This window comes from Pinus tabuliformis, chromosome 4_2, assembly GCF_031772625.1.
Source record: "Pinus tabuliformis cultivar Carrire ecotype Pingquan chromosome 4_2, CPIR1, whole genome shotgun sequence".
NCBI classification, from domain to species: Eukaryota; Viridiplantae; Streptophyta; class Pinopsida; order Pinales; family Pinaceae; genus Pinus; species Pinus tabuliformis.
Genome location: NC_142304.1, coordinates 252845395 through 252917483, shown reverse-complemented (window position 1 = coordinate 252917483; position 72089 = coordinate 252845395). Strand labels below are relative to the sequence as shown.

At 35.7% G+C, this 72089-nt stretch overlaps 2 protein-coding genes across 3 annotated transcripts; both read right to left on the bottom strand.

Moving 5' to 3' along the window:
- Window positions 1-17130: 17130 nt before the first annotated feature.
- LOC149168963 (monooxygenase 2-like) lies at window positions 17131-19401 on the bottom strand. 2 transcript variants are annotated; one of them, XM_089428488.1, is made up of 5 exons: window positions 19077-19401; window positions 18873-18938; window positions 18581-18764; window positions 18053-18287; window positions 17131-17939 (listed from the first exon to the last, which is right to left on the bottom strand). In XM_089428488.1, exons 1-5 carry the CDS (start codon window positions 19259-19261, stop codon window positions 17365-17367), a joined length of 1245 nt encoding a protein of 414 aa, XP_089284614.1. In that variant the 5' UTR covers window positions 19262-19401; the 3' UTR covers window positions 17131-17364. The 2 variants fall into 2 exon arrangements, with proteins under 2 accessions (XP_089284614.1, XP_089284615.1); XM_089428489.1 differs by having other exon boundaries at window positions 18581-18755.
- Window positions 17131-58630, bottom strand: LOC149168962 (monooxygenase 2-like). Its single transcript, XM_089428490.1, has 7 exons — window positions 58417-58630; window positions 58159-58305; window positions 57949-58017; window positions 57643-57826; window positions 57055-57289; window positions 56300-56941; window positions 17131-17296 (listed from the first exon to the last, which is right to left on the bottom strand). The coding sequence occupies exons 1-6, from the start codon at window positions 58518-58520 to the stop codon at window positions 56367-56369; spliced, it is 1314 nt and encodes a 437-aa protein (XP_089284616.1). The 5' UTR covers window positions 58521-58630; the 3' UTR covers window positions 17131-17296; window positions 56300-56366.
- Window positions 58631-72089: the final 13459 nt, after the last annotated feature.

The window sequence follows — 72089 nt, the reverse complement described above, 5'->3', positions numbered from 1 at the left end:
AACGATGACTCAGAGGGCTATTATAGGCCAAAATTTCAGAACTTAAAGATATGAAATTATAGAGTTACAGTCGTTTCAAGATCAAGCTCCTAAAATCAAGGAAAAGCAAGATGAGATGTTTAATGTCAAGGATCCGGTAAATTAGATACTACAGATGGAGCTTTTGATCTACATGGTGTACCACTATTACAAAAGGTATGTATTGCATCTAATTATTTAGAACCGAATCAATTTTTATGGTATAAAGGGCTTTTTTCTCGTAAACCACTTGTCACGTGGTCAATTTTCATGGAGGAAATGATAGGACATTATGAGGATGCCAAGAGAAACACCTTCTTTAGCCAATTGATAAATATCAAAAAAAAGGGTTCAATGGCAGAGCACATTGAGGACTTTCAAAATTGAATATAAGGGTAAATGATATTCTAGAGAAGAAAAAGATAAATAGTTTTATCTATGCCATGGAACCTGATATCAATGGTATGAAAGCATATTGGAAGAAAGGCATGGAAGATTTGAAGAAAGACATGGAAGCTTTGAAGGAAGGTGGGACAAAGCCACTACAAGAAAGGCCTCCTAATAATGAAAAGGTTCAAGAAGTGAAAGATCACATCGAGAAAGAAGAAATGAATCTGATCATATCTTGTAATGTGTTGGCCGGAATTACCACTCCTCAAACTATCAATATAGAAGAACATATCAAGAAGAAAAAAGTTCAAGAAGTGAAAGATCACATCGAGCATCAAGAAATGAATATAACCATATCTTGTAATGCATTGGAAAAAATAACCACTCCTCAAACTCTCAAGATAGAAGGACATATCAAGAAGAAGAAGGTTAAAGTAGTGAAATATCAGGAAGAAACGTATCAAGAAACATCAAGAGATAAGGATACTCACCAAGAACCAACCCCAAAAAAAGAAGAAATGAATCCGATCATATCTTGTAAGGCATTGGTTGGAATTACCACTCCTCAAACTATAAAGATGGAAGGACATATCAAGAATAAAAAGGTAATAGTGTTGATTGATTCAAGTAGTACCCTTAATTTTATTAATTGTAAGATAGCCAAGGAATTGAATTGCTTCCTATATCCAGCACCAAAGTGTCAAGTGACAGTTGTAAGTGGAGGAACCATAAATTTCTCTGGAAAGTGCCATAATATCAAGCTATCCATGGGAGCATATGTATTGAATAGCCCAATGCTTTCCATTCCAATGGGTGGTTGATCCAAGTCCGAGTGTGACAAAGGACCCTTCCAAGACCTTTTACTTTCGTGATGTGTTAAATTGCATTTTTTAAAAGAACATAAATGAATACATCTGCATGTTGTAAAGAAGAGGAACATTACAATCATCAGCAACATAAAACTCAAGACGTTGATAACAAAGTTCGTCCAGAAGGGACTATGTCTCCGGGCCCCTATGTCAAGATGGTGTAGGTTGCTGCATTAAGTGCCATCAATAGTGATGATGTACATAAGAGGTGATATCGTTATCATACAAGGAAAATGCCCTCACATAGGAGTGTCTCCAAGATTTGTTCCATTATAGGAACTATCAATCAAAAGACTCATATCAATATGACAAAAACTCATGCATGATGAGCATCCCACCAGCATGGAAGAAAAGGAATCTCAAAGCAAACATACATGACGACAACCTGGGTATCCCATCAACATACAACAAAGGGATCTCAAAACATAACATGACAAATCATGAAAACAAGTACATCACATAGAGGATTCCACATCACATCAAGCAGGAATCATGAAAACAAGTAATAAACAACATCCCATATCAAACATCAAATAGGGATCTGTGCAGCACAATGCATAGCAAAAGAAGTACATGAACACACTACATATACCTCACAACCAAGGGCCATCTGAACAATGTCAAATTGCTGAAGCTTTTCGTGCCATCGATCTCACTGCATCAATCACATGGAAATGGTTTCTCGCTCATAAATGTTGACACCTGCATTCCACTTAGAAAAGTGGCTGAAAAATAGAATAAGAAAATGTGAAATCTGAACGCACCATCAGATTTGTGATGTTGAATAGTGGAAAATCAACTGTCCAATTTTTGAATTTCTAGAAATTGAAAATATGGGGCTTAAGGAATCTTTTAGATTCCCCCTAGATTCCTCAAAGATTCTACTCCATGGGTGGATTATAAATCTGCAACTCAAGAGGCGAATCTAACCTTGCCATTGCGATCCCTGTGGAAAACCATGAAAAATGACTGTAAACTTGACTATATTCCGACATGGAGAAAAATTACCTTCTCGGGAAAATTTCAAGGATCATGATTTCGCTCCCTATTTTTGCAGCAGTCATGGTTCCACCGGCGTACTAAAAAATGGCTGAAAAATGTAGAACTCTGATGGAGAAACGGACAACGTCATTGCATTCGTGGCGTCAAGAAGTGCTGAAATAATATAAAATTTGTCAAATTCTGACAACGTAAAAATTTGGCCCTCCTACAAAATTATGCCTCGAACTGCATGCACTGCCTCTTCTCCCTGGGCGCACTGACAAACTATGTTTAAGTATAAAATAGGTGGTGAATTTTCCTAAGTTGTTCGTTAGCGGTGTTGGTTAGGAAGCCTGGTTCATACGGAGGAGGTCGAGCGATCAAACCCCACCTCCTCCTTTTTTTTCACATTACAAACAAAAAATAATTAAATTTAAAACTTCAGTTGGGGCACACCGTACCCATCTCCTATCATAGCTGTTGAATTTATCTTTTGGGCGTGGCTGGGTCTCTGCCCCAAGGTTCGGCCCACCATCCACGATATTTGTTTAATGTCCGTGGTTTTTGTGTGGTTCCGTGGTGTGGGGTGGTAGGGTCATGGCCGCCCACCCCAGTTTTTGGTTACAATTCTGTGGGAGGGCTAGGGGTCATGGCCCGCCCCTCCACTAATATAATATTGTTATGTGGTATGCATAAGGGGTGGTGGGGTTGGTGGCCCGCCAGCCTTTTTTATGTATTTTTTTTATTATATAAAACAAACCATGCATTTTGGGAAATTCAGTTTTGGACCGTAGAAGTCATTTTAACTAGGCCACAATTTCACTTGAAATCTGGCCGAAGTTGGCCGAAATCCGGTGGCCAGGTTCTATCCAAACTATGGCCTCCTTAAGTTTTCCTAGTCAGCAAAAAGTTAACCCAACTTTGACTGCTTCTAACTTCCTCATCTGGACTCAGATTGACAAACCATTAGCATTTCCATGATCAGGATGACGAAATCTATGCTTTGGTCCTGGTTCGAGCATAATCCAAAAATTTTGCTTTTTGGGTTTTCCTGAGTCCTCTTCGTCTTGTGTGTCTCTGGAGCCACCTAGATCAATCCTCCCCACTGAGGAGCTTTTGGTCCTCCAAAAGGATGAAAAATAATCTGCAACTTCTCTGTACCTTGTTTGCATCACAAGCATCCTGAAAAGGTCTCGCTTCCATCTTCTCGACCTTTGTTCTTTGGAGCCTTAAGTGATGAGCTGACACCTGAAACCTCTGCAACCTGTAGTACATTGTTTCGCAAATTACATGCTGCCTCTCATGACCAACTAATGACCCAAGCATCCCATACTTGCCACGAGTTTATAACACATACTTAGTGGTCAAGTTTACAACAAGATGGATGCAATACCCCAGCTATGAAAACAAGGCCACCATATCATTGTTGCCTCAACAAGTGATGGAAAACTCATCATCACTGCAACACATGATTTACAACAATAAGGCCAAACACTATTTTTTCTTTGACAAGGAAACACGACATCACTTTCACAGTTTATCATGCAACTCAGAAATAAGACCAGACATCATTGTTGTTGAACAAGTGATGGAAAATACATCATCACTTTTACATTTTAAAATGCAACAAATGATTTACAAAAGCATGACCATGAGCTGCTAACATATCTAGAAACCATTTTTCACTTATCAATGTGAATGGGTCACCTCCTTGTGGTGGTTTTTCTTGTCGAAAAACTACTTCACTTGGTTCATGCACCAACGCTTTGTCTTTAAGGCACTGCTCTGGATGGAGCCTCCAACAAGTGGCTCTTTGATGGCCATTTTTGTCGCAATGACTGCAATAGGTCTTCTTCCTCTAGATCTGTTTAACATGTTTCTTTACCTATGGTTGAGAGGATCTTTCATGCCTCATCCTTTTGTGTGTTGCCATTCTTTTCCAACACTTACAAAATGTATGGTTATGTAATCCACAAAAGGTACATGTTTTTCGATGCCATGTTTTATGTTCATCATGATCATAATCGAAATGAACATTCGAATGTAGAGAGTGGTTATAACTTTCCTTGCTGTCCCTGGTGTAACTATGGCGAGGAGAGGTTGCCTCAGCTCTTTCCCTACGATGGAAACTTCCATGTGATGATGGGGATGTGTTCCCATAGTTCTCTTTCCTCGACAATTTCGACAATGTCTTGGAAGAATCTGACACCTTTGAGAATTCTCCTTTGGTGTATCCCATGCCTCTAAATTGAGGTCTCTACACAACCTCCAATGGTTGAGTTATGCATTGGTTATTAATACCAAGTTTTTCTTCCTCTCATACCTTGTCCTGGTAAGGAGCCTCATGTTTGTCCCTGTAATTGGGATCTCCAAATCTCCAATAGAAACCATACTATGTGACGACGAAACTAAAATGAAATCAACATCTTTTACCTCCTTTGTCGATTTGGAAAGAACTGATGAGGGCCTCTCACCATCTATTGTTGTTGGTTCACTAGTTGTCTCGGCGCATTCCCCAACTTCCTTTCTGACATACCCAAGTCCTGTTTGATAAGGCAATTCTTCTAATTTGATGGGGTTTATGATGCCTTGGCCATTAACACCCAAGCCTTTTCCTTCATACCCCATTTTCTTCAACAGTTTGGAGCCAATTCTTGTGGTATGATTGTCAAAAATAGCGAAATCATCATTAGGACACATACATGAATTCAGAAAACTACTTTTTACCTCACATGGGTCACGCTGTAGCTTTTCCAAGGCCTTGTCCTTTGCTTGCAATTGTCGTAGAAAACTATGTTTCTCCTCTTTCTCTTCTTGTAGACGCATCTTCAACTCAACGTTCTCTGTTTGAAGGTTTTGGCTGTTGTGCTTCAGTTCTTCCAGGGCCTCTTCTGTGGCTTACAACTGAAGTTGGAATTGCTCCTTTTCCTCTGTCTCTTTTTGTAGAGTTTCATACATTATTTCCACCCTTTTCGAAATTTTGAGCATGGTCTCGTACATCGCTTTTTCATCTTCTGTCGCTGCACGTTCCATTGTTCACACTGCAATTCACATCAACGTAAAGACCACTCTGATACCACTTGATCCAAGTACGGGTGTGACAAAGGACCCTTCCAAGACCTTTTACTTTCATGATGTGTTAAGTTTCATTTTTTAAAAGAACATAAATGATTACATCTGCATGTTGTAAAGAAGAGGAACATCACAATCATCAGCAACATAAAACTCAAGATGTTGATAGCGGAGTTTGTCCAGGAGGGACTATGTCTCCGGGCCCCAGTGTTAAGATGGTGTGGGCTGCTGCATTAAGTGTTGTCAATAGTGATGATGTACATAAGAGGTAATGTCACTATCATACAAGGAAAATACCCTCACGCAAGAGTGGCTCCAAGAGATGTTCCACTACAAGAACTCTCAGTCAAAAGACTCCTATCAGTATGACACAAACTCATGCATGATGAGCATCCCACTAGCATGGCATAAAATGAATCTCAATGCAAACATACATGACGCCAACTTGAGTATCCCATAAACATACAACAAAGGGATCTCAAAACAAAACATGACAAATCATGACAACAAGTACATCACATAGACGATTCCACGTCACATCAAGCAGGAATCATGAAAATAAGTAATAAAAAGGATCCCATATCAAACATCAAACAGGGATCTATGCAGCACAATGCATAGCAAAAGAAGTACATGAACACACTGCATATACCTGACAACCAAGGGCCATCTGAGGAAGCAGATGTCAAACTGCTGAAGCTTTTCGTGCCATCGATCTCACTACATCAATTGCATGGAAATGGCTACTCGCTAATAAATGCTGACACCTGCATTCCACTTAGAAAAGTGGCTGAAAAATAGAATGAGTAAATGGGAAATCTGAACGCACCATCAGATTTGTGATGTCGAATAGTGGAAAATCAACTGTCCAATTTTTTAATTCTAAGAAATTGAAAATCTAGGGCTTAAGGAATCTTTTATATTCCCCCTAGATTCCTCAAAGATTCTGCTCCATGGGTGGACTAGAAATATGCATCTCAAAAGGTGAATCTAACCTCACCATTGCGATCCCTATGGAAAACCATGAAAAACGACTATAGACTTGACTATATTCTGACATGGAGAAAAATTACCTCCTCAGGAAAATTTCAAGGATCATGGTTCCGCTCCCTATTTTTGCAGCAGTCATGGTTCCACCTACGTACTGAAAAATGGCCGAAAAATGTAGCACTCTGATGGAGAAATGGACAGTGCCATTGCATTCGTGGCGTCGAGAAGTGATGAAATCATATAAAATTTGTCAAATTCTGACAACGTAAAAATTAGACCCTCCTGCAAAATTATGCCTTGAACTGTGTGCAATGCCTCTTCTTCCTGGGAGCATTGACAAACTGTGTTTAAGTATAAATTGGGTGCCAAATTTTCCCAATTTTTCCGTTAGCGGAGTTGGTTAGGGAGCCCGGTTCATACGGAGGAGGTCAAGCGGTCAAACACCGCCTCCTTTTTTTTCACATTACAAACAAAAAAAAATTAAATTTAAAACTTCGGTTGGGCCAAGCCCACCTTGGGTGGCCCGCCCACCATACCCACCTCCTATCATAGTTGTTGAATTTCCCTTATGGGCGTGTTTGGGTCCATGCCCCAAGGGTTGGCCCACCATCCACAATATTTGTTTAATTTGAGTGGTTTTCGTGTGGTTCCGTGGTGTGGGGTGGTGGGATCATGGCCGCCCACCCCAGTTTTTGGATACAGTTCCGTGGGAGGGGCCAGTGGTCATGGCCCGCCTCTCCAGTAATATAATATTGTTATGTGGTATGCATAAGGGGTGGTGGGGTTCGTGGCCCGCCACCCTTTTTTTTATAATTTTTTATTATTATATAAGATAAACCATGCATTTTAGGAAATTCAGTTTTGGACCGTAGAAGTCATTTTAACTAGGGTACAGTTTCGCCCGAAATCTGGCCAGAGTTGGCTGGGTTCTATCAAAATTGTGGCCTCCTTAAGCCTGCCCAATTAGCAAAATGTCAACCCAGCTTTGATTGCTTCTAACTTCCTCGTCCGGACTCAGATTGATGAACCGTTAGCACTACCGCGATCAAGACGGCGAGATCTACGCTATGGTCCTAGTTCAAGCATAATTTGAACATTTTGATTTTTGAGTTTTCCTGGGTCCTCTTTGTCCTATGTGTGTCTTTGGAGCCACCTGGATCAATGGTACTGATTTTGTACTAGGAGTCCAATGGCTACAATCCTTGGGTACAATAGTTTTTAATTTTCAAGAACTTTTCATGAAATTTTCTTTGGAAGGAAAGGAAGATGAATTAAGGGGTATCACAGGGAAACCAGGAAAGATAATCAGCTCTGACGGAATGACAAAGCTTCTAAAGAAAGAACAACGAGGCGTAATTGCACAATCATGTTCACTAATGGTTCCCACATCAAAATCATGTATTTTTCCATATTTCCAAAAAGTCTTGGACAATCATTCCAAGGTATTTAAGACTCCCAAAGGTCTCCCACGTATTCGTCATCATGATCATGCTATTCATTTTATTCCAAGAAGTGTTCCTCCAAACATCAGGCCTTATATATATCCATATGCCCAAAGGAGTGAAATTGAACATATGGTTGCATAAATGGTAGAGGTTGGTATAATTATCCAACCAAAATTGATAAACAAAGTAAGGGATGAATGGTGAAGCAAGGTGGGAATTCATTCAAAAGTTGTCGAAGATCCCAGTTCCAACAATATTGCCAGAAATTAACAAGAAAGGAAAAATCATATTGGAACCTAAAGCATTCACAGAACCGTGAAGTTGATAGCTACGAAATCGATCAATTTATCAAGTGGAAGAACTTAGCCGCTGAAGATTCCACATGGAAGGATAAGAATTTTATACAGAAGCATCAACAACTACTCAAGCATTGAGGACAACACTTTTTGAAGGAGAGGGGCATGTTAGGTCCCTATAGTAATAGTATAACCCCTTATTGTTATTAGTACAACCCCCTTATTATATTTTTGTGCCCATGTAGTCCCCATATTGTTATTATTGTGCCCTTACATTATTATTGTTATGTCATCTCTGATTATATTATGACCCCTTAGACTCCTATATATAGAAAGGAGATCTTGTCATTTGTATCACCTAAGAATTGTTCATTTGTGTAATGTAAAGGAGGTTGCCCCCCTCGAAGAGGCTTATTTCTAAGGCGTTGATCTATCTTTTCTATCTTTTTGTGAGCTGGTTTCATAACAGTTACAGAACAACTTATGGGGAGTCTGGACGAACTTTTGATGTAAATGGAAATTATCCATTGCATGTTGTCCAACAACCTAACAAATAACACACCATAGCATAGCCCCCACGCTCGGCCTTGTTGGGGCTCCTGGCTTCAGGGAAATTGGCCCCCCTCCTGTAATATAATTCACATACATGGGATAATGATCTTTATCGTGCCCATGGCCCTTGCACTTCAAACACCAAACTTCCACGCACACTTCATGTTTAGTCTCCTTTTGTTTCTCCAAGCTTTGTAACTCCAGGTGTAAGCTTTCTAATTGTGAGTGGATCTGTTGTACTCCCAGTTTCGTATCCTAAACAGGTGATGCATGCAGCCTCATTGCAATCTATAAGGCTTCCACTTGTGTTTCTATCTTTTCTTGTGACAAAGCAATTCTTAAGTGGAGCAAAAGAGACGCAATAAACCATTTGCGATGTTGGCTATCTATGATCTACCTGTTAGCTTCTCTAATCTGACACTTCAAACTCTGATCAAATTCCCAATCCATTTGATCGACTCTCATCATGATCTCTTTAAATCCAATTACTGATTGTGAGTCAGACTTAGGCTTAATCAATTCCTTGTTTAAAGCTGCCCTAGTCTCTGCTAGCATTGCAAGAGGATTATCATAACAATACTTAATATACCAGGTTAGCAAGCAATCCTGCAAAGCGGTAACCAATTGTGCCTTCTTTATATTGTCATCAATAATCTATTGTGTTTTCCATACAACATTTGCAACAAAGCAGAACTACTCTCCATCTTCACTTCCTATGCCTTTGAAGACTGGCATCTTCATTGCGTTCGCCATGTTGAATGGTGGTGGTGGAGGTGGAGGTGTAGGCGAAGGTGTATGTGGTGGATGTGGAGGCGGTGGTGGAGTGGAAGGATGATTTACTCAAGGAATCCCCTGAGTGATTAGCTAAACCGCACTTCACCGCATAGTCTGTTCCGCCCCTTCGTCATCGATTGAGGGAGGTCCAATCAATGGACTATATTTTGGTCCTGATCCTTCGCAATTTCTAAATAATTGTCCACTTCGTGTAGCTCTGAACATCAGGGTAATGGCATCACCCATTTCTCACATAACAACATTTTGATCCATGTATTCAATGATTTTAAATACTTACCTCGCGGTCCTTTGAAAAATCTTCGCTCCACTTCGCTATAGCTGACTGAGGTATCAACTGCAAGTTCTGTAACAAATCCTCCTAGGATTCGATCAAGCCAATGATTGGCAGCCTGCATGATCTTGTTTTCAGAGGTTTCTAGTCGTTTCACTAATTCTGTAGTCCACACTATAGGATTATCGAGCTTCCACCTTCCTTGGCTATCTGTCAATTTAGCCAACCATTTATACAAATCAATGGGAAAGGTGCAGAAGAATGTCTCATGTATCTACATATACAGATACCTGTTCAACCACTGTTACTTCAACATGTGTGGATTCCTATTTTTTTGCACCAGGAATTCGTGAATCTTCCGATCCAACCACTTTTCAATCTTTTTCTTGGTCGGATTCCAATGATGCGACATCACACATCTCTTTTAAGCATATCTCGGTCCCAACAACAGAACCATTTGTTGGCTTAGGGGGTCCTAACCTAGGTTCAGAGTTAGTTGCGACAACAAACAAAACCCTACAGTACTGGCCCTTTTGGCAACAACCCACGTAGCGCAGGCTGCAGTCTCACCCAAAGTAGTATGGGGGGATGCAAAAACCAAGTTTTTGCATCCAAAGACTAGTGTGATGTCTTTCAACACCCTAGATATGCCTTCACGCAGATCGATAACTCTTAGGGCATGTCACTACACTCTGTTTAAACAGCGTTTAGACCTTTTCAAAGGTCTACGATCAATCCTTGTGGACTATTAACATTAAATTTGCCTACTTATGCGTATCAAAGAGAAGTCCTAAATTACTAGTCCCGTAGATTTACTTAAGTTATTAGTAAACATAAGAGAATTCACCAAAGTTTTCGCAGAAGTACTTAAACATGCATTGCATACATGATTAAGGCTTATTCTAGAAAATCACATAACATTTAATCAATATCCCATAAAATAAATCATTCATTGGCATCATATAACATTAACAGAGATAATTAGAAATACTTAGGTATTCTTTGGAAAACTATCTTTATTGGTCTTCAATTCAAGGTTACAAACTCAAAACTTCCCTACGCACACAGCTAGAGGGGTCCACAAACTCAGCTATGGACTCTACCTAGGCCTCTGCGCACTCAGCTGCAGAGCCTTTCTTCTTCTATCTTACCAGCTTCTCCTTACTTACTACTTCTTAGTTACTTCTTCCTTTCACTATGACTCACTATTTATAGACTTTTTCATATAATGCCATGGTCCGTGGACCATAGGTGAATCTCAAAACTAACTCAAAATTTATCCAAAAGGAGGGGCTAAGCCCCTTTGACTCCTATTCACCTACGTGTTGCGCGTCCATAAATCGCGGAGACTTTACATTCTTTAAAAAATTGTACCAAAATTTGGGTTATCTTAACCCCAAACTAACCCAGGGGACCCCATCCCAATAGATATTATTAGCTAGTTTTTGTTATATTTAATACATTTTGTCATGCAGTTACTAAGTGGATTGATGTCCATTGAAAGAATGGTTGTGTAAGGGTGTGATTGAATGATGGCATGTAAAAAAAGGTTGATTTCAAGAATGTTGTTTTTATTTCTTGTGAGAGTGGTTTTAATGAATGAGGGTTACTTCATTTTTGCAAGAGTGATTTTATATTCTAGCATTGTGTGAAGTGAGCTATATTTATGCAAGAAAGGGTTTGACAGTGTGGTTTTTGTGGATTGATTTTCATTCCAACAAGTGTAAAGAGTGACAACATGTTTTTGTTTTATTGTGTCTCATTTCCTTTGGAAGAAATATTAGCATTACGAATTAGCCAATTTGAGTTAGCAATTGTTGCATGCATATACTTTGCATGATAATCTTAAAATAAAAAGACATGTACCGAAATTAAAAATTTATGTGTTGTGTATGATTGGTTGTTCTTATTGTCAAAATGTTTGAAAAAATGGAAGCACATTATGTTTTGAAAAATGAACTGGTACATAATATAAACCATCATTTTTTTCTTCTGAAAAAAGGATAGATTGTTCTTAATTAAAAAGAAAATTAAACTGCCCAACATTTTAGTGTTGTTTTTGGGGAGGTTATTAAGGGCGCAATACCATATTAACATTGTTTTGTAGATGCATTGTTCATGAGTGTCTTAGATGTGTTCATGTATCTGAGGGTTTTGATCAATAAGACGAGAGGTAAGAACTTGCACATCGGTTCGACATACTAAAGTAGGATCAGCCTCATAAGGAGTAGGGACACATAGGTTGCATTTCCTAAAATTAGGTTTTTTTCCTGTAAACTTCATTTAAAGTAGGAAAATTTGCACCCCCTATATTAATCTATGTGCTGATAGAATATGCAAGCTAGTTGAAGAAGCTTGTCGAGCAAGGAATAAATGGAGCTTTAAGGAATCTCTCAATGAGGAGTATGAGAGGATCATCAGATGATTCTATTGAGATACAAAAATCAGCTAATGACAAATCCACAAGGGAAGAAATCATTATTTTGTTCGAAAATTTTAAAACTGATATCATTAGCTCTTTGTATTCATAATTGGATGTTTTGTAGGAAAGATAAAGAAAGTTAAAGTTGAGAAAGCACTGCTAATATTTTTCTCGAACTATAGGAAGAATCACTCCTTCAAAGAGTTTCCATTTAACAGTGTGAACGTATGTGGTATTTGTGAGTAGGATCACTTAACAAAGCATTTCCCATGTCTTGGAGGATTAAAAGAAGTGTTCATGAAATCAGGTGAGGATACAAAGAAGTCGTGGCAAGCTCAAATGGAAAGTATAGCTTAAGACCCTTCATCATTTTTTAATACCCAGACTAACATTTATAATCCTTAATATATTCCTCAGAAAATTCAGAATCCTAATGTTCCATTGAAAATTCCTAGTCCTCCAATTCAATACCCTACCATATGGCTACAATGTCCCTCTCCCTTGAGTCAAATATTTTTATGGACTTAAGGATGGTTTGAAGCCTCCTTTCTAGGGAAGTTTCCCATGCAAACTCAATGACCTATACAACAACAATAGTTGCAACTCACATATAATTCACCTCCTCTACGATCCTAACTACCTGTAACCTAACCCAAATTGAAACAAGAAGGATGCATAACAAGTCAAAGAACTTGTCTTTCCCACATACTACCCCATTCAATATAATGATGTTTTAGATCGAGGAGAGGAGTGAATTAAATAACTTCCCCTGTTACCACAAAGTATGAATGAGAGAAATTTACCCCAAGAAGAAGCCTCAATCGATAGATCATTAGACGAATAATACGTAATTGGAACTCATGTTAAAAATGTGTTACAACTGATGTTGTTGAAAATGTTGAAACTATTGTAATAGTTGATGTTCTATTTACCCCAAGAAGAAGCCTCAATCGATAGATCATTAGACGAATAATACGTAATTGGAACTCATGTTAAAAATGTGTTACAACTGATGTTGTTGAAAATGTTGAAACTGTTGTAATAGTTGATGTTCTAATAATTGTTAGTATTAAAACAATTGTAACGGCTTATACTACTAAAATTGTTACTGTTGAACTTGCTGAAACTGTTACTCCTAAAACTATTGAAAATACTAAAATTGTTTAACAATTGATGTCGTAACAACTGGTACTATTGAAACTTCTGCAACACTGACCATCTAGATGGGAAAAACTATTCTAAACACTTTGGACAACTTGGTCACAATCATAAATATATCTACATATTAGGGAAAAGGATAAGAGAAAGAGACTCATGAGAATCACCAAGGGAAAGATAAAAAAGTTCATCAACAATATCGAGGAGAAAACCCAAGAATTTTCTTTGATCATCCTTGCCAAATTGAAAGAAAAGAAATACTCAGTGAAGGGAAGATATTGGAGCCCGAGATAGAGGAGTTTCTCTCTTTCCTCTCATGAGATCCTTCATGCCTTCAAGAGAGCAATGAACAAGACGAGGAATATCTACACGACCTAACAAAGGAAGATATGCCAACAATTTTTAGTGAACCAAAGGACCAAGAATATGTAGACCACATTGAAGCCTGGTTCCGAATAATTGTTGGCATATAACGTTCCTCCATGATTTGACATCTCTTGGCACCATATCAGTTAAAGTAGCTAGTTTATTATTCTCTACTATACATTAAAGTTTACATTTCAAATTTGAGTATGAATGTATTTCTATATTTGCTATGCACATGGTTAAATTAGAAGTACTCCTACACTTGAAGGAGATCTTCCTTCCTTCAAGTAAAGTAGGGTAGGATTGTATAGAAAAATAAAATAAATAGCAGCAACTGTAAAGCGAGAGTGCTAGCAGAAAGGTTGATAATGGGAGCAACATTCTAACTATTAATTGGTAGAACTAAAAGGTCATGCTTTCTCCCTGAATATCATGTTTTTCTTATTGTATTGTTGATGTATGTTTATGGGTTAGTATGATGTCAATGTTAACTTGGTTTACATAAATATAGATAAGAGGTTTTCTATTGTTTGTAGACAAGTTATAGATTTAAAGAGTTAATAATCTAAAATCTCTAAAACCTTCATCACTACACACCCTAAGCATTCACCTTCTATGATAAGATGCACTTCCTTATTTTTCTCTGCTTACTTTCATTATGCATGTCTATATCATTAGTTTTTTGGGTTAAATAAATATCCCACACATTGTTTGTTATAAGCTTTAAGCAAACCCGTGATCAAATGTACTCGATTACTACCTATGAAATTTCATATAAACATTTTCCTCAAAAAAAAATAATACAATATGTCATCATTCCTAAAGATTAAGTTTTCAACATTACTTTATTCAATCTTTCATTAATATTAATATGTAGTTTACAATTAATCCTTATCATAATTTAATTTTAGTTTCACTTTAATAAAAAAATACATAATAAATATATTTTCTTTGATAATTTTATTTGGCCATAATGTAAGATACTATTTTGCATATTATGAAATTGAAGCGTTACTTCATTGATGCTCGAGAAAAACTTTAATTAATGGAATTTCTTTTTTTAAACATGTTTACCTATAGATTAAGATGACAAAAAATGCCTTCTACTTCTCAATTCTTATGTACACATATTATCGCATCTAATATTATAATATTATTATGTTATTGGGATTAAAATTTATTATGAAAAGTGTAATATGATATTCCAATGTAAATATAGTTTTGTTTCAGGTTGAGATATTGTTAAAGTTTTTGATAAAGTTAAATAACGAGTCCAACTCCAATATTATCTTTCTTATTATATTGTTTTGATATATAATTTGTGTTTAAATATGGTTTGACTTTGGAATAATAAAAAGATTTATATTTTATTCAACTTTTCAATTCTATATGGTTTGTGATTAATTCGTTTTTTTCACAAATTATGTTTAAGGTTGTTTTTAAAATAAAATTGTGTTTTATTATAATTTATAATATGGTTTGTTACACTATTTTAATGTTATAAATATTAAAAATATATCAAAAATATTATAACATTTTGATTTTTTTATTTAGTTATTTTTATACAAATTAAAAATGTGATTGAAAATACAAATATAAAATTTGATTGGATTTTAATTTTCATATTAATTTTTTTATTAAAAATTTGAAGAAAACAAGAAACACGTCGACAAATGATTTATCTTGTGATTTACGCCGAAGAATTTCTCTTAAACTTACTTTACATTTTTTTTGAGATGAAAAATATAAAATAATAATATCATGAAATAAGATTATTTTTGAAAATAAACCTTAAATGTTAATATGTAAAGAATAATATAAGTAAATACAATTCTAATATGTTTATATTTAAAATATATATAATTGAATAAACCGATATTAATTTATTTTACATTAAATTGATATTACAATTCTTATCATTTATATAAATTAATTAATTTTTAATTTATTTAAATTTGTAATAATGAAAACTGTATTTTAAAATATGAAATATTATAATGGTGGGAGTGTATAGTTTTTATTTTTATTATGTGTAATTGTTACTTAGAAGATTATGTTTTTAGTTTATATGAGATTGTTAAATTTCTTTAAGTGGAGCGATATTTTCAATTAATTAGTTCTAATAATCTCCTATAACTTAGGAATTTACTCTATGAACCAACAATCACACTTAAAATACTTAAAATAAATAAGAATTTTATATTCCAATCATAATCACAATTTCACTTTATATTTTATTTAATACATTATTAAAATATAAAATGGACGCACTCTATTTTTCAACATCGTTTACAAAAAAACACTCAACATCCTAGTGAATTATCATTCATATATATACATATATTTCACATTGGAAAAATTAAAAATTAATTATTTATAATTTTATTTAGATTATTATATTAATTTTAAATTATAAAAATAATTAAACTATAAATTAATTATATATATATAAAAGCCAAACACATTAAAGTAATGATAGTTCAATAACAATCATATATAATATTTTTATAAATAAAAAATCAATTTTTCATCCTAAGTATTTTATTAAAAGTATTTTGTAAATATTAGATAGAGTTAAATAACTACATTCACTTATTTATAATTAAATATAAGTTTTAAAAATCTAAAATGAATATAATTATCAAAAAATTTATAAAGTCTTCATAGTTTAGTATGAGAAATGTGTGGGGATGTGTAGGGGTTAGGTGTGTTATAAGAAAGATATCAGCATTTTTAAAATATTTTTTAATTATTTTATTTTAATTTAATTTATAACATTTTTAAAATTACATCTAAAATAGAAAAGGTATGATTTCCTAATTATATTTAAATTTAGCTAATAAGCACATAAAAACTCAATATTTACAATAAACTTACAATATAACAAGATTCTTAACCATGCATATTTATCCCGATTTTATCATGGATATTATTAATTTTTAGATAGTCTTTGTTACATTACCATGGGCCAATATCATGACTTATAAATGCCACATATCCAAAAACAACTCATTTCAAAATCAAAATATTTTACAAATATTTAGTTTTATTTTATTTTATAATATTTTTAATAGTAATGTCCACTAAATATTATAATTAATAATAAAACTATCTTAGATGCATCTTAACTGGCCCGAAAATGATCAAATTTGTGTCTCAAAATATTTGAGATATATATATATATGTTCATTATGAAATAGAGGTTAGAATATGTCGTACTATTATGTTATGTAAATATCATGGTCAAATTATTAAAAAAATAAAAATTATAAGAAAAATAAAAAAATAAATAACTAAAATTAATAATTATAATTATAATTAATAATTAATAATTAAACGAAAATCTATTTTAATTTGATTAATTTTAGCTTAGGCCAAAAAAATCATATTTTTTGAAATACAGAAAGTGGAAAAAAAATTATCTAAACCAAAATTATAGTATTTAAACCAGCAAGCCTATTACACAATATAAATAAATAAATGCAAGCCTATTACACAATATAAATAAATAAATGTAAACTGGTATGTCTAGTATTTAAACTAGTACGTCTAGTATACAAGATAAATAAATCTAAATTGGTATGTCTAGTATACAAGAGATATCGTAGGCACACAATGCGTCCCCCCTTGTTTTATGTGAAAATACGAATGAAGTATTAACGACAAATAACCTGAGGGGGTCCGCATGAATATACTTTTTTGGTCCAGAGGACGACAAACACTTCATTTGCAATGGACATTAAAGTTTATAAGGATGGGCTGGGGTTGACTGGAGGGGCAGAGTCCCACAGTCAGAGGCTGCAAAGTAAGTCATATAAGACATGGAAATGAAAGGCAGCCAAGCCCACTCACGAACGAATCGAAGGAAAGAGGAGTAGCCATCCATCACATTGCCCGCCACAAATGCTACTCCACTTATACCCAACACTCTCCATTTCCTTGCAGCTGCGTACTGCTTGAAACATTCCTCTATCATTCTTTCTTCTTTTTCTCCCCAATTTATATCCTCAAAATTTAGGTTTAAGACTGACAAGCATCTGCCCAAAACCACAGCGTCCTCCATGGCCGAGGAAGCACCCTGACCCAGGTCTGGCATCATGGGGTGCAATGCGTCTCCAACGAGAGTCACGCTGCCCTTTCCCTTTGCCTTGCTGTCCCATTCCCAAGGCCAAAACCATCGTACCTTTAGATCTGCCAAACTCAACGTGTCTGCGGGACTGGACTTTATAAACTCTCCAATGGGTCCGCGAAAATCTCGCACCGACTCTAACGCTGCGCATCTCAGGGTTTCGGGATCGCGAGATACATCCGCATCTGTGGAATTAAGCTCACCTCAGCACTAGCTACTGGTAGTATTGATGAAAAAATAAATAAAAGCGAAACGCCTGCATAATACATCAAATTGAATGGTTGTGGAAATCATATACCTTGCGGTTGTGATTTCCTTGTTATAAACCAATACACTTTTTGGTCTGTGCAGGGAATGAATCCTGCCCTTACTTCTTTACCCACTACTTGTACCATCTTTTTCTCTACTGTATATTGCTGGTCCTCAGGAAGCGTTACCATCCCTCTGATGGCAGCACGGCCTGAGGGCTTAGCTGCTTCTAAACCAATCCATGGTGCAACTACTGAATTTACACCATCACAACCTATTACGATCTGAAAAGCATAAATTTAAAGCAAAGAAATTATGTAAATGTTAGATTTTAGACTTTTGTGATATATATTGATGAAAAGCATAAATTTAAAGCAAAGAAATTATGTAAATGTTAGATTTTAGACTTTTGTGATATATATTGATAATGAGATTGTTTTTTCAGATTAATCACATCATTGAATTTTGATCAAAATTTTGAACCTTTGTCCTGAAAATGAATTATATTAATTAATTCGAAACATGTACCAAAACTGAGTGATATAATTAATCCTAAAAACATTACCTACAACCCTACCTTAGCTGTTATGAAAGTTCTGTCTGCCAGCTCTAGTGTGGTGAAAGGAGAACCTGGTTTTTTATGCAGGCAAACAAGTTTAGAGTTGAATCTGATACTTCCATCCGGCAACGCTTTGGCTAGTGTTTCCAGAAGCACGCTTCTTTCTACGCACCGAGATTCCAGGCAATTCATACTTGATCCCCTTGAACATTACAATAAAGTTAAAAATTAACCTGAGTATAATTTGTTATCTTTTATTCCCGATTTGCAATGAAAAAATAATTTTATATATTAATGACTGATAAATTACCCTGTGCGGTCTTTTATGAGTTCAACATCTTTCTGGACACCAGAGCAATTTGAGAAACCTCGTATCCTGCATAGTCAGTAAGGCCAAGCTTTTTGATTGATTGTTATTTTTATTTTCTAAATTAAATTAAATGCTGAAACTGTAGATTTTAAAATATGGTCAAATTTGTAATCAAATTAAAATTTAATAATATAAGTTACCTACCCATCGAGCAAACAATAATCTGCACGAAGTGTATCTGCTACACCAAGAGCTTCAAGGGCTTTCCAGGCATTGGCCCACAGAATCAAGGCCGTCCCAGAAGCTCGAAGACAATCAGAGCGCTCCAACACTAGGCTCTTAAGGCCAATCCTGCGTGCATCCCATCCCCATATAAAATGTTGGGTCATAACTTTTGTATGCACAACCACAGTATCATTACTGCACTATTAAGCTGAAAATATGAGATGAAACCAGACAGACCTGTGGAGGGCAAGGGCCGTGGCCAGCCCTGCAACGCCGCCTCCTACCACAACAATATCAATGGCTTGATGGCCAGAGCAGAAGCAGCTGTCCCGGGTGCCCATATTTCTCCCACCTTTCTCCCTCCAACCTGATCGGCAGCAACTTTGTTCGTGCGATCTAAAACAATGAGACCCTAAGGGAAATATATGGAGATTTAAGGGAAAATTATAAGAGGGATATCCGGAGTTAACGCATGAGCACAAACTCCATTGATGATTGGACAGGATTGCGTGCAGCAGAGTCACGCCTCCACAGCGCGCATCACACACCACAAAAAATTTCCAGATTTGAAACCATCTCTAAAATCTTTATAATCCCAAACAAAGGCTACATCAGTGGCAGGTGACACTTAACATTGCTCTATCAGAGCGATAAGGATCTGATGAGAAGAAACGAACGCCGGGCCCACCATATTCTTGGTGAAGACCGTATACAATTCGTGTATACAATTCGTATTACATGTTACATGTAACGTAGGTATCCCACTCTATCAAAGAATATGACAACCCACGGGAGACAAAAAGGAGGCCCACATTAAAGTAACAAATAGTTGTTTTCCTGTCATATAGGTATCTCAGGGTATCTCTTTCTTTTGTCATATGAATATCTCTCTCAATCAAAGAGTACGGTGTAGATTTGTGAATGTAAATATTATTAGTTATAAGTATTTAAATAGTATATCAAATTAAAAAATTTGATTAAATTATAATTTTATTTAAAATAATTATTATTTTTTGATAAGGAAAAAATTTAATATATATATATATATATATATGAATTTTAATTATGGAGATACATTTTTATATTATTATTGAGATTTTTAATTAAGCAATTTTGTTATAATATTATGGGTAAATACTATAGTTTGTATGTTTGTCAATATTACAGGCCAAAAAATTATAACTTATTTTACTTGACACTAGTTGATATGTCATTTTTTTAATTAATAAATTTAAATAAAAGGCAAAAATGCATAATTAATTTGGAAATAAATCTAAATCTTTGATGTGTATATACTACTAAAAATATTTTACTAAAGTTAAATCTCTATCACCTACTCAATAATTATTCATAATAAAATTGAAATTCTGAAAACCCAAATCTAAAATAAACATGTCAATGAGCATAATTAACAGAATCATATTAATAATTGATTAATCTATATATTATGCCAAAATCTTTTATTTACACTAATAAAATAAAAATTTGAATTAAAAAACTTAACATAATTAGATAAACATATATATATTAATGAGAAAAGTGTACAGGGTAAGAAGTAGTTAAGTCTATTGAAGTAATTTAAGTCATTTAATTTATATTTTAAACAAGGGAAGCTGCGAGGCAGCAAGTCCCTGCATCAAGTTAAAACTAGTTACTTGTGCTGAAGCGAAAGCATCTAAGATTTAATACAGTCATAGGAAACTTCAGTAGCAGAGCAGAGAATCTGTTGAAAACAAGTGAGTCTCCTGTGCGTAAAGGAAACTAAGTTTTGCGTAAAGGAGACTAAGTTGTGGCGTAAAGGAAACTAAGTTGTGCGTAAAGGAGACTAAACTACTAATAAGCAGCGATAAGGGCAACTTTAGTGAGCTTTAAATTCTTGGCATGGTGAGCTTTCAATCAATTCTTCCAAATCATTCACAGGATAGTGCGGTAGATAGCCAAGATCTTCTGAAGAATGAAAAAACTACAATTTTTTCCATGTATTCCAATATATATGTTTGAAACCTAGACCACTTGCTTGGATTCATTCATCTTCTTAGGAAGTCAGGTACAGCTATAGACCAATCCCCAACCGGTCTTTAGGGCGGGAAGTCGTTATTTTGTGGAGTGCGTCAATGCAATGAGCTACCTCCCTTTACCTTTGCAATTCACTTTCCACCTACTTAACCTTACGACTTATCCAAGTGCTTGTATTCAGCCAAGTGCATGTATTCAGTTGTGTATTCAACCAAGTACGTGTTCATTTCGAGTGAAACCGCTGGTTCTTCAACTATCTATGCAATTGTTTATGCTCTTCATCTTTCGCTGCATCTTGAACTACTCGTGTTGCTTCCCTTGCCCTTGGTGTTGCGACACCTCTCCCTCTCGATGGTGGCCCCTCGACTTTATAGCCGTATCCGTTGGTCATTATTTATATACGTAATTACGCTTTAAAGTCCTAAAAGAGTGCTTGGTAATAAAGATGGTCAAATAAGGGTGTGATGGGCCTACCTTTCATTGCAGACGTATAAATAGAAGAAAATGTGATCAAAAAGCCAAGCCCCGAAGTGATCACCCAGTTATCGATTGAAAAGCAATCTTTTTTGTTATTTGAATTTGAGTGGAAAAGCAATCTTTGGGAATAATCTCTAATTTAGTGATTAAGACTTGGCTAAAACCCGAGCTTCAAACTTCATTTAGCATAAAATCAAATAATGAATAAAGTAAAAACTACAATTTTTGCATATATATATGTTTGTATACTTGCGACGCATAAGAAGGCTTCATTGAACCTGCTTTTCTCTTTTTAAAAATTAAAGCTGCTGCTTTTTTTCATGTGAACTTGAGCGGAAAAGAAATCTTTGGGAATAATCTCTATTTAGTGATTGAGACTTGGCTTAAAACCCAGCGTCAAACTTCATTAAGCATAAAATCAAATAGGACTCATTGTTGTACATGTATATTTAAATTACACAAAGAAATCATAAATAAGTCAATATTGACAATTATAGTTAACATTACTGGTCATTCTTTTCATCGATTTGAAGGTCAAGAAAAAAGATAGCCGACATTCAATGTGAGATCTTAGAATAATTACAACATACTAGCACAAAGGTTCACAAGAAGCTCGACCTCAAATTATCATGTTCTTCCAAAGCATAACACCTGTGCACATAATTCATTGGCCGCATGTTTTTCGAGAGCATAACACCGTGCACTTAAATCATTGGCTGCATGCATGGTTAATGTAACATGTCAAATTCGCTTTAACTCCGTCATTGCTATGCCCCGGTATCGGCTTCCGCAAGACTAACGAGTTGTCCGTGGCATTGCCATTATTGCCTTCGCTGTAACCATTGTCATTATGGCCTTCGCTATAAGCAACCCAATCTGTAAGCATTGTCATTATCGCCTTCACTGTAAACAACCCAATCTGCTTATGCTCTAAGGAGAGCGAGAGCAAAGCTTATTCTGGTGCTCCTTTGTTTGTGGAGATGCAACCCTATTTTTGTAGATTAGTTGATATTCTCTGCAATAAATTCGTGATGAACAAAAAAAAATACAGTTAGAGAGTTCAATCAACGTCATTATCATGGAATATGGAGGCTGAGGGCCACAACTCTGCGTTCAGGTTGCTCGCAGGTCTCAGCTAAAGAACTTTCAGTGCCATGGAGCAAAGATCAGGTAAAGCTCAGGTAATGCAAGTACAGGTAATGCTCATTGATAAGTTCTAAAATGAAGAACTCATCAGATACGGTATTCCTGAAGATATCTGGTATGTATGCATGTTCCCTTCTGTTGTTTTTTCTTTTTCCTTTTTGGGGATTGGAATTGTGATTGGGATTGTGTGTTATACCTAGGTTTCCTTCTGCAACATATATCTTTATTGTTTTGTAGGTATTTTATTGTAAGATATTCAACTGACTGGCTTTTATAGCGCATTGAATTCTTCAGAGGTTGTCTATTGGAAGCTCTTGGCTATCTACCGCACTATTCTGCGAATGATTTGCAAGAATTGATTTAAAGCTCACCATGCCAAGAAGCTAAGCCGGTAGGGCAGCGGAGTGAATACTCTTCTCTTTTTCTCTTCCAATTGCTGCTGCGGCTGTTGTTGCTGGGCTAACTTGGAGGGAATCCGCAGAGGGTCCGAACGAGAGGGCTTCGGCCTATTGCTTGGACCTGCTGTGTTGGAGCTAGGAGGATCAGGTGCACTTCACCTTCACTCTTCTTTGCTTCTCCTGTCCTTCTGTTGGCACTTGTTTTCACAGTCGAAGTGCTAGCCGCCAGAGTTCCGGTGCTAATACATGATAGACATAATAGTTGTTTCTATTTAGTAATATCATCACTGAATCCTTTTCTCTTCTTTGTGCGTCTCTGGGCGAGGAAGAACCTACCAGCAGAAAGAATCCATACCTACTTGCATAAAGAAGCCAGAGAAGCCAACGTAAATACTAAGAGCAACTGAAGTACCACCAACTCACTGTACGATGTATGATCTTCTTGCGCACTGTATGATCCTCTTCCATGCAGTATTGAGTACTGACTCGCCGCTCTCGTCCTGACTCCTCAGGTCACCGGACCGTATCAGATAAGACTAACCGTACACGCTCTTTCTTCTTTCCGCTATGATAGAGATAGTATAAGAGCTGTAACACAATTATGAACATGCAGACACCGAATCAACATGCAGACACCGAAGCATGCAACATGCAGTAACCGATGGCAACAAGTGGCAACTTCAGCCACTTATAAATTAGTTCTAGTTCAGTTTGACACTTCCAAACTCTGTAATTCTGCTAGCATTTCATACTGCTAAACTAATGTCAACATTAATATGGAAACCGTTGACAGTCAGTAATAATAAACAGGCTAAAGAAAAATAGGCTATGCTCCAGCCTCTTCCGCCTCGGGAAGAGGCCAAATAAGATGGCAAACCAGATTAAATTCGAAGACTTTGGTTTATCCCGGCAATAGCAAACACAACGCAGTTGAAAACTTTGGTCTAATCACCGTATAACAGAGTTGAACGGATTGGAACTAATGCTATAGCAACGCTTTTGGATTACTATAGTCCCTGGCCATTGCTAGATGGCAGGGACTAATAAGTTAGAAAGCAAATTGAAAAACGTTCAAACGTGAATGAAAAAATTGAAATTATTTACCTAGGAAAAAAATTGAATTTAATTAAATGAAAAGAAAAGTAGGATTCAATTAGATAAGAACAAAATGGATGCTCTAGTAAATTCTAGCTTGAATGCCAACGCCTTTGAAGAGGATATAGTAAGTGAGTTTGGATTATGAGTGTAAAATCATTTTCATTTATATTCGTTGGGTTCGATGAATAAAGATGTCGAGTCAAGATTTATAAAGTGGTACAGTACTAATTAAAAATTCATTAATGACATAGAAGTCGAGGTAATGCTTTCTCTTATTTATGTGTAGTAGTTTATATCTATATATATATATATATATATATATATATATATATAGTTTGTATTTATATATATTGTATATGGTACTTATTGCAAAGGAGATTTTTTTTTTAAGTGAATTATATTATTGGCTTTTTATTATTTTTAAGAAATTTTTTGTTATGGGGAATTTTCGCTGGAACATTTTGATGTTGCTCTCTCAATTTCATTTCTTTTTTTTTGTGGTTCTAATTTCTCTCTTTTATTCAATCTTTGCAAGTGGGTAGTTCGATCTTCCAAGGAATTCACACTACTGATGTATCTTTTCCATCCCCATCTTCTTGCTCTTATAATATTTTTTTGTTAAAACAATGAACGAGATTAGATCTCCATCAACGGCTAAGATCATATCAAACTCAATATATGTGAGTTTCTAGAGCTTTGTTACTTTTCTCAATTAATTCCCTTTAATTAATCAATTTCCCTAAGTTAGACTTAGGGATTTTTAAATTATCGATCAATTAATTTAATTGAATTGTTTATGGGTGTTTTCTCCCGAAACGTTTTTTGGGTTCTGGAGATCTTGTGTTTTTTAGCCTCTCTCACCAAATTCAAGACTAAAACACCTGTCCAATGCTATAAAAACGAATAGGAAGAAGATAGTGTAGCTTGAGTATTAGTTCATTCCATGGACGCTTTGATTAAAATTGAATGCATGGAGAAGGATTCTTATACAATACGGAGATAAGACCATATGAAACAATGTTGATCTCAAGGGAAGCTCGTAAGCAGAATCTAATATTTTGACAAGAGGCCATCATGTTGAGGTAATTATGATCTTGATGTTTTGGTATTGCCAATTATCTAGTCGGTATAAGGTTTTGCTACTTGGAATAATGTTGTAGAAATAATGGTAGTTGAGGCAAGTGCATCTACAATTGTTTGTTTTGAACTCAATTCAATTAATACATGGAGTGAGTGGATTGATTTGGTAATCCTTGGAATATTATGTGGTCAAGATGTCTATATCATCTTGGGGTGGAAAGGTAGCAGTACAAAAAGATAACCTAATGTTCATATAACAATGAGGATCACTTTCATGATGAGAAGAAGCCATGTTTAGCTCTACTTGAATTGGCTCAATATAATTTATTTATTGATAGAGGAAAGTGATGTGAAAGGTTGATGTCATGATCCTGTCACAATTTGGTTTTAGGAAAATGAAACTCAATTTGATGAGGTGCAAAGAAAAGGAGGAACCATGTAACTACCTAAAGATCTCCATGAAGAACTAGTAGTCGATCTAGTGATGAAGACATGCTAAAAGAACTTGTGGTTATGACTTCCCAAGTAAAAGGAAGTAAGGAATCTTGTCTCTACTTAAGAGGGAGTTAAAATTCTCCTTAAATGTTTGAAAATGAGCAAGGATCTATTCCTTAATCAAGAGGGAACAAGGATCTCCTCTCTAGTTGAGAGTGATATGGACATTATATTCTCTTCTTCATGTGTCATGCACTAGGCCAGGAATAATAGTCGTTCGTCTAGTGAAGGCCATGGAGAGAGAATGGAGTCCGAATGATTAGATAAGCATCTAGGAATGATACTCCTCCAGGATAAAGAATCCAAGATAGGAAGTGGACTGGCACTCTTTGAGGATTGGAGAGGTATCTAAGATAAGAGTGGTAGAGGAGGAGTGGAATTTCTTGAGGATGGGTAATCCAAGATAATAATAGTCCTAAAAGGGCATACCCAGTGAACATCTGAATGGGGTATGTGCTACAATATGTAGTGTGGTGTCTCACGTAAAGCCTCCTAGCATTATGCTCTGATGTAAATAGAGATTGTTAGTTAAAGGTCTTACTATGTTGATAATGTTAGTTATGATGTTGATGCTTAAAGATGACTTATCGATCCCACTCTTCTTATGAGAATATTTCAGTTTGAGAATATCCTTGTACCATGTGTACAATTATGAATACCTCCCTAGTTAAGAAAGAGTGTTGGAGAATGTAACTAGTTTTGGTCTTCATAATTTGTACCATTATATATTCTATGTAAAAAAAGAAAAAAAACACTATTTTTTTTCTATACAAGCATGTTCTTCATGTTTCTAGGTTCTTAAGTCAAAGTCCCATTTAGACCTACTGTAAAAGAAAAAGAAAAAGAATTATTAAATATGTAATTTTGGGTCAGAAACCCTTGTAGGTGCCAAGTCGGCCTACATGTCAAGTTGACCCTACTCCAATGGACATGTCTATTTGCACCCCCTCTGAATTGTATAAATAAGGGGAAGGTGGAGCTCATTTGGAGACACACACTTGATGAATTGTGGTATGAAATATCACGAAGAAGGGAAGAGAAGATGTGAAGGGCCAAAGTTTGAAAGAAAGGGTGTCTTCTTGAGTTAGAGTTTGTGGAAGATTTGCCTTGGTACATTTGTTATTGTTGGTCTCTTGTTGATGAGTTTGTTGAATAAAAGGAAGGTTTGACATGGAATCTAGAGGTGGCACTTTTTAAGGTTATGGGTATTTGATATGTCATTTTATCAGATTCCTTGTAAAAAGGAAATATACTCTTGAAGGAAATATAGCCTCTCTAGTCGTGTTTCCTCGTTTAGTATTTGGTTCATTTCCCTTCCAAGTCACTATAGGTTTATGCTTGCTTTCTATCTAAATTGAGTTGCAAATCTAAAACTTACTTTCTATTTGAACTTGTTTATCCATGTGTGATGATTCATTGTTCATGTTTTATTTTGCAAATCCTTAGTTTTGATTTTTTTAATGCATGTTGGTGCTCTTGATTTGGCATTTTTTAAGGGTTTCTATTTTGAATTTTTTATTTGTTTTGTTGACCGGTTTATTTTCTAGATTTAGTTAATTTTAGAGTGACTATTGAAAGTGAGTGTGTGGTTGCTTATTCCTTGTAAAAAAGGAAATATACTCTTTACCATTCCTTTGAGTTAGATTTCATCAAAATTGAAAGAAAAAAATGGACTTCATATATTTTGCATTAGGATTGGTCTTGAGTCATTTCACACCATCTCAGTTGCACTTTGTACCCCTCAGTAATCAACAACCATAAAATAAAGCACTAAAAACATTAACTGGTCTTTTTGGTTATAGAAAATCAATAGTAGCTTAGGGTTGTAGAGCCTTGGAGTAGGGTTTGCAGAGGAAAATCTTTAATGCTATCAAAATAAAAATACGACTACTAAAGAGTAAAATCCATTCTCACAATGGCATCATCGAGAAAGCTCCTCTCACATAGGAGCTAAGCACATTGTCGCATTAATAATTTCGGAGTGACATCCCCTCTCTGAGGCTATTGGTGTCTATGAATTGTGCATGTTACATGGGGATCTCCCTGAGAGACATAAGGCTCACTTTGAGCAATCCCTTTAGATACTTCGGGCTTAGATACCCTATCTACATGTATGGTTCTAATCACACATGTCCCCCCAATTTTTTGATTGCAAAGTGGTAACCTTATTTCCTTATCTTCTAGGGCTCTTACCTACTTGAATGTGAGTGGGAAGTCCCCATAGTACCTAAGATAGACGTCAATCACCATATCAGTGCTCTTGGTGGGCGACGCTCAATCCCATTGAGGTCACTTGCACCAATTAAGATTGATATAGGGAGGTTGGGGTAATTAATTTTCAAGTACTTCAATAGTCCAACATAATTTAGGGTTTCATTGCTTCAAGAGTCTTAGCTTTCAAGAGGTACCTTTGTGGTGGTTTGCTTGTTATATCTCGTAGGTATTTTTATAGTGTTTCTTGTTTGGTTTGAGTCTAGTTAGACATAGAATTGTCTCACATTAATTGATTAAACAATAAAATATATTTATTGCTCATGACCAAACTATCTGACATTCTCAAAAACTTTTAGACATTTCTCCAAAAGAGGAAGGTCCACCACCTAGAAGATGTAGGATATCTCTAGTATGAGAAGACTTAGACCAAACCCAGGTTGGGATGGATAACCTTAGTTTTAGGAGGGAACACTTAGTTATTATTAAAGTTATAGATGAGAGTTCTCTGATGCACATCAACCCATGTTTAATTGGCCCTCTTGAGCCTATAATTCTACAATTAAGTGCCTTCGCTACTGAACCTTTTTCCTTATTCTCTCCTCCGATGTTTGGTGAGAGTGGATCTTTTTCTATAGGGGAAATCAGTTTGTCATTTCCATCTTCGTCAGGAGTATCTTCTACCATGTTATTATTACCACTGATTAGTGTGATAGATCCCACTTATCTAACACTGAAAAAACCTTTGTCCTCTTCATGGGGCATTCTACCAATTTCTTTAGTAACCCCTACAAGTTTTCCAAGTTTAATTGTAACGCTACCTTCATCCACATTTTTATTTGGAGTAGGGGAAAACTTGAGCCAACCAATGGAAGCAGTGTGGATTCCACCTAGCTCAATCATGTCAAGGATTTCAATGCTTAATTTGTGTCTATATTCTTTCGGAAACATGCAGGGGGAATCTACATTTTTCCCTAGTTAGTGTGGGGGAAATAATGTTTTGGAGGAACATCTCAACCATGGGGTAGTTCTATTAGGAGGAATTCTCTTCTATGGAGATCTTCATTCCTTCGAATGGGTAGCTTACATGGGGGCACTAACCCCACTAATGTTGTTATGAAAACATGTTCTTATGCTTACAACAATGCTTGTACTAGGAGGTCACCTTCCAGTGTCAGGGGCAACTCCATTAGTATTCGTGTTTTTGGGAGCTCCTTTGTTCTTGGGTGCAATCACCTTGGGGATCAAAATCCATTTACCACGTTTATTGGTCCATGGGTCTAGTTCCCTAGGTTTAGTATCATTTTAATAAACCTTATTCTTCCATTATCTTTGTTATGGGTGGACCATACAGTATGTCACGGAGTCCAAATTTACCTTCCAATTCATTCAACCAACATCAACTTCCATTTCTAGCATCACTTAATTTGTAGAACTTGGAAGAACATACAAATGACCCCATATTCCATGATATTATCTGGCCACCTATGCCTGTCAAATTACCATATGATGTTCCTAAGTTTGAAGGGAAGCTAGGAGAAAACCTGACCACACATATTACCACCTACCATCATTGGTGTTCTTCAAACTCTCAAGGGTGATGATTTTGTGTGATTTCATCTCTCCTAATGTGCCTTAATTAGAGATTACGCCAAACGGTACATCGAACTCAATAAGGCATCTTATAGTGATTATTTTTACTTGGAGAGAACATTCTTGAACCATTTCCAATTTCATTCATTGGAAATGGACATTGGAATTTGAGTCATATATTTGCGAGGAAGGAAGGACACAATTCAACATTGAGGAGTAATATAATGGAGGGTGATGCTCAGCCCCATCGAGGTCCCTTGCACCAAATAAGGTTGATATATGGAGGTTGGAGTAACTAATTTCGAGTCCTTCATTAGTCTAAGGTAATTGAAGGTTTCATTGCCTCAAGAGTCTTAGCTTTCAAGACGTACCTTTATGGTGATTTGCATTTTATAACTCTTAAGGATTTTTATAGTGTTTTTTTGTCTGAGACTAGTTAGTCATAGGGTTGTCTCAAATTGATTGATTAAATAATAAAATCTAATAATTTTGGATGACCAAACTATTTGGCATTCTCAAAAAAAATTAAACATTTATACATAAGAGGAGGGTCCACCTCATAGAAGATTTATTATAGCTCCAATATCAGAGGACTTAGATCAAAACCAAGTTGTTATGGATAACCTTAGTTTCATGATCGAACGCTTGGTTACTATTGAAGTTATAGATGATATTTCTCTGATGCACATCAACCCACCTTTAACTGACCCTATTGACCTTATACTTGTATAATTGAGTGCCTTTTCTTCTAAACCTTTTCCCTTGTTCTCTCAACTGATGTCTACTGAGATTGGATCATTTTTTATAGGGGAAATAGGTTTTTCATTTCCATCTATGTTAGGAGTATCTTCTATCATGTCGTTATTACCACTGATTATTGTGATAGGGCCCATTTATCTAACACTGAAAATACCTTTTTCCTCTTCGTGGGGCATTCCACAAATTACTTGGGTAACCCCTACAAGTTTTCCCCGTTTAGTTGTAACTCTACCTTCATCCACATTTTTTTTGGTGTAGGGGAAGACCTAGGCCAACCAATGGAAGTGGTTTGACCTAGCTTATTCATGTCAAGGTTTTCAATGCTTAATTTGGGTCTATCTTTTTTTCTAGAACATGTAGGGGGGGGGGTGTATATTTATCCCTAGTTAGTGTGAGGGAAATACTGATTTTTAGGAACATCTCATCCATGGGGTAGTTTTATGTTAGGAGGAATGCTCTTCTATGGAGGTTTTCATTCCTTTGAAGGGGGTATCTTACTTGGGGGAAGAAACCCCACTAATGCCTCTATGCCAACATGTTCTTATGCTTACAAGAATTCTTGCACTGGGAGGTCACCTTCTAGTGTTAGGTATAATTCCATTAGTATTCATGATTTTGGGAGTTCCTTTATCCTTCGGCGCAATCCCCCTGGGGATCAAAATACTTTTACCAAGGTTTTTGGTCTAGGGGTACAATTCCCTAATTTAAGGTATACTTTTAGTCAAAATTCTGCTTCCATTAAATTTGTTATAGGTGTTATAGACATTTTTGGGCACTGCAACCCCAATCATATATGTCCATAAACCAAGGGCTTTTGAATCCCTAAAAGTGTTGTTTCATGCCCTAAAGGAACAAGGTCAGCTGATTACATCATCTCCCAGAAGTTCTCCACTGAAACCTGCTCAGAACTGGTCAAAACTGGACCATACAGGTTGATCAATGCTAAGGGTGCGATGCATCTCACCTGCCCAGTGTAAAAGGTGTGATGCATACTAGAAATCCCTTCTGTAGGGTGCGATGGGCGAGAATGGACAAATGGCAGAGACAGTTTGCAAGGTGGATGATCATGGAATCTTCTAGAAACTTCTCCTATGACACTTGCCTCTCTGAATTCGCCAAAGGATGAGTAAGAGATCATCAATCTCCAAGTGGAATCAAGAACTATCAGAGAGAAGACACTAATCAAAATCCAAAAAGCTGACTCACCTCCCTGCAATCATCCTTATATGGATCCCTCATCCGAGAGATCCAGAGGCTGGAATTTTGTATCTTGTAAGGAAGTGTTGTTGGTTTCCTGGTGGAATATCATAGTGTTGGGTGATCTAAGCTTTTCATGAGGTGAAGAAGGGCTTTCATACTGGGAGGATGACGTTGGGTCAGATCAATGGGTTGTAATCCTCTCTTCTAATCTTTATATCAATAAAGCTATTCAAGTTTTCCTCCACATTCTTGTATGTTTGATAGTATATGCATTTGTGTGGTCAATATATATCTGGTCCTATATTGCTTATGATTGTAGATCCCTGCACTTTGAAGGTATTATGCTGCTTTGACTTTACAGGTACTCTTTGAAGCAGAGTGATCAAGGGAGAAGCGGCAAAGACCTGTCGTTGAGGAGAAGGAACAAGCAAAGAATCGAGCAAAAGATCGAGGTTGGTATGCTTTGATCCTCTCCTATCTACTTCTCATAAAGGAAAATGAAAGTAACTTTAATCTGTTTGTTTCTAAGATAGCTACCCGTCTTAGTGGGACTAGCAGCTCTGCATAGACACTAGATTTCCCGATAACAAAATGGCGACTCCACTGGGGAGCGAATAGTTTGTTTTCTTGTTTGTACTTGTTTGCTTTATAAACTTACAGACGGATCCTGAAATTAAGCCAGCTAACCTTCGAACTGCATTTGCTATGCAAGTGCAAAGTAGATCAATGCTGCTTCAGTCTATCTCCGGGTTTTGTTTATAAACTGAATAATCAATTTGTAAACATCCTAATTGCACTAGTGGTGGCTCTAGTAACCTCATTAGATCAGCCCCTGTGATTTCTATTTACTGACTATCATTAGCTTGGCCTAAATCCCTGAACTAAGCTACAAACTGTGACCAAGAACCAAGTTGAATTCTCGTCCCTGGACCATTGCACTTTCTCCTCTTGGGAATCTGGATGCATCGCACCTCCCATGTGCAGTAGGTGCATTGCATCGCACTTTCCCTGTGTTGCAAGTGTGCTGATCAGATAAGACCTCTTCTGCTTCCAGATTTTGGTTTCTTTGTTCACTCTCTTCAGCTTTATTCAGGAGTTTTGTTGTCTATGATCAGTATACCACTGTGGAAACTCCCTTCCTTTGCATGATTCCACCTCCATAGTACAAAGAATTATGAATGTTTTTATGTATTGTGCGCCATTTACAGTTCTCTTTTACAAAAAAGTAGGTCAAACTATCGTCTTTTGATTTGGAAGTGTCACAAGTGTCGTTTTCAGTCAAAGAAAAGAATTCTATTGTTCTTGATGGTTGATTATACATTTACTCTTGTATTTGATTTGAATTAGTAGTTTTTCAAGTGTCGAAAGCAGTTTTCAATTCAAAGTCGCAAAGTGTCATCATTATCTTCCTTTCGTTTTGGAAGAGAAATCTGTTAGTACTGTCGCTTTGAAAAGATAATTCAGATTTGTACTCAGCAATCTTTATGTCATTCACACATTAAGAAAGCGTAAAACAAATACATGCATGTGCATTTGCATTTAGAATGCTTGTTGGTTTGATTTAGGATAGTGCATCTAGTGTGTGCTCTCTGCTCTATGTTGAAAGAATATCATCTCTCTTTCTTTAGTAGCTAGGATTTTCATTCCAAAAAGAAGATTAAACGATTGTTTATCATGTTAGATTGCATTTTAGGAATTATATATCTACATCAGGCGGTGAACCTGAAAGGCAAATTTCTTAAGCAAGATCAACTGTAAAATAAATTCAATGAACATAAAAATGCTTTGGAACCTAACGCACAACATTTAGAAGTCTAGGCTAGAGACGTATTCCGGCGTCGTAAAGCCTGGTAACTATCGCTTTCATTGTTGGTTGGGTGATTCCTCCTCTTTGAGATGACAAGTGCCAGTATGGACTTGTGCTCACACGTGTCATCGAGTATATATTGGGAGACCACAATAGGCTATATCCTTTATCCATAGAAAGTCGTGGCTGCCGTCCTATTGATCGCAATGCACTGAACACAACATTCGAGAAGATTGACTACCGTATCGTAAAAAGTATTCTGCAGTTTTGCGATTGGTTTGATAATTCATCTGTCTAGATTTCCAGAGTAGTCTCTTTCGTTCCTTTTCAGACTCCTTAAAGGAAAAGGTCCATCTGAGCACTTGTCACTTCAGGCTCATTAAAAATTGAAGGCGACTAGAGTCATCTTTTGTTTTTTCTCGACTCTTAAAAATTGAAAAAGAAAGTTGTGTCAAAGCGTCTAAAATTTATTTTAATCAGAATAACATCACTGTTCCCTCGTTGGTCTTAGGTTGAGAAAATGGAGTCCACCAACCAAGGATTTCCCCTCAGAAGAAATCCTGGTCCTTTCTCCTCTTGGGGAGATGTTGGTGCACCTCATATGGCCACATTGTCACTTCCAGGATTGACGATTGGCTTGTCAATATGGCTATTATCGACCTCCGTCGTTCAGAATACCGTGATTCCTGAACAATCAAGTCAGCAACTAGATGATACTCAAGTTACCCCTCAACCTTCTACTTCATCCACTTCTCCCTCTCCTCCTTCCTCTTCACTTGATGAAGCCGGCAAAGCAAAACATCAAGTAACTAAGAAGGAGAAGAAGCAGAAGGAGAAGAAGGAAAAGAAGAAGAAGGAGACAAAAGCAAAAAGAGGTAACCATGCATCATCTAGTGAAATTCCGCACACGGCACCGTCCAGACCTAAATCTCCATGTGTCATTTGCAAAGGGGACCACTATCATCGAGATTGTCCTTGTATCCCTCGGATCTTAAGGGACTGGTCCCCTCATTTGCAAAATCCGGTGTCATCAACCTCTGACGATCATGTTGAAAGCACACCATCAACTAGTGAAAACGAAGTCTCTGGACAGAAAGGAAGATGTAAATTTCCTTGCAAACTGTGGGAATGCAATCATGCCATCCACCGTTGTCCTTTCCTGGACGAAGCTAAAAGAGTCATGGATAACCGCCCCGCTTCACCGCTGCAGCTTCCTCCTGGATACAAGAAACTCTTGCCGAGTCCATCGCTAGTTGAAAATCTGATCGACACAACTTTGTGGTCGATCGAAGCATCTATCATTGAAGATAAAGCCGCTGAATCCATACCAAATGAAAGTCAAAAGGTTGAGGTGGCAGTCGACCCAGTCTTGTCTTTGGAAGGTCCATCTTCAGATGATACAATCACCGAAGAGAATTATAACGACATCGTTCAAATTATTTTCGTAAACATAGACTCCGATGAACATGGGGGCAATCTACCCATTCCTTTACCGCAAGAAGGAAGTTCGCCAGAGTCATATCCGGCCGTCTATTCGGTCCCACCTCCAAGCAACCTAGTGGTTTCCTTCGATTGGAATCTACTAGGCAGACCCTGTCTACCATCTAATGTACCATTCTGAATCATTGTACAAGCTTACAAAATGGTCATGGTCGGTACTATCATAGATGAAGGGGCTTTTGTGAGTATCCTTTCCTTGACTTCTTGGAAAGCGCTTGGTTCGCCATCGCTTATGCCTGAGATGAGAAATTTGACAGGCTTTGACAAAGGAACCAGTCGATCGTTAGGGATCCTTCCAAATGTGCCTATAACTTTGATAAGGAAAACCGTGGATATGAACATAATGGTAGTCCAAGGGCCTTTAGATTACAATCTACTCCTTGGGCGTGACTATATTTATTGCATGGGAGCCATTGTCTCCTCACTCTTTCGAGTAATGTGTTTTCCGCATGAAGGCAAAGTGGTCCAACTCGTAGACCAGCATTCGTTCCCCGGCCCACACATGGCAAATAGTCAAATACCATCCCTAAATGGTCTTTTCATGCAAGGAACATCTCATCAGTCTCCAGTCTATCCACCTGAAGAACGCAAGTAATTCAGGAGTCGTGATTGAAACACAGGGGGCATGCACCCTGGTCTGCTTCGGCAGGAAAACTCTGGGTATAGGGTAGGTTTCTGCGAAGAATATATGGCTAGTCTGACACCCATCCGTATGGGAAAATGGGATTAGACCGGATAAGATATCTCCGTTGGAAGGTATGCCTTTCCTGATAGAACGAATGTTTTTTTTGCAAATTGAGGGGTAACCTATAAAAGGTAGGCCTTTCCTAACAAAGCAAATGTTTTGTTTGCAAATTGAGGGGTAACCTCGAAACTCTACTTCACTATACCTGGGAGCATGCAAACCTTTTTGTGTGTAAGTGAAGAGCGACCATTTATTTTCTTAGTTTGTAGATTCTCAAACCCTTTAAACTCGTAGGATTGGTCATTCCTAGCTTACATAAATAAAGGATACGGAGAAAAGCTTCGAAAGGTGCAAGCTCCATAAAAATGGAATCTACCGATGAGATGTCCTTATTATACGACTGGCATGATCAGTTTTTATGTGAAGTTCAAGATCGTTAAAAATTAAACCTAAGCAATGAGCAAACGTTTTCCCCGGAGTTTAAGCTCAGTAAAAAATGAACCAATTTTTGGTGAATAACCATTGTGAATGCATTATCATCAACTCCTGAGCCTTGGTCGTGTTCTCATCATCACCTCCACTCTGTTTTAGCTGATCATTCGCCTCCATTTGATTGTTTACCCCTTTTGAGGAACAACTACGAAGATTGATTCTGTTAGCCATCCTTGTGACACTGTCATGATTGGAAATTCCAAACCTTACCTGGAATCAGCTGCTACCCGAAATTATCACTCGTTCCTCAAAAAACGAGTCTCCTTTAAGCTCTTTTCGTTTGACTCGTAAAATATGAAAAGATTGCCGAGCAGTTGGCCTCTCCAGCTCGTAAAAGCTACTGGGAGTGCTATCCCTCCTCTAGATTTTAATCTTTTAGGACCTGAGGGATTATTACACAAAAATATCGAGTTCTTCTCTTGTTCGGCTCGTTAAAACTATCGAAAATTCATCCCTTTCGTATTGTTTTATACTTTTTCGGACTTAAGAGATTATATGACGAAAAAGGATTATTGGAGTTTCCTTTACGTCCCTTTTAGAATCTCTAAAATTTAAAAAGACCGAGTTATCTTTGTCATTAAACTCGTTAAAACCAATAGCGAAAAACTTGTCCATATAGACAAGAATGAGTTTCACAGTCGCTAGGCTCGTTAAAACATAGCGACGGGTTTTCCCGAAGGGAAAATTATAGAACAAGCATATGTTATCCTCCTCAAGCTTGATAAAACTAAAGAGGTACTAGTCAGCAATGACTGGGGAAAAATTGGGAAGAAAACTTGAAGAAACGTTTTTGGTAGCGAAGTCGCTCTTGAACATGACACTTTCACTCCATGTCTAAGTCGGGTTGGGTTATTCCGTTCACCGGTCATATTACCATTGGTCCACCGTACCATCCATATTTGGGGTTAACACTACCAATCCATTTCAAGTGTCGCCGATATGTTCAAGAGAAGTCAATCAGAGAATTCACCAACCCATTTTGTGTCTCATCCGCTGCAATACCTTTACACTTCATTCTTTCATGACCGCCACCCTGAACCCTGTATCATCAGATCGTTTTCACCTCCAAAAGTCATTTGCTCCATTCCGTGTCATAGATGTGGGATTCATTAAGGCCCTCCTACGACATGTCACTTCTTGTCGACATTATCTCATTATCCAAGAAGTCGACCTAAGAACAACCCTTTCAGTACTTTGAAGCTTACATGCCTTAATGGCAAGTTTCTCACTTTTGGCGACAGGTTTACATCAATGGCCTTCGACCGAGAGATTTTGCGTGGTGTTCGATGCCAAGTCCCATTTTCACACCACGTGAATTGTACTGTCGTACCTTGAGGTTCATCATCATTATTAGTGATTCCTCTCGTGCCTGTTAACAGCTTACATCATTAGCTGGTAATCACGAAATTTCTTTCCATGTTCGACTCCAGAACATTTTTCACATGGATCGACTTGTACTTCGGGTGAAGATTGGACGAGTTTGAAGACCTCGGATCTAGTTTCATCCATCCGGGCTACGATATATTCATGAAAATAAAGACATCAAAAGTACATCATTGCTACACAGATGATCATCCGAATCAAAGGATGATGACTCTATCAGAATCATCAGTCTGCCACACAGACGGTTGTCTGTCCTATGTACATGAAAATGAATTTATAAAGCTGAGCATGGGAATGCCCACCTCAGCTAGATCATGAAAATATTATGAAGATAAAGTATTGTATTGTATCTTATTACAGGTCGCCTTCTAGCTCGAAAAACCTCGGATCGTCATGATAAAGCATTTCACCCGACATCAAAAGATTAACGAACTCATGCCTTAGGGGGCAACCATTATAGGCATTTTTGGGCACTGCAACCCCAATCATATATGTCCATAAACCAAGGGCTTATGAATCCCTAAAAGTGTTGTTTCATGCCCTAAAGGAACAAGGTTAGCTGATTACATCATCTCCCAAAAGTTCTCCATAGAAAACTGCTCAGAACGGGTCAAAACTGGACCATACAAGTTGCTCAATGCTAAGGGTGCGATGCATCTCACCTGCCCAGTGTAAAAGGTGTGATGCATACTAGAAAGCCCTTCTGTAGGGTGCGATGGGCGAAAATGGACAAATGGCAGAGACAGTTTGCAAGGTGGATGATCATGGAATCTTCCAGAAACTTCTCCTGTGACACTTGCCTCTCTGAATTCATCCAGGGATGAGTAAGAGATCATCAATCTCCAAGTGGAATCAAGAAATATTAGAGATAAGACACTATCAAAATCCCAGAAGCTGACTCACCTCCCTGCAATCATCTATATATGGATCCCTCATCCGAGAGATCCAGAGGCTGGAATTTTGTATCTTGTAAGGAAGTGCTGTTGGTTTCCTGGTGGAATATCATAGTGTTGGGTGATCTAAACTTTTCATGAGGTGAAGAAGGGCTATCATGCTGGGAGGATGACACTGGGTCAGATCAATGGGTTGTAATCCTCTCTTCTAATCTTTATATCAATAAAGCTATTCAAGTTTTCCTCCACATTCTTGTATGTTTGATAGTATATGCATTTGTGTGGTCAATATATATCTGGTCCTATATTGCTTATGATTGTAGATCCCTGCACTTTGAAGGTATTATGCTGCTTTGACTTTACAGGTACTCTTTGAAGCAGAGTGATCAAGGGAGAAGCGGCAAAGACTTGTCGGTGAGGAGAAGGAACAAGCAAAGAACTGAGCGAAAGATCGAGGTTGGTATGCTTTGATCCTCTCCTATCTACTTCTCATAAAGGAAAACGAAAGTAACTTTAATCTATTTGTTTCTAAGATAGCTACCCATCTTAGTGGGACTAGCAGCTCTGCATAGACACTAGATTTCCTGATAACAATAGGGGGGCCATACAGTATGTTAGGGGGTCCAACTTTACTTGCCAATCCATTCAACCAACATCAATTTCTATTTCTAGCATCACTTGATTTGTAGAATTTGGAAAAACTTACAAACGACCCCATATTCCATGATCTTAGTTGGCTACCTATGCCTGTCAAATTACCATATGATATTCCTAAGTTTTAAGGGAAGCTGGTAGAAATATTTACCACACATATTACCAGCTACCATAATTGATGTTCTTCAAACTCTCTAGTGGATTATTTTGTGTAATTTCATCGTTTTTTATGCACCTTGATCAGGGATGCTGCCAAATGATACATTGAACACAATAAGGAATCCTATAGTGATTATTCTTCCTTGGAGAGAACATTCTTAAACCATTTCAAATTACCTTCATGGCAAGATATTGAAATAAACCTCCTTTCAAAATTCAAATAGGACAACTCTACTCATATTTCCAATTATGTTCATGAGAGGAGGTGATGAAAGAGGTTAGTTAAGACCAAGATTCCTAACCAAATGCACAAATATTTGTTAATTCAATCCTTTCTCCACTTCTTACTAAGGATTTCCCCATCTCTAAGGAAGATATTAAGGGGAAAACCATTCTATATTCCAAACACCTTGATCTAATTTATTCTCAATTGGAACTTTCTATGATATCACCCCTAATACTACTCAACTTTCATCTGATCCACCATGACCTAAGACAGGACCACATTTTTATGGTGTGATTGGTTCCATATCTTTACATGTTATGAACCAGTTAGCTACTCAATTGGGGAAATTGATGATCACTTCACAAGCCCCAAAAATTGCACCCAATTCTCAACAAGAATTGTCTTCTAAGAAAACTACCGAGGTTCTTACAGTGTAGTCCATGTCTCCTATGAATCCACAACTACCTAGTAGGAAAAAATACTCAATATGCAAGGAGTTGTTTCTCCATAATGTTTCCCTTTGATCCATGAGACAAAGGATGTGTACATGATCCCTCATAGGTTGGTGAATACCATGGATTTGCAGACAACCTTGGAGATACCACTTCCACTTGAAGATCCAACTACTAGCTCCTAGATCCAAACCCGTACAAACAAACACAACCAAATCAAATAATTTTTTCTCCTCTACAAAGGATAGGTAAACACGTATAAATATAAATCCAAAACATACACGTATGATCAACAAGTAACATGTACAAAAAAAAGTCACATTCTTCTATTAACTCTGAAATGAAAGTGCAAGATACCTTGGGAGACCAATGACCCCTCCTTAATCCTTCATACAAGTCTTTCCTTTGGCTTACAACAAGATAGGGTTACTGTCTCATGCAATGGAATTCTACTAGAAATACACCAGCATAAGTGAGCTATACTTTCTCTTTGATGTCCTCTCCTCATGGGATGGTTAGTTTATATCAAATTTTTCCATCCGTTGGGAGGATGTATCTGGACACCTAAGCGCTTGAGAAGTTAAGAAAATTCTACACTAATTGAACCCTTGCTAACTCATACAGAAGTAGGTCGCATTAATCTCCTTGGGAATAAAAATTCTAAAGCTTTTGACCATGGTCACCCCCTACCCAACAGAAACTAGGGTACCATGTTTCCATGTTGTGCACTATCAAGTAGTGACCATATATAAGATGACATTGTTATGGGAGTGACTGCCGTACTAAATATGGTTAGTAAAATAGGATGAAGTGTGTATCAAGGTCAATAAGTCTAATGATGGACTAGGATCCCTCTCACTAATTGAAAGTGGGAAAAATGGGCTATAACAAGTGTTGGGCTAATTTATTGACTAAATTAACACAAGTATTTATATATCAATCCGGGTTTGTAAAACTTGGAGGCAAATCCACTGTATATGGACATCAGATATAATCAAGTTTAGAAGATAAAATTTGAAGAATTAAGGAAGTACAAATTACAAATATAAACCTATTTTAACAATTTCTAATTCATTTATGTAATATATGAGGGAAGAGCCTCCTAACTTAGGAGAACCAGGTTGTCCTTCCCTACAATACTACTTTCATGAAGATAACTCTAAGAGCACTAATTAACAATGGTTTATGATCCAGAAGATGTAAAAGAAGATGCTCCTAACTAAGGAGTTCCATATTGTCCTTCTTCACAATCCTACTATATCACAATCACCATTGCTTCAAACCAGAAATGCAGAAATAACTTCAAATGAGAAATGGAGAATGAAATTCAGTTTTAGTTCAAGATCAAATAGAAGGGGAATTTAACTTAAATTCCTTTGTTTCCCTTCATATGTAGATTAGAATTAAACCAATATTCATTCAGCAATCATCACACATCTAAATACATTTGAAACAAAAAACTAGTCTATGAAAACTATGAAAATTGAACCAAGAAGTGTACCTAGCTTGGTGTGGGGGCCCTCCACCCTTGCCTTGCACACTTGAAGAAATCTCAGCTACAACAACTTTAGTAAATCAACCAAACATGAACAAAAAATTGGAATGAAACAAGTTCAAATTAGCTCCCAACTCCAATTATACAAAACTTACATACAAATTCCATTACCAAAAGCCATCAAAGTCTTGGCTTTAAATACAGGTTTAATGAAACAAACTGATCTATATTATCTCTAACACTCATATCTACTCATATCCACCTATCTAAGTCGAACTCATCCAATTCATCCCAAGAAATATGGTCAATCCCATAAAATCTCAAAACTGCCCTATTTCCTAGGGATTTTCTGGTGACTAGTCATGTTTGACCAGCCTTGACCGGGCCTAATAAAGCTTGTTTTGGCCGAACCAAGTGGAGTTAGCTTAGTCCTAGTTCCCAAGCTATCTATCCATGCATAAAACTCGAGCCCAAGTGTCCTGCAAACATGTCATCCACATAGCTATTACGGGAATTTCTGATTCAGTCCAAAATTGCACTTGAAACTCAATTTTCATAAAAACTTCTAGAAATTGCAAAATTAAAATTAAACACCTGAATATGCATAAAATACATCAAAATGAGATGGATGTGATGGAAAATATAAGGATTAAGTAGATTTCCCTAAGCAAAAATAGACCAAAACTGAGGGCCAACATCTCCCCCTTGCTGATCTTCAAGCATGTCCTCATGCTTGTCTTTGTCTCATTGCTCTTCTGCCTCTGTATGCTGACCTCCCTTGTGGTTCTACCGAAGGATCTGTCCCCTGAAGATGAAGCTTTCTCTTGAGCTACCTGTAAAAGGATATCTATGCTTTCATGTACTTCTTCTCTTTTCTTGTGGATGACTTTCTTTACCAATATATCATTCTGGATGAGCAGCTTCAGACGACAAATAAAACTTGAATTTTGCAATACATTCCGACACAGGATTCATGTCCCTCTCAAATCAACAATTTTACTCAAAGGATCCAATGTCCAGTTGCCCTTACATCTCATTAAAAGAAGCAAATTTTTTTTATGTCTAGGCATTCACTTTCAATTTAGCCACTCATTTACCCATGCAATCTGCAAAATAGGGGTTGAAAGAACCATAAAAATATCCCAAACAGAAATGAATTTGAAAAAAACTACCTGCATTGAGCCTAATTAGGCTCGTTCTGAAGAAAACCCATGTTTTCGTTTTTCAAATTTCATTCTAGTTTGCTTTAGAAAAACAACGAAAAATAATGGCTTCTTAGCAATTTCAATTTTTTTAGAAGATATGGTCCCTGATTCCTTATCTGTTACCTCCACTAGCAGTTGACTCGTTTCCTTCTATCTTTGACTGCACATGTGTTTGCTGCTTCTTGAGAAATCAAAATCTTAGAGGAAATTGATTTTTTTCTTTACCAACAATCCATCTCTAGCAATGAAATCAATTTTTCTTTGCCTTAAATTTTTGTATTCTGTCTTCTACTGTAAAAAGGAGTCTATTGCTCTGATAAAAACAAAAAAATAAATTTTCTCTTTGTATACAAAGATCTTGAAAACATTTTGAACATGTTTTCATTGCTTCTTAACTCAAAATCCCCTCTCTGGTTCGAATTTTTTTCACTGTGCACATAGATGAAACGGATTTGCCCAAACCATACATGGATGAAACACATTTTGCCCACTGTAAATTCTGTTCTCTGTATAAATCAATCTTCAGCATTGTATCTTCAGCCTTTAGTTTTCAACGTTGTTTCAGTTATATAAACACCATAAAGAAACTCTTTTGCTCACTGTTCAATGGTTTGGTCAATGTAAAAGCCTGCTCTGTTTTATTTAATCAACATATGATAGTCAATACAGTCAATGTAAATTTGGCTTTGCGCTGGAAAATATAATCCTATAACCTAAACTCTATTTTTATTGACCAATTTTTTCATGCACTGAAACTTGGATTTTTATCACACTACCTGATTAAAAAAACACATGTAGTTTTAAGCTTGGCTAGCTATGCATTCAAAACTACACTTAAACTTCTTGTTTCATTACTCAACATGCAATCAAACTTCAATAAGACACCCTGTTTGTGGAAAATCTGATTTGTGAAGACACCCTGGCGAAGATTTGTTTTGATTTTTCTATCCTACGTTAACAAATCACATGTTAACTGGAAGCTACTTCCTCGTGCATGCAAGCAATCTCACTTGTAATTAATCTGCAGCCATGTCATCATGCAGACAATCAACTTCAGTATGCAAACACTGTGTTTTAGATGAAAACTTGGCGATTTTATAAAATACTTGACTGCTATTGATGAAGTGGCATGATTCCTCTATATCTGGCAGTGACTTGAAGATGTTTCTAAGCTATTAAATTGCGTTCCTCTTCATTCTGCGGATTTGCTGGAATTTGTTGGCTTACCGTGTCAAGCAAAACAATTTCAATTAAAAATATTCTCTCGGCATTTGAAAATCTACAGGTGGCAGCATGTGGCAGCGTATATCTATTGTGATAATTTTATTTAAAATCTCTGAAACTATCCTCGTAATCCTCTAGCTATTGATGAATTTACGAGATTAACTCTTACAGGTGGCAGAGGATTTTACACATACTAGATCTGGAACATAAAATCTGGGATTCGATTTTAAATTTTGATGCTTACCTTCATCGAGAATTCACTGCATAATCTGAGGGATTCTTTGCATAAATTACGGCTTGGCATTATCTCCATTAATTTACCTACACGGTCTCAGCTATTTTCATCCTCCGCTATCAAAACGTTTTGCTTCTCGCATCTATCGTCTTTCCTGAGCCTCAAATGGATGTAATGGGAACAAATTTACGGTTCTGAGCATCAATGGCAGAGCTCTGAACGTACAGGGTTCACGTCAAAACGTTTTTACCTGTTGACTGTAGTTGTAGCTCTTGTTAAAACGTTTTACTTCCCACAAGGTCTTTTTCAAAACGTTTTTACCATTTACTATTGTCTGGTATGCCATGCATAACCATCAAACTGATAATTGGAACCGTGTTTAAATATTTTCATTGTTAAATATTTACATTGTGCTGTATGAACGCAAGTGGCTGCACATCGTTACTTCCTTTCTTTCTGAGCTTTCAAAATAGCGATGATGGTGTAGTTTAAATTCTGATTTGACTGTTTCTCTGTTGTTTGATTGCTTCCATCGTGGCCATCCTTCTGCATACCAACTCATTATGCCGTGACTGCTGTAAAAAAATAAATCATGGTTTTATTATTTTTTTACTTTCGCCATTACCTACAGTTGTTCACCATTCATGCCTTCTCATATGAACCATGCACTCATAAATTATTTCAATTTAATGGCGCATATCCTTACCCTTTGCCGTATTACCATTGTGCCCATCGAATTGTATTGCCATAAGGTTTGAGAAAGTTTTGAAAGCCTGTTTGAATCATATCCCCTGCCTAATATCATTTACTCCGCCATACTCATTTTCCATTTTCAGGATGCAAAAAGATTATGTTTTAATACAGCACATATGTTTAACACATTCCTTTGCTGTATGCAAATGGTTCAGCGTGCATATATTTCCTTATGAAATATTGCCTTATATATATTTCGTTGATGTATTTCCCTTAAAAACAATGCACATGTTTGATGATAATAATCTTACCCTTTTACATATTATCATATACTTGCCATCATATAACTTTACACCATGCATATATAAATAATAGAATTTCTTCTTATGCGCTTATGATAAGGTTAATCATTTCGATTTGCACTTATTCCATATGTATTGCAATGTCTTCCCTTAATTTTAAAATGACCATTTTTAGGTCATGTTTAAAATTGTTTCCATAGGACTAATGCTTGCTTTGTTTGTGCAGGTTCAACTTTTTTAAATCCTCACCTTGATCCTTTTTGCTTAGAAGAAAAATACTTAGGGTTAGGGTTTTGAAATGAATATGGAATATAGAAAATAAATATAGGTAAATAGAGAATGATATTTAGGGTTATGAAATGTTAGGGTTATGGAATGAATGTAAGATGTACATATGTACATTGGATTAGGTATAGGGTAAATGTAGTAGGATGGACATAGGCTAATGGGTATAGAATGAGGAAAATGTGATGAATATAAAATATGCATTCAGGTATTAACTCAATTTCAACAAAGTCTAAAAATTTCTACAAAAATTTGAATTTGCAAGAACAAAATTGTGCACTTACGATTCTTGTACTTCCCTGTAGTATTGGATGAATGTTGTTGTTCTTTAACAAGATTGGATGAAGTTGTCTTGATCAAATATCGTAGATAGATAGAGCTTATTTATGCCTTCTGTTCTAGCACCCTTCATTGATTCTGGTCCATTGATTGTTGATGTCGTTCAGGTCCCTCTGCAATTGATTCATAATAACTCAGGTCCCCTCTGTCATGCAATATATACATGTGTTTGTGAACATTTCAGGTCCCTCTGCAATTGATTTCAAAAATATTTCAGGTCCCAACTGCCAACAATACAAGTTCCGTCGTCAATTCAGTTGCACAACTAAGTTTCTTTTTGTGAAACTTCCTCCTTGCTGATGGGAAGACTTGTCCTCAAGTCTTCTTTATTCTAGAGGATGATTCCTGCAAACTCAAACTGAAGAAATGGTAAAACAAAATAGAGAATTCATATTGGCCAAGCTGGTTGGTTTTCCAATATGAATTCGAGTTTGTATTGTGCCACTTTCGTGGATTTTCACAACCAAACTCTATTATTTTTTATCTTTTTCTATTTTTTCTTTTCTAGATGGAGGTGGGGTGTAATGGAGTTGGGAAGTATGAAAAGCTTATGGAAATAGGTTATATCGAAGTCATGATATAGTAGTAAATCTGGACTTCAACATGCATGGTCATGGAGCTTAACATACGGTATGGATGATGAACAATATGAATTCAAATCATGAACAAATGATGATGATCAAATCATGAACAATATGAATTCAATATGAAAGGCTTCTTTGAAGATTGATGTGACTTGACATAGTACGGAACTTGACTGCTTCTTCTAATGATTGTCTTCATGTCTTTTTGCCTTGATCTCGATCATGTTGTAGGGTTTGGTGGTGTTGTTGGTCAACACTGAAGAGCAAGCTTCAAGAGTTGGAGTTCCATCGAATGAACTCAACATCAAGTGAATTTTCACTTTTCTTTGACTTGAACATTTGTATTCATATTTTGGAATATGAATTTGAATTTTGAAAATTACTTCACCATGGAGTTCACTCCTTCATTCTTCCTATGACCTGCAAAAATATAGCACTTGCCTGCAATACAACATTAGATGATGGAGGAAGAGAGGTGTACAATCTCTCTTCTTCCAATATATATGTAAATCATTACAAGCATTTCTTAGAAAACAAGTCCAAATATGATAGACAAACATAATGCATTTATTTACCCCTTTGAGGAATGGTGGCCAGCCTAGACCTCCTAGCGGTATTTTGTTTACAAAATATTTGTTTTATATCCAATTAGAGTGATTTCAAAGCCAAGTTAAAGTGAATTAATATAGCTCCCTCCAGTATAAACAGGTTTTCAAAATGGTTTAAAATGATATGATAAAAATTATAAGGAGTGCCAGGTTTGATAGAGCTGCTTGTTAATTTGTAACTAGACCAACAGTCATTATTTGAAGTGTAACTTCTTCGATAAAGATCAGATCAATGCGAGTCCACTTGGAGATTAAATTATATTAATTTTTGTATTTCCAGTAGAAACAGGTTTTAAAAATTCTTAGGCCTGATATCACAAAATTGGTGATGAACAGGCCTAGGAGGCAGAGTTTTACTATACTGTTTTGAAGACATGTAGTCACTAAATGTGGCATAACTTTTTCATTTCACCTCCAAATGGGATGATTCAAATTGTGTCTTAAATTAGACTTGAATAGATATCTCCCATATAAACAGGTTTTGAAAAGAAGATGGTTTGGTATGTCAAATATGCCAATGAACAGTCAAGACCTAGAATTGTCACCATGCAGATTTTTCGACAAGTAGTTAGTATTTCAAGAATAACTTTTTCATATAATACCTAATTGAAGTGATTCAAATTGATTTGGAAACTAGATTCCAAGGGCTATCTTCCCTATGAATTTCAGATAAAAATGTTTCCATTAGACAATTCAAATATAGGTTGTACTAACCCTGTCCTCAATATTTCACTTGAGACCTAGTTTTGATTTTGATCACATTTTTATTTGTGATATAAATTGAAAACTTCAAAATGGATTCCAAAACTAGATTTCAAGAGATATGTAAAAAACATGATTTCAAAATGATCCTATATGGTTACCCAAAATAGGCTTGTTCTTACTGCATTTTGCCATGTAGTCCTTTCAAATGAATATTGAACAATGATTCGAAGAAATTGTTTGAAACAAATTTATTATGGAAGTCTTATTGTAAATTTATTCTACTTGTTTATTTATTCTATTCTATCCTATTCTATTTTAGAAAAATAATTCATTCCCTCAAGTATAAGAGAATTTCCAATGCATCCATTTTCGTAACAAGATCATAAATAAACTCATATCCAAATTTGAAAAATATACTTTAATGAATTTTTGGACATGAAAATTTATTTGATCATAAAGATTTGATGAGAAAGAATGTTGAAGAATGGAGTAGTTTTGTAACCTATTCTTTAACATCATCTTTTAGATCTTGTCGTTGAAAATGGATTTTGTAGTTTTTTTTTATTTTATGTTTTTATTGGGGAGTTTGTTTTGGAAATCTACTTTTAGGATCTCTATTTCTAGGCATAAAGAAACCTAACTAAGAGAAATGTATACTAACTAAATTTTGAAGTGTTTTTTTTTTATCTTTTATTTGATTATACTGATAATTACCTCCCCGGCAATGGCGCCAAAATGTTGGGCTAATTTATTGACTAAATTAACACAAGTATTTAATTATCAATCCGGGTTTGTAAAACTTAGAGGCAAGTCCACTATATATGGACATCAGATATAATCAAGTTTAGAAGATAAAATTTGAAGAATTAAGGAAGTACAAATTACAAATATAAACCTATTTTAACAATTCCTAATTTATTTATGTAATATATGAGGGAAGAGCCTCCTAACTTAGGAGAACTAGGTTGTCCTTCCCTACAATACTACTTTCATGAAGATAACTCTAAGAGCACTAATTAACAAAGGTTTATGATGCAAAAGATGTAAAAGAAGATGCTCCTAACTAAGGAGGTCCAGATTGTCCTTCTTCACAATCCTACTATATCACAATCACCATTGCTTCAAACCAGAAACGCAGAAATAACTTCAAATGAGAAATGGAGAATGAAATTCAGTTTTAGTTCAAGATCAAATAGAAGGGGAATTTAACTTAAATTCCTTTGTGTCCCTTCATATGTAGATTAGAATTAAACCAATATTCATTCAGCAATCATCGCACATCTAAATACATTTGAAACAAAAAACTAGTCTATGAAAACTATGAAAATTGAACCAAGAAGTGTACTTAGCTTGGTGTGGGGGCCCTCCACCCTTGCCTTTCACACTTGAAGAAATCTCAGCTACAGCAACTTTAGTAAATCAACCAAACATGAACAAAAAATTGGAATGAAACAAGTTCTTCAAATTAGCTCCCAACTCCAATTATACAAAAGTTACATACAAATTCGATTACCAAAAGCCATCAAAGTCTTGGCTTTAAATAGAGGTTTATTGAAACAAACTGATCTATATTATCTCTAACACTCATATCTACTCATATCCACCTATCTATTTCGAACTCATCCAATTCATCCCAAGAAATATGATCAATCCCATAAAATCTCAAAACTGCCCTATTTCCTAGGGATTTTCTGGTGACTAGTCATGTTTGACTAGCCTTGACCGGGCCTAATAAAGCTTGTTTTGGCCAAACCAAGTGGAGTTAGCTTAGTCCTAGTTCCCAAGCTATCTATCCATGCATCAAACTCGAGCCAAGTGTCCTGCAAACATGTCATCCACATAGCTATTACGAGAATTTCTGATTCACTCCAAAATTGCACTTGAAACTCAATTTTCATAAAAACTTCTAGAAATTGCAAAATTAAAATTAAACACCTGAATATGCATAAAATACATCAAAATTAGATGGATGTGATGGAAAATATAAGGATTAAGTAGGTTTCCCTAAGCAAAAATAGACCAAAACTGAGGGCCAACAACAAGTACTACATTCGAGGCCTTTAACAAGAATATCTTCTTACCTAGGGAAATTCTCCCTACATTTTTTATCAAGTTGGGGATAATTTGTTTCCATTCATGTAAAAAAATTTAATGCCCCACTTGAACATAATCTGATCCTTGGACATAGTTGGTTTTATGCTAAGCCTACTCTTTTTCCATCCATAATTTTCATCCTTCAGTTTCCAAATGAAGGAAATATTGTTACCATTGATCAACTTGAATAATACACACCAACAACCAAATTGACTTCTATGGATAATTTGACGCCATTTTTTGGTAATAACCCTTCAAGATAAGTGAAATTTTATGTGGCTTTGTTCAAGAAATCATCATTAATGGGCATATTAGTTCCATCACCTAATATTCCTTCTACCACTATTGCTTTGATGCATATTATTTGTTCCATCACTTGTCGATCCCATTGATTTGATGACCCTTGGGTGGTGTTATATCCTTAATATGTATACTTTTATGGTGAGAAAATTCCACTTCTAGTGGAAGATACTTCCTCTTTGGTGGCCCCATGAGAATCTCTTGACACTAATAAAAAAATTCCATCCCAATATGGAATATGATCAGCCTGCATTTCCCACACCGGTCGTCACTCCACTTATTTCACATGACTCTCTCAATGTCAAGTTCCCTTCATAGAAAACCATCTTAGAGGTCATGGAAAACATTTATAATTCAAAAAAGATATGCCTTATTATTCCTCTACTCCCCTCAGTCTAGAAATGGTGAAGTTTGGAAAGCAAAATCTTAAACTAGACCAAGGGGGACTTCCTGGTTCATCTAATGAAGTGCCACACTTGGAATCAATCAAGTTTGGATTTCTAGTACCAATCTTGCCACTAAATTTTCCAATACAAACTCCCTTGTTCACGAGTGCCTTGTACCTCCATTATGTGTTGATAGCCATTGTCAAGGTGTTTTATTAGCTCAAGATACCACTCATTCTTTATGTCCTAAGGTAGTTTCTGATAAATATATGATTATAGTTTTTCATTAGAATCATCAACTTTTAGGAATGTGGAAATTCATCTCTATGTGCCATGGCCCTGACATGGTGTGCCATATGACGATGAAAGTGGACCATGAGTTCATTCACATGCATAGGAATCATTGGTCTATGCCTGGAGGTGGACACTACGTAACAAAACTTATTAGACTATGTTGCATGCCTTGTACATATATATTTTAGTTTTGTTTGTTGTGTTGTGTGAGCACCTTTTATCTTTGCATGTGGGTCTTTTTTATTCGATGCTTATCATTCGTGGTTCTTGACTTGCATTTTTTAGTCACATACACTTCGCTTGTGATAAGAAAACCCATGGTGAGACCAAGAGGTTACATACGTTATTATTCTAGCTATGTTGACATTTGTCACAATAATTGAAAATTTATACATGCATGCATGTCCAAAAAACATAGATTTTGAATCACACCATTTGAAGTCATAAGGAAAAGATGAACTAGACATAGATAATATATGATCATATATACCAAAAATACCAACAAGATACAAAATACAATAAATAATAAATTATATGTTCATATTTTAACCTAATCCATGTATTATTTATTTTATGAACGTGGTTAAATTAGAAGTACTCCTACACTTGAAGGAGATCTTCCTTCCTTCAAGTAAAGTAGGGTAACATTGTATAGAAAAATAAAATAAATAACAGTAATTGTAGAACATAGTGCTAGTAGAAAGGTCTAGGATGGGGGCAACATTCTAATTGTTAATTGGTATAACTAAAAGATCATGCTTTCGCCTTGGATATTATGTTTTTCTTATTGTATGGTTGATATATGTTTATGGGTTATTATGATGTCAATGTAACTTGGTTTACAGAGATATAAATAAAAGGTTTTCTATTGTTTGTAGACAGGTTATAGATTTAAAGAGTTAAGAATCTAAAATCTCTAAAACCTTCATCACTACAAGCCCTAAGCATTCACCTTCTATGATAAGATGCACTTCCACTTTCATTATGCATGTCTATATCATTAGTCTTTAGTCTTTTAGGTTAAATAAATATCACACACATTGTTTGTTATAGGCTTTAAGCAAACCCCTGGGTCAAATGTACTCGATTACTACCTATGGAATTTCATATAAACATTTTCCAAAAAAAAAATACAATATATCAACATTCCTAAAGATTAAGTTTTCGACATTACTTTATTCAATCTTTCATTACTATGTAGTTTATAATTAATCCTTATCATAATTTAATTTTAGTTTCAGTTTATATATTTTCTTTGATAATTTTATTTGGCCATAATGTAAGATACTATTTTGCATATTATGAAATTGAAGCGTTACTTCATTTATGCTCGAGAAAAACTATAATTCATGGAATTTCCTTTTTTAAACATGTTTACCTATAGATTAAGATGACAAAAAATGCCTTATACTTCTTCATTCTTATGTACACATATGATCGCATCTAATATTATTATGTTATTGGGATCAAAATTTATTATGAAAAGTGTAACATGATATTCCAATGTAAATATAGTTTTGTTTCAGGCTGAGATATTGTTAAAGTTTTTGATAAAGTTAAATAACGAGTCCAACTCCAATATTATTTTTCTTATTATATTGTTTTGATATATAATTTGTGTTTAAATATGGTTTGATTTTGGAATAATAAAAAGATTTATATTTTATTCAACTTTTCAATTCTATATGGTTTGTGATTAATTCGTTTTTTTCACAAATTATGTTTAGGGTTGTTTTTTAAATATAATTATGTTTTATTATAATTTATAATATGGTTTGTTACACTATTTTAATGTTACAAATATTAAAAATATATCAAAAATATTATGACATTTTGATTTTTTCATTTAATTATTTTTATACAAATTAAAAATATGATTGAAAATACAAATATAAAATACAAAATTTGATTAGATCTTAATTTTCATATTAATTTTTTTATTAAAAATTTGAAGAAAACAACATACTTTATTTTTTTGAGATGTAAAATATAAAATAACAATATCATGAAATAAGATTTTTTTTTTTGAAAATGGAGATTAAAAGTTAATAGGTAAAGAATAATATAACTAAATACAATTCTAATATATTTATATTTAAAATATATATAATTGAATAAACTAATATTAATTTAATTTTACATTAAATTGGTATTACAATTCTTATAATTTATATAAATAATTTAATTTTTAATTTGTTTAAATTTGTAATAATGAAAATTGTATTTTAAAATATGAAATATTATAATAGTTGCAGTGTATAGTTTTTATTTTTATTATTTCTAATGGTTACTTAGAAGAGTACGTTTTTAGTTTATATGAGATTGTTAACTTTCGTTAAGTGGAGAAATATTTTCCAATTAATTGGTTCTAATAATCTCCTATAATTTAGGCACTTACTTTTTGAACCAACAATCACACTTAAAATAAGTAAGAATTTTATATTCCAATCATAATCACAATTTCACTTTATATTTTAAAAAATTAGGGAAAGCAAAAAAAGAATTGATATTAAATATTTAATACAATATTAAGATATAAAATGGACGCATTCTATTTTTCAACATCATTTACGAAAAAACACTCAACATCATACTGAATTATCATTCATATATATATATATATATATATATATATATATATATATATATATATATATATATATCACATTGTCAAAATTAAGAATTAATTAATTATAATTTTATTTAAATTATTATATTAATTTTAAATTATAAAAATATTTAAACTATAAATTTTATATATATATATATAAAAGCAAGCCAAACACATTAAAGTAATGATAGTTCAATAACACATATATAATATTTTTATAAATAAAAAACCAATTTTTGATCCTGAGTATTTTATTAAAAGTATTTTGTAAATACTAGATAGAGTTAAATAACTACATTCACTTATTTATAATTAAATTGAAGTTTTAAAAATCTAAAATGAATATAATTATAAAAAAATTTGTAGAGTCTTTATAGTTTAGTATGAGAGATGTGTGGGGATGTGTACGGGTTAGGTGTGATATAAGAAAGATTGTATATCAACATTTTTTAAATATTTTTTTAACTATTTTATTTTAATTTAATTTATAACATTTTTTAAATTAGATCTAAAATGAAAAAGGTATGATTTTCTAATCATATCTAAATATAGTTAAGATAGTCTTCGGCAAAATCACATAATCAATCTTTTGTCGACGCGTTTCGAACCAACCAGTGTGGTTCATCGTCAGGACAAGTTGAAGGACTGATCTGGCTAAGCCTGATTAAATAGAGTGTGCAGAGATCCCAACGGTTATATTGTAACGGCTAATTTTGACTTAGTCAAACTAATAATTTTATTATTAACCGAAACCTACTATTATTAGTTAATTGAATATAATAAATATAATGGTCATTATATTTATTAAAAATCTATATTTATTATTATTCTTAAATTAATTAATTCCAAATAAATAGTATTAAAATACTATTAATCTTTAGAATTTAGTTACAATGGTAATTGCGTATTTAAAAATTGTTTATACCTAAGGATCCAATGGTAAAGATATAATAGTTAATAAATTATGGTAAATTCAATGGTAAACTACCTATAATGGTCATTAATAAATTATATTAATATTCCCAAATTATTTAACTCTAAATAAATGGTAATAAATTACTATTGTTTTTAGAATCAAGTTATAATAGGTAAAAGTTTAAACCAAAAAATCATTTTAATTTAAAATTTTTTAATTGTAAAGGCCCATTCGAAATTAAATTAATAAGTACTAACCACTAATCTATATTTTCTTAATAATTTATAGTTCTAATAATATTAAAAAACAATAAATAGTATTTTAGTTAAATTAATATTCCTAGAATGTAGTTTACCTAAGGTAAATGCCAAAATTAACATACATGTTTATTAATAATAGTATATTCATTAACCTAATATTATTGGTATATCATATATTATTCTAATAACTTTTTGTTTATCATTTAACCTTAAGGGTCATTAGGTAAAATTGGATTACCTCTTATCATTAATTATATTCAATTTATCAATAATAATTTACTAAAATTCTTATTAGAATTAATTATGTTATTAGTTATTAATCCTAATAAGAATTCTAATAAGAATTAGTAATTATTATTGATGAATATAATTAATGATTATTTTTAAATCCTTAAGGTTAAATGATATTATTATTACCATAATATAGGTTAATAGTATGTTAAATAATAAGGGTTTTTTAATATTATTAGAACTATAATTATATATAATTAGTGGTTACCGAATTACAATTAAGATAGATTTACCCATTTATTTAGAGTTAAATAATTTGGGAATATTAATATAATTTATTAATGACCATTATAGGTAGTTTACCATTGAATTTACCATAATTTATTAACTATTATATCTTTACCATTGGATCCTTAGGTATAAACAATTTTTAAATACGCAATTACCATTGTAACTAAATTCTAAAGATTAATAGTATTTTAATACTATTTATTTGGAATTAATTAATTTAAGAATAATAATAAATATAGATTTTTAATAAATATAATGACCATTATATTTATTATATTCAATTAACTAATAATAGTAGGTTTCGGTTAATAATAAAATTATTAGTTTGACTAAGTCAAAATTAGCCGTTACAATATAACCGTTGGGATCTCTGCACACTCTATTTAATCAGGCTTAGCCAGATCAGTCCTTCAACTTGTCCTGACGATGAACCACACTGGTTGGTTCGAAACGCGTCGACAAAAGATTGATTATGTGATTTTGCCGAAGACTATCTTAACAATATCTAAATATAACTAATAAGCACATAAAAACTCAATACTTACAATAAACTTATAATCTAACAAAATTCTTAACCATGCATATTTATCCCGATTTTACCATGGATATTATTAACTTTTAGATAGTCTTTGTTAAATTACCATGGGCCAATACCATGGCTTATAAATACCACATGTCCAAAAACAACTCATTTCAAAATCAAAATATTTTACAAATATTTAGTTTTATTTTATTTTATAATATTTTTAGTAGTAATGTCCAGTAAATATTATAATTAATAATAAAACCAGCTTAGATGCATCTTAACTCCCCGAAAAGAAATCAAATTTACCTCCCAAAATATTTGATATATATATATATATATATATATATATGATGCAAGTAAACTCATTATGAAATGGATGTTAGAATATGTAGCACTGTTATGTTATGTAAATATCATGGTCAAATTATATAAAAAAAATATCACTGAAAATAAAGAAATAAATAATTATAATTAATAATTATAATTATAATTATAATTATAATTAATAATTAAATCAAAATTTATTTTAATTACAATTATAATTATAATTAATAATTAAACCAAAATTTATTTTAATTTGAAACATTTTAACTTGGGCAAGAAAAATCATATTAATTAATAATTAAACCAAAATCCATTTTAACTTGGCCCGGAAAAATCATATTGTTTGAAATACAAAAAGTGGAATTTTTTTTTATCTAAACTATATTTCTAGTATTTAAACCAGCAAGTCTATTACACAATATAAATAAATCTAAACTGGTATGTCTATTATTTAAACTAGTATGTCTAGTATACAAGATAAATAAATCTAAATTGGTATGTCTAGTATACAAGAGATATCGTAGGCACACAATGGGTCCCCCATTAAAATAACCTGAGGCACACAATAACCTGAGGGGTCCGCATGAATATACTTTTTTGGTCCAGAGGACGACAAACGCTTCATTTGCAATGGAAATTAAAGTTTATGAGGATGCGCTGGGGTTGACGGGAGGGGCAGAGTCCCACAGTCAGAGGCTGCAAAGTGAGTCATATGAGACATGGAAATGAAAGGCAGCCAAGCCCACTCACGAAGGAATCGAAGGAAGGAGGAGTAGCCATCCATCACATTGCCCGCCACAAATGCTCCTCCACTGATACCCAACACTCTCCATTTCCTTGCAGCTGCGTACTCCTTGAAACATTCCTCTATCATTCTTTCTTCTTTTCCTCCCCAATTTATATCCTCAAAATTTAGGTTTAAGACTGACAAGCATCTGCCCAAAACCACAGCGTCCTCCATGGCCGAGGAAGCACCCTGACCCAGGTCTGGCATCATGGGGTGCAATGCGTCTCCAACGAGAGTCACGCTGCCCTTTCCCTTTGCCTTGCTGTCCCATTCCCAAGGCCAAAACCATCGTACCTTTATATCTGCCAAACTCAACGTGTCTACGGGACTGGACTTTATAAACTCTCCAATCGGTCCCGGAAAATCTCGCACCGACTCTAACGCTGCGCATCTCAGAGTTTCAGGATCGCGGGATACATCGGCATCTGTAGAATTAAGCTCACCTCAGCACTAGCAAATGGTAGTATTGATGAAGAAATAAATAAAAGCGAACCGCCTGCATAATACATCAAATTGAATTGCTGTGGAAATCATATACCTTGTGGTTGTGATTTCCTTGTTATAAACCAATACACTTTTTGCTCTGTGCAGGGAATGAATCCTGCCCTCACTTCTTTACCCACTACTTGTACCATTTTTTTATCTACTGTATGTTGATGGCCCTCAGGAAGCGTTACCATTCCTCTGACGGCAACACGGCCTGAGGGCTTAGCTGCTTCTAAACCAATCCATGGTGCAACTATTGAATTTACACCATCACAACCTATTACAATCTGAAAAGCATAAATGCAAAGAAAAAAATTATGTAAATATTAGATTTTAGACTTTTGTGATATATGATATATATTGATAATAAGATTGTTTTTCAAATTTATTACATCATTAAATTTTGATGAAAATTTTGAATTTTTATCTGAAAAATAAATTATATTAATTAATTCCAAACATGTACCAAAACTCAGTGATATAATTAATCCTAAAAACGATCCCATTATAATTCTATAAATGGTAGATATTGTAAATATTTTGAAATTTAATCAACTGAAATTAAATCTAAGGAAAAATAACTAAAAAAATCTTTCAAATTCTCTTACAATCAAGTTAAAAACATCACCTACAACCCTACCTTAGCTGTGATGCATGTTGTGTCTGCCAGCTCTAGTGTGGTGAAAGGAGAACCTGGTTTTTTATGCAGAGAAACAAGTTTAGAGTTGAATCTGATACTTCCATCCGGCAGCGCTTTGGCTAGTGTTTCCAGAAGCACGCTTCTTTCTACGCACCGAGATTCCAGGCGATACATACTTGATCTCCTGAACTTGAACATTATAATAAAGTTAAAAATTAACCTAATCTGCTGAGTATAATTTGTTATCTTTCATTCCCAGATTTGCAATGAAAAAATAAGGTTATATATTAATGGCCGATAAATTACCCTGTGCGGTCTTCTTTTATGAGTTCAACATCTTTCTGGACACCAGAGCAATTTGAGATACCTCTTATCCTGCATAGTCAGTAAGCGAAGTTTTTTTGATTAATTGTTATTTTTATTTTCTAAATTAAATTAAATGTTAAATAATTCTAAATTCTAAAATATTGTCAAAATCTGTAATCAAATTAAAATTTAATAATATCAATTACCCACCCATCGAGCAAACAATAATCTGCACGAAGTGTATCTGCTACACCAAGAGCTTCAAGGGCTTTCCAGGCATTAGCCCACAGAATCAAGGCCGTCCCAGAAGCTCGAAGACAATCTGAGCGCTCTAACACTATACTCTTGAGGCCAATCCTGCGTGCAGCCCATCCCCATATAAAATGTTGGGTTATAACTTTTGTTTGCACAACCACAGTATCATTACTGCACTATTAAGCTGAAAATATGAGATGAGACCAGACAGACCTGTGAAGGGCAAGGGCCGTGGCCAGCCCTGCAACGCCGCCTCCTACCACAACAATATCAATGGCTTGATGGCCAGAGCAGAAGCAGCTGTCCCGGGTGCCCATATTTCTCCCACCTTTCTCCCTCCAACCTGATCGGCAGCAACTTTGTTCGTGCGATCTAAAACAATGAGACCCTAAGGGAAATATATGGAGATTTAAGGAGATAATTCTAAGAGGGATATCCGGAGTTAACGCATGAGCACAAACTCCATTGATGATTGGACAGGATTGCGTGCAGCAGAGTCACGCCTCCACTGCATCACACACCACAAAAAATTTCCAGATTTGACACAATCTCTAAAATCTTTATAATCCCAAACAAAGACGGCATCAGTGGCAGATGACAATTAACATTGCTCTACCAGAGCGATAAGGATCTGAGAGGAAACGAACGCCGGGCCCACCATATTCTTGGTGAAGACCATATACAATTCGTATTACATGTAACGTAGGTATCTCACTCTATCAAAGAATATGACAACCAAGAGGAGACAAAAAGGAGGCCCACATTAAACTAACAAATAGTTGTTTTAACCTCAATTTCTTCCGCCGGATTCCGTCACCGGAATCTCCAAAAAGTCATAGACAACTCCTTTTCTTTTTTGCAGTTGTCTATAATGCGATTTTTTGGAAGTCTTTCTGGTGGGTTTTTCCGGTCAAAATCCGGTAACAATTTATTGGAATCGCAAGTTTGATAGCTAGTTTCTGCACAATCAAAGCGTCTCTGGGGTTTTTCAGGGTGCTGAATCCAAATATGCAGTTAAAAAACCATTTTAACTGCAACAAATCAAGATTTAACCTCAATTTCACCATTTTAACTGCAACAAATCAAGATTTAACCTCAATTTCTTCCGCCGGATTCCGTCACCGGAATCTCCAAAAAGTCGCATTATAGACAACTCCTTTTTCTTTTGTCATATGAATATCTCACTCAATCAAAGAGTACGGTGTAGATTTGTGAATGTAAATATTATTAGTTATAAGTATTTAAATAGTATATCAAATTAAAAAATTTGATTAAGTTATAATTTTATTTAAAATAATTATTATTTTTTGATAAGGAAAAAAATTAATATATATATATATATATATATATATAAAGAATTTTAATTATGGAGATACATCTTTATATTATTATAGAGATTTTTAATTAAGCAATTTTGTTATAATATTATGGGTAAATATTATAGTTTGTATGTTTGTCAATATTACAAGCTAAAAAATTATAACTTATTTTACTTGACACTAATTGATATGTCATTTTTTTAATTAATAAATTTAAATAAAAGGGCAAAATGCATAATTAATTTGGAAATAAATCTAAATATTTGATTTGTATATACTACTAAAAATATTTACTAAAGTTAAATCTCTATCACCTACTCAATAATTATTCATAATAAAATTGAAATTCTGAAAACCCAAATCTAAAATAAACATGTCAATAAATAAACATTTCAATAAACATAATTAACAGAATCATATTAATAATGTATTAATCTATATATTATGCCAAAATCTTCTATTTACAATAATAAAATAAAATTTTAAATTAAAAAACTTAACATAATTAGATAAACATATATATGAGAAAAGTGTACATGGTAAGAAGTAGTTAAGTCTATTGAAGTAACTTAAGTCATTTAATTTATATTTTAAATAAGTTAGAAAGCAAATTGGAAAACGTTCAAACGTGAATGAAAAAATTGAAATTGTTTACATGGGACCAAAAAAAGTGAATTTAATTAAATGAAAAAAAAAAAAGGATTCAATTAGATAAGAACAAAATGGATGCTCTAGTAAATCCTAGCTTGAATGCCAACACCTTTGAAGAGGATATAGCAAGTGGGTTTGGATTATGAGTGAAATCATTTTCATTTATATCCGTTGGGTTCGATGAATAAAGATGTCGAGTCAAGATTATAAAGTGGTGCAGTACTAATTGAAAATTCATTAATGACATAGAAGTCGAGGTAACGCTTTCCCTTAATGTATGTATATATATATTTTATAGTTTGTAGTTATATATATTGTATATAGTATTTATATTTTATAGTTTGTAGTTATATATATTGTATATAGTATTTATTGCAAAGGAGATTTTTTTTTCAAAGTGAATTATATTAGTGGCTTTTTATTATTTTTAAGAAATTTTTTGTTATGGGGAATTTTTGATGGAAGATTTTGATGTTGCTTTTTCAATTTCACTTTTTTTTTGTGGTTTTATTTTCTTTTTTTTATTTAATCTTTTCAAGTGGGTAGTTCGATTTTCTAAGGAATTCACACTATTGATGTATCTTTTCCATCTCTATCTTTTTGCTCTTATAATATCTTGTTGTTAAACCAATGAACGTGATTAGATCTCCATCAATGGCTAAGATCATATCAAACTCAATTTATGTGAGTTTCTAGAGCTTTGTTACTTTTCTCAATTAATTCCCTTTAATTAATCAATTTCCCTAAGTTAGACTTAGGGATTTTTAAATTATCGATCAATTAATTTAATTTAATTGTTTATGGGTGTTTTCTCTCGAAACGTTTTTTTGGGTTCTGGAGATATTGTGTTTTTTAGCCTCTCTAACCAAATTCAAGACTAAAACACCTATCCAATGCTATAAAAATGAATAGGAAGAAGATAGTGTAGCTTGAGTATTAGTTCATTCCATAGACGCTTTGATTAAAATTGAATGCATGGAGAAGGATTCTTATACAATACGAAGATAAGACCATATGAAACAATGTTGATCTCAAGGGAAGCCCGCAAGCAGAATCTAATATTTTGACAAGAGGCCATCATGTTGAGGTAATTATGATCTTGATGTTTTGGTATTGCCAATTATCTAGTCGGTATATGGTTTTGCTACTTGGAATAATGTTGTAGAAATAATGGTAGTTGAGGCAAGTGCATCAACAATTGTTTGTTTTGAACTCAATTCAATTAGTACATGGAGTGAGTGGATTGATTTGGTAATCCTTGGAATATTATGTGGTCAAGATGTCTATATCATCTTGGGGTGGAGATGTCTATATCATCTTGGGGTGGAAAGGTAGCAGTACAAAAAGATAACCTGATGTTCATATAACAATGAGGATCACTTTCATGATGAGAAGAAGCCATGTTTAGCTCTACTTGAATTGGCTCAATATAATTTCTTTATTGATAGAGGAAAGTGATAGGAAAGGTTGATGTCTTGATCTTGTCACAGTTTGGTTTTAGGAAAATGAAACTCAATTTGATGAGGTGCAAAGAAAGGAGGAACCATGTAACTACCTAAAGATCTCCATGAAGAACTAGTAGTCGATGTAGTGATGAATACATGCTAAAAGAACTTGTGGTTATGACTTCCCAAGTAAAAGGAAGTAAGGAATCTCGTATCTACTTAAGAGGGAGTTAAAAGTCTCCTTAAATGTTTGAAAATGAGCAAGGATCTATTCCCTAATCAAGAGGGAACAAGGATCTCCTCTCTAGTTGAGAGTGATATGGACATTATATTCTCTTCTTCATGTGTCATGCACTAGGCCAGGAATAATAGTCATTCGTCTAGTGAAGGCCATGGAGAGAGAATGGAGTCCGAATGATTAGATAAGCATCTAAGAATGATACTCCTCTAGGATAAACAATCCAAGATAGGAAGTGGACTGGCACTCTTTGAGGATTGGATAGGTATCTAAAATAAGAGTGGTAGAGGAGGAGTGGAATTTCTTGAGGATGGGTAATCCAAGATAATAATAGTCCTAAAAGGGCATACCTAGTGAACATCTGAATGGGGTATGTGCTACAATAGGTAGTGTGGTGTCTCACGTAAAGCCTCCTAGCATTATGCTCTGATGTAAATAGAGCTTGTTAGTTAAAGGTCTTACTATGTTGATAATGTTAGTTATCATGTTGATTCTTAAAGATGACTTATCAATCCCACTCTTCTTATGAGAATATTTCAGTTTGAGATTATCCTTGTACCATGTGTACAATTATGAATACCTCCCTAGTTAAGAGAGAGTGTTGGAGAATGTAACTCATTTTGGTCTTCATAATTTGAACCATTATATATTCTATGTAAAAAGAAAAAGAAAAGAAAAATAAAAAATACTATTTTTTTTATATACAAGCATGTTCTTCATGCTTCTAGGTTCTTAAGTCAAATTCCTATTTAGACCTATTGTAAAAGAAAAAGAAAAAGAATTATTAAATATGTACTTTTGGGTCAGAAACCCCTATAGGTTCCAAGTCGGCCTACATGTCAAGTTGGCCCTACCCCAATGGACGTGTCTATTTGCATCCCCTCTGAATTGTATAAATAAGGGGAAGGTGGAGCTCATTTAGAGACACACACTTGATGAATTGTGGTTTGAAATATCACAGAGAAGGGAAGAGAAGAAGTGAAGGGCCAAAGTGTGAAAGAAAGGGTGTCTTCTTGAGTTAGAGTTTGTGGAAGATTTGCCTTGGTACATCTCTTATTGTTGGTCTCTTGTTGATGAATCTGTTGAAAAAAAGGAAGGTTTGACTTGGCATCTAGAGGTGGCACTTTTTTAGGTTATGGGTATTTGATATCTCATTTTATCATATTCTATAAGAAGAGAAGTTTATGGGTTTCCCCTTGGAGGGTTTTTTTCTTGGCTTAAAGCCTATAGGTTGTGTTCTTTTTGTTTTTGCGATCTTCATGTACATGTTATGGTAATTTTTTGGTGAAAATATAAATATAAAGATTAATAAAAGAAGCTAACATATTTCACAAGAAATTACTATGAAAGGAAAATCTAAATTAATTTAAACACCTCTCGATTTTCCAACAACAAGGGCCCTCTCATTGGAGAAATAAGCCCAATCATATTTCTAATCCTAACCCGAATCAGGTAGTAAACAAACCTAAAGATCCCTTACCATTTCAACCATGACTTCAACCATCTAAAGAGAGTGAAAAGAACACAGTCCCATTGTTCAACCCAGAAGAGTTGAGTAAGATAAAGGTCCCAGTATCCTTGTTGGAACTACCTCAGAATCTGACCTATTAGTCTCACATATAGAAGTTAATGAACCTCGTTGAACTAGCTTCTCATAATGATACTTTAAAGATTTAGGAAGATCCTCCTACTATGGTATGTGGTCCACATGTAGAGGAGCAAGAAGATGGTAGTCCTCCTTTCTATATCACTCTCAATGTTCATAATAAACTTCTTCACAATTTCATGTTAGACTCAGGGCCATCCTATAATCTCATGCCCAAATCAATCATGTTGGAGTTGGGTTTCGACATCCCCAAACCTTACGATATGTTTAGGTCTCGTCAAATACTTAGATATATCTTTAACCCAAATTCCAAATATGAGAGTAGTCATGGACATCGTGGTAGTTAACATCCTAGCTACCTATGGCATATTACATTCCAAATATTGTGTCAGAAAATTAGGTGGAACTTTGTAAATGGATTTATCCTATGCAACCATACATGTTTTTGGAGGTCAGGAGAGGAGGTTGTACAACAAAGCTAAACTCCTATATATTGTAAGCGAGGCTAAAATGTCTAAGAATAAACCTAGATATGTCATAGAGGAATCCATGGGATATTACAACCTATTTCTGAAGCCTCACATGATGGAATACGTTTTTGAAAATTGGCAACAAGAAATTGCTAAAAATAGAAGTGCTCAAAATAGCACTGCTAAAAATAGTAGTTTGGGAATCAGTGTTGGATTGGGCAACAGGGAATGAAAAATGGAAGTGCTAAAAATGGAAGTTATATTTTTAGCAGTTCAAGTTAGATTCCCATTTTTAGATAGTCCCTGGTCTAAAATAGGAAGTAAAATTCGAATTTGGTCTTACTAGTAGTTTGAATATTAATTAATTAATTCTCCATGAGTTAATTAGTTAAGGAAAATCAAACTTGAAGTCTTTGTGAGAACATGCAATAATTTCTCCACTGATTGGGGAATGTGTCCTTGATTTGCTCCACTGATTGAGGAATTAAGGATGAGTTCTATATTGAGAGGATCAGTTGACTTAGTTTAACTTAGTCAAGTTCAGTTAGATTAATTTAACAAGTTGTTAAATTAATGAGTTACAGTTTGTTAATGCTTGCAGGCATGTGACAACTGTTATTTTCAGATAATTGAGTATTCTCTCATGGATAACTGATGCATGGCAGTTCAGACAGAGACATAGTTGAGATCAGAGAAGGGACAGTGTACTATTAGTTGGATGAATATGTTTCCTATAAAGTGTTGTGGGGAAAAATGCCTATGCAGGACGATCCTATCCACCTAAGGTGTGACAGTGCCTTAGCAACAAACAGATACAACTATTCTGGTTCCTTCCTTTATGAAATGTGAAAGAGGGGAGATCAATGGACTTACCGTTGTCTTCCGTTTGTCCCTCGATCTAGATCCTCTTCTCTTTGGGTGTTCACAGCTACAAATCTCCTCGCTCGTCCAAGAGAACAGCTACTTGGTTCCCGCGAGATCACAAGAGAACAGCTACCTGCGACAAGAGAACAGCTACTTGCGACAAGAGAAGAACACAACACAAAGGCAGATATTCATATTCATAAATGATTCAGGATTAGAAGTAAATCAAATACACTAATGCAATCATACAAAATACACCAGTATATAGGAGAGAACCAAGATAGCTTTATTGATAAGTAACAAGGTTCAGGAAGAGATACAACTTAGAGGGCTCCAATCCAGCATCTCCTTCCCAACAGAATGGAATTCCTATCTTCACCACCCTTCAAAGCATTAAGCACCCAATGATTCCAGTCTCAAACCAACAACAATTCTTTGCAATAACAAAATTCCAGCCTCTAGATCTCATGTAGGAGAGATCTATATATAGTTATTTTGGAGAGAGGATGAGTCAGCTTGAGATCTGACTAGTGTCCTATCCCTCTCTCAGTTCTTGAGTCCACTTGGAGGTTCTTGCTTCCACTTGGAGATTTGGAACCTCTTACTCATCACCAGTCGAATTCCCTGAGGCAAGTGTCATTTTGGAAGCTTCCTGGGCATTGACACATTGAGGAATGAGCCTGCCACTTGTCCAAACTCCCTTAGCGCAGGAAGCTAGTGTTGGAGTTGACATTCAACGCAGGTAGCCAGTGTAGCAGTTGACATTCAGCGCAGATGCTCAGTGGAGCAGTTGACATGATCCTGAATTGACTTGTTTTTGAGCAGTTTCAGGTGGAGAACTTCTGTGAATTGTTGTGGTTTTTTGGCCTTGTTCCTCTAGGGGTAGGAACAACATGTTTAGGGAATTTGGATCCCTTATATTATGGAAATTTCATGATCTATGCTGTAAGGCACAAAAATGTCTATAACAGTTGCCCCCTAAAGTATGAGGCCGTTTATCAGGTGAAATGCTTTATCCAGGAAGGTCCGAAGTTCATCCATTTGCTGGGAGGAGACCTGTAATAAGATACAATACAATACATTATGATTCATACTGCTTTCATGATCTAGCTGAGGCAGGCATTCCCATGCTCAGCTTTATAAATTCATTTTTGTACATAGAACAGACGATCGTCTGATGGTAAACTGATAATTTTGGTGAAATTATCATCCTTTGAGTAGGATGATCATCTGCTGCAATGATGTACATGTCAAATGTCTTTATTTTTCCTGAATATATATCGCAGCCCGGATGGATGAAACTAGATCCGAGGTCTTCAAACTCGTTCGATCTTCACTCTAAGTACAAGTCGATCCATGTGAGAATTGCGCTGAAGTCGAACATGGAAAGACATCGCTTGATTACCGGTCAATGAGGTAAACCGTTAACAAGCGCGAGAGGAATCACCGATAATGATAATGACCCTCAAGCTACTGCAGTACAATTCACGTGGTGTGAATAAAGGACTTGGCGTCGAACACCACGCAAAATCTTCTGGTCGAAGGTCATTGATGTATACCTGTCGCCGGAAGTGAGAAACTTGCCATTGAGGCATGCAAGCTTCAAAGTACTGAAGGGGTTGTTCCTAGATCAACTTCTTGGATAATGAGTTGATGTCGACAAGAAGCGATCCGTCAAAGGAGGGCCTTAATGAATCCCACATCAGTGACACGGAACGGAGCTAATGATTTTAATGAAGGTGAGAACAATCTGTGACATATGATTCAGGGTGGCGGTCATGAATGGATGAAGGATAACGTATGGCAGTGGATGGGACCCGGTTGACTCTTTCTGAACGACTTCTCTTGAACATATGGTGACACTGATGCGATGGATCGGTAGCATTACCCCAAGTATGGATGGTATGGCGAGACCATGGTGATGTGACCGGTGAATGAAACAACCCAACCCGATTGTGGTACGGAGGAAAAGTGTCATGTTCAAGAGCGACCTGCTACCATCAAAGTTTTCTTGATTTTCTCCCAATTTTTCCCCAGTCATTGCTGACCAGTACCTCTTTATTTTTGTCAAGCTTGAGGAGGATAACATATGCTTGTTCTATAACCTGCCCTTCAGGCAAGCCCATCGCTATGTTTTAACGAGCCTAGCGATAGTGAAACTCGTTCTCGTCTAAAGACAAGTTTGTCGCTATTTAGTGATTTTAACGAGTCTAACGACAAGGATAACTCGGTCCTTTTCATTTTTAGAGAGTCTGAAAAGGTACATAAAGTTAACTCCAAAAGTCCTTTTTCGTCATCTAATCCCTTAAGTCCGAAAAAGTATAAAACAATACAGAAGGGATGAATTTTCAATAGTTTTAACGAGCCGAACACAACAAGCGCTCGATCTTTTTGTGCAATAATCCCTCAGGTCCAAAAAGATTAAAATCTAGAGGAGGGATAGCACTTCCGGTCGCTTTAACGAGCTGGAAGGCCAAAACTCGGCAATCTTTTCATATTTTACGAGTCAGTTGAAAAGAGCTTAAAGAAGACTCGTCTTTTGAGGAACGAGTGATGAACAAGGTTAGCAGCTGATTCCAGGTACAGGTTGGAATTTTCCAATCACGGCAGTGTCACAAGGATGGCTAGGTGAAATCACTCTTCGCAGCTGTTCCTCAAAATGGGTAAACAATCATATGAAGGTAAACGATCGGCCAAATGAAAAGTGGAGGTGACGGTGCAAACACGACCAAGGATTTTATGGCAGATGAGGTTACATACACAATGGTTTTTTATCGGAATAGGTTCATTTTTTAACGAGCTTGAATGCGCCAAAACACTGCTCGGACTTATGTTTATTTTTTAACGAGCATGAACTATGTGCTAAAACTGCTCGGATCTTGCGTTTATTTTTTAACGAGCATGAACTTTATGCTAAAACTGCTCGTTTATACCAGTCATATGATAAGAGTGTCTCATTAAGATTCTATTTTTTATGGAGCTTCATCTCACTAAGCTTTGCTCCGGATCCTTTCTTTATGCAAGCTCGGAAACGACTAATCCTACGAGTTTAAAGGGTTAGACCTACAGGTTTAAAGGGAGGACCTAAAAATTTAAAAAAAGAAATAGTCGCCCCTTGCTTACACTCCAAAAGGTTTGCATGCCCCCAGGCATAAAGTACGATTTCAAGGTTACCTCTACTTCTCTTCCGCCAAAACATTTGTTCTAACGAGAGAGGCTTACCTCTTTCAGGTTACCCAAAGATTGTCTCGTTAATCTTTCAAACAAAACACTTCCCTGGCAATGTCTACCGAAGTAGACAAAGGTGAGCGACGGGTCCCGTCCTCTCACATATCTTTGACAAAAGAATCTTTTTCTAGAACAACCCTCTTCCTAGACGGACGGGGTACGGACTAGTCATATTCTCCCGCGGAAACCGCCCCTATACCGAAAGTTCTCCTGCCGAAGCAGACCAGGACGCATGCCCCCTGGGTTCCAGTCATATCCTCCCGGATTACTCGCGCTCATCAGGAGGACGGACCGTGGGTTGAGACACTTCTTGCGTGAATAGACCATTTAGGGATGGTATATGACTATTTGCGATGTGTGATCCGGGGAACGAAAGTTGGTCTACGAGCTTGACCATTCTTCCTTCATGCGGAAAACACATTACTCTAAAGAGTGATGAGACGATGGCTCCCATGAAATATATATAGTCTCGTCCAAGGAGTAGGTTATAATCCAAGGGTCCTTGAACGACCATCACGTTCATTTGAACGGTCTTCCCTTTCAATGTTATGGGCACATTGGGGAGGATCCCTAAAGGGCGACTGGTTCCTTTGTCAAAGCCTGATAGATTTCTCATTTCAGGCAAAAGCGTTGGCGAACCAAGCGCTTTCCAAGCAATAGAGGAAAGGATACTCACAGATGCCCCTTCATCAATAACTGTACCAGCCATTACCATTCTGTATATTTGGACGATAATTCTGAATGGTATGCTAGCTGGCAAGCGGGGTCTGCCTAGTTGGTTCCAGTCAAAGGACACAACCAGGTTGCTTGGTGGTGGGACCGAGTATACGGCCAGATATCGCTCTGATGAACTTCCTTCCTGCGATAAAGGAATGGTGGCATTGCCCCCTTGATCATCAGAGTCAGTGCTGATGAAGAGAATTTGGACGGTGTCGTCTTTATTCTCCTCTGTGATGGTGTCATTCGAAGATGGAGCCTCTGAAGGCAAAACCGGGTCAACTGCTGTTTCAACCTTTAGACTTTCGTCAGGTATGGATTCAGACGGTTCATCTTCAATGACAGGTGCTTCGGCTGACCACCTGGGCGGGTCAGCCGGGTTCTCAACTAGCGAGGGACTTGGCAAGAGTTTTTGAAATCCAAGAGGAAGTTGCGCTCGTAATATCGAGCGATCTTCCAGAACTCTTTTTGCCTTGTCTAAGAAGGGACAACGGTGGATGGCGTGATTGCCTTCACACAGTCTGCAGGGAAACTTGGCTTTCCCGCTCTGTCCTGGGGCTTCACTCCCACTAGTTGACGGTGAGCAGTCGACATGGCTATCAGAGGTCGATGCTACCGAATTGTGCAATCGGGGGGACCAGTCTCTTAGTATCCGGGGGATACAGGGACAATCTCTATGGAAGTGGTCTCCCTTGCATATGACGCATGGCGATTTAGGCCTTACGAGTGTTGTGTGTGGATTTTTGTTAGATGACACTTGTTTGCCCCCAGACGCCTTAGGCTCCTTCTTCTTCTTTTCTTTCTTCTTCTTCTCCTTCTTCTCCTCCTTCTTCTCCTTAGGAACCTGGTTTTTTGTTCGACCAGTTCCGTCAAGTGAAGAGGAAGGAGGAGAGGAAGATGAAGTGGAAGGCTAGTGGGCAACTCTTGTCTGATCTAACTGTTGACTCGACTGTTCAGGAATTATGGTATTCTGAACGACATTGGTTGAAAAGAGCCAGACTGGTAGGCCAATTGTCAGTCCTGGAAGCGACAATGTGGCCATGTGGGGTGCACCAACATCTCCCCAAGAGGAGAAGGGACTAGGATTTCCACCAAGGGGAATTCCTTGGTTGGTGTGCTCCATCTTTTCAACCTAAAGATCAACGCGGGAATAAAGGGTGATTGTTCCGTTTAAAATAAATTGTTAACGACGCTTTAGACACAACTTGCTTTTTCACTTTTAAAGAGTCGAGAAAAAGCTAAAGATGACTCTAGTCTCCTTCGATGTTTTAACGAGCCCGAAGTGACAAATGCTCGGATGGACTTTTTCTGTTATAGAGTCTGAAAAAGGCCAAAAGAAACTGCTCTGGAGTTCTAGGCAGAGGGTGTGCCAAACTTTTCACAAAACCGCAGAATACTTTTTAAGGTACGGGCGGTCGATCTTCGTGAATGTTGTGTTCACTGCATTGCGATCAGTAGGGCAGCCGACATGGCTTCCTAAGGATAAAGGATATATGCCTATAGGGGTCTCCCAATATATACGCGACGGTACGTGGGAGCACAATCCGTACTAGCGCTATCGTCCCTCAGGAGGAATCACCCACCTTCCACGAGATCGACAGTCACTAGGCTTAACGACGCCGGAACACGTCTCTAGCCTAGACCTCTATGTTGTGCGTTATGTTGCAAAGCGTTGTTAGGTTCATTCAGTTTATTTTAAGTTGATCTTTTTAGAAGTTTGCCTTTCAGGATCACCACGAGATGTATGGTACAATTCCTAAATGCAGTCTAAGATGATAAGCAAGCTTTATAATCGTTTCAACTTTGAAAATCCTAGCTACTAAGGGAAAAGAAAGACACTATCTTTTCTCAAAGAGCAATCAGCACACTCTAATGCACTCTTCCTAAATCAAGCATGCAAACTTATCAAAATTCAAATGCACAATGCAGGTGTTTTTTTTTCGCTTTCTTAGTATAAATGCCTACAAATAAAGCTTTTTGTACAACTTTGAATTTGCTTTTAAATGACAGATACAAACAAGTTTACTTTTTCGAAATCAACAAGGGTAGAAGAGATTACAATCACTTTGCGATTTTCGAAATGAATACTTGTTTCGACACTTAAAAGAGACAAACTCAAACCAATAAGCAAAAGCAAATGTATAATCAACTGTAAATAGCCAATGAACTCTCTCCTAAGATCACAATCAATCAGATCTGAATCAGGGGCTACAGGATGATTATTTCGCTCATGCAAAGGAAAACTATAAATGACGCCACAAACACATAAAAACACTTACAGTCTTTTTGTACAAAAGGAGGCGGAATTTAAGCAAAGAAAAGGAGTTATCAGACTGGTACCTATGCTGGTTAAAGGCTGCAAAAAACAGAGATCAAAACAGGGCAACAGACAGCAGAGAACCCCAGCTGCACAAGGCCAAACTGGTTCAGCGCAACCTCAACACTTTGGGTTTGACATTCAGCGCAGGTAGCCTTCACGGGACCTGCGTTGAAATGCAGACTGCCTTCACAGCAGTTGCGCTAAAGGAGAAACTCTCGTTTCTCCTGGGTTCTGGGTCATAAAATGCTCAAAAATCAATTGTTTCAGGCCAAATCAGAAACACAAGCAAGGTATAATCAAAGGGATGCTTTGAGAGGGTACTAGAAACTATCACAAAGGATCATCAAGTCATTTGTGAGTCCATTGTTCAGATCATAGACAAAATCCAGTGAAGGATCAAGGCAGCAACAGTCTACTTTGCAAAAGTAGTTCGATTGTTGTTGTTGAGTCTATGAAACAAAAAATGATGTAAACACAAATAAAATGACTAAAACAAATCTCCCCAGTGGAGTCGCCAATTTGTTGTGGGGAAAAATGCCTATGCAGGACGATCCTATCCACCTAAGGTGTGACAGTGCCTTAGCAACAAACAGATACAGCTATTTTGGTTCCTTCCTTTATGAAATGTGAAAGAGGGGAGATCAATAAACTTACCGTTGTCTTCCGTTTGTCCCTCGATCTAGATCCTCTTCTCTTTGGGTGTTCACAGCTACTTATCTCCTCGCTCGTCCAAGAGAACAGCTACTTGGTTCCCGCGAGATCACAAGAGAACAGCTACCTGCGACAAGAGAACAACTACTTGCGACAAGAGAAGAACACAACACAAAGGCAGATATTCATATTCATAAATGATTCAGGATTAGAAGTAAATCAAATACAGTAATGCAATCATACAAAATACACCAGTATATAGGAGAGAACCAAGATAGCTTTATTGATAAGTAACAAGGTTCAGGAAGAGATACAACTCAGAGGGCTCCAATCCAGCATCTCCTTCCCAGGAGAATGGAATTCCTATCTTCACCACC

Coding starts and splice junctions, on each gene's coding strand:
- LOC149168962 (XM_089428490.1), bottom strand. CDS start 58,520: ATGGGCACCCGGGACAGCTGCTTCTGCTCTGGCCATCAAGCCATTGAT. Junction 58,018..58,158: donor GATTATTGTTTGCTCGATGG/GTGGGTAATTGA, acceptor CTGACTATGCAG/GATAAGAGGTATCTCAAATT. Junction 57,827..57,948: donor ATAAAAGAAGACCGCACAGG/GTAATTTATCGG, acceptor GTTCAAGTTCAG/GAGATCAAGTATGTATCGCC.
- LOC149168963 (XM_089428488.1), bottom strand. CDS start 19,261: ATGACCCAACATTTTATATGGGGATGGGATGCACGCAGGATTGGCCTT. Junction 18,765..18,872: donor CTCATAAAAGACCGCACAGG/GTAATTTATCAG, acceptor GTAATGTTCAAG/GGGATCAAGTATGAATTGCC. Junction 17,940..18,052: donor AAGGAAATCACAACCGCAAG/GTATATGATTTC, acceptor TTAATTCCACAG/ATGCGGATGTATCTCGCGAT.